Below are 72,089 nucleotides of genomic sequence, written 5' to 3'. Positions count from 1 at the left end.
CACACATCATAGAAGGGTTCTATAAAGAATGAGTCTTTTCATGAGAAAGGGGTAAAACAAATGGAACATTCCAGCTAAGCTGTGACAGAGGAGAAGGAGGAATTTGCTAGGTAGAGGACTAGGTGCAGTGGCAGACATCCAGGCAGGGGAACCGCGTGTATTGGTCAGTGCCTGGGCGTGGCATGCTCTGTATCCTACAGGTAGCTCTGCATGTCAAGATACCGGGTGACCACAGTGGTGAGGTGCTGTTTGCCTGTGACATGAAGCCACTTAGAGGGAATTCCAGGGCCTGTTTTCACTCTCTGAAGTGTACTATTTAATAGAAATCATCAATGGACACCATCCCTAAGAGGTTCCAATAGTGATGAAAAGCTGATTCAACTAAATACAAATATCAGGTTATTAATCAACTTTCTGCAGTCTCAAACCACATTCCAGAGGCCTCGAAATCTTTCCCTCACTTACAACCAAGCTTCTTGAGGAAGCGATTCACCCTTACAATCTTCCTCACTTCCACTCATTCCAACTCCAACCCACTGATAGTAATTTAATTAAATGGTGATTGTTGCTGCTACGGTCACCAGTGACCTTGGTAATTTCAAAGCACAAACCACAATCACCATCAACAGCCAATGAAAACCATTCTCCCACATTCTTTCAATGACACGAAACTGTCTACAATTCATTAACTATATTAATTAACATCTTTAGAGACCCCAGGCACTGAAAACCATTCTACTACCCAATATTAAAAACAATTCTAATCATAGTTTTTTTTTCCACATGGACTTCATTTGTTTTAATCTCAAATTCCTTCCCTCCAAATTAATATCTCTCTGAGAGTCTCTCTTTGTTGGTTATTTAAATACATGCCTAGTATAACAATGAAGTTATCTAACAATGAACACATTCACAACTTCTTTGTAATGAGTTTGATGGAGGGGATTCTTCATTTCTTAAATCATTTAAACTTTCCTTGTGGCTCTCTATGAAATTTCTCTCTGTGTCTCTGAATTTTCTCTTTCTATGAATTCTCTCTCTCCCCCTTTAAATTTACTTCCTATGTATACTGACTTCGTATTTCAACATCCTAATTACAAATCTTCAGCTGAGAAATTGACTTGGCTCAGCTTGGAGTCGCACAAGGGCAACACACTGGCCAGTTGGTGAATGTCCACCTCTTGCCCAATAAGAGAGACTTGTAGTACAAAGGGCTACTCTTTCCACAGATTGTGGGCAAGGATTCCCCCATCAGAGGTTACAGGAGCACAGACAAGCTTGGCCTCTCGCTTGTAATCTGGTCAGCTGTCTTGCCTTCTTTACCAGACGGGTAAAGCGGGGCCAGAAATGTGTGTCGGGATGGGTTGTTTGTCAAAGCCTTAGCCAATGCAAAAACGTCTCCGTGCCTGCAGCCTAGTAGATAAAGTAGATAAACCTAGTAGATCAAGACGAAGTTTTTTTTTTAATAAATAAGTGAATTAAAAGCAATTAGTTGAGCTCCATAGACCCCTGTCTACTCAGTAGACCAAGAACAGGTAAATGTTTACACTATCACCCATTTGCTATATTTTTCTTTGTTCTTTGCCTCTGTTGCTTTTAACTCCTGTACTGCTCCCTGCCTCCATCTTTTGTTGACCTCCCTCTTATCTGTACACTACCTTCATTTTCATCAAAGTTATTATGGATTAATAAGTTGCTGCATTCTTTCTTGACAAAATACTCATTTTAAAGCCGACTTCCTCCCCTTAACTCATTCTTGGACATTGCAAAGTATGTGATAAAATGGCAGATCCACATGCAATATCAATGTGGCCATGATCGATGTATCTTTGGCAAACAATCTCTGGTACACACTATTTCTATTGTTATTCACACCCAGTAATCTTTGGTTCCTCCGTGACTGAGGGCTGTATATTAACACATACAGTAGCTGTATATTATTGTTCTTATTGATGTTAGGTTCCACCAGTCAGTTCTGATTCATAGCAACTCCATGTACAACAGCACAAAACACACCTGTCCTGAGCCACATTATCACTATTGTTATGTGTTAACCCACTGTTGGAGAGACTAAATTTAGCTCGTTGGAGGTTTTCTTACTTTTCTTTTTTTTATTATTTTTTCCATTTTTTGTCCTCTCTTCTCTTTTTTTTTCCTTTTTCTTTTAAAAAAGATCATTTTATTGGGGCTCATACAACTCTTATCACAATCCATACACACATCAATTGAGTAAAACACTCTTACACATTTGTTGCCCTCGGCATTCTCAAAATTTGCCTTCTGCTTGGGTTCCTGGAATCAGCTCATTTTCCTTTTTACCCTCTCCCTCCTTTCCCGCTGCCCCTCCCTCATGAACCCTTAATAATTTATAACTTATTATTTAATCTTATCTTACACTGTCCGGCGTCTCCTTTCACCCACACTCCTGTTGCCCATCCCCCAGAGAGGAGGTTATATGTAGATCCCCAATATTGGTTCCCCCTTTCTACACCCCTTCCCTCCCGGTATCGCCACTCTTGCTGTTGGTCCTGAGGGGGTTCATCCGTCCTAGATTCCCTGTGTTTCCAGATCCCAGCTGTACCGCTGTGCATCCTCTGGTCTAACCAGGTTTGCAAGGTAGAATTAGGATCGTGGATAGCTAGAGGGGAGGAAGCGTTCAAGAACTAGAGGAAGGTTGTGAGTTTCATTATTGCTACACTGAACCCTGAGTGACTCATCTCCTCCCCACTACCCTTCTGCAAGGGATGTCCAGCTGTCTACAGATGGGCAATGGGTCCCTATCATGCACTCCCCTCATTCATGATGATAAGATTTTTCTGCCCTGCCTTTGTTGCTTGAAACCTGGTCCCCTCGGCCCTTCATGATCACGCAGGCTGGTGTGCTGCTTCCATGTGGGCTTTGTTGCTTCTGGGCTAGATAGCTGCTTGTTTACCTTCAAGCCTTTAATTCCCCAGATACTATATCTCTCTATAGCCGGGCACCATCAGCCTTCTTCACCACACTTACTTATGCACACATTCGTCTTCAGCATTTATGTGGGGAAGGTGATCACACAATGAAGGTTTTTGTTCTTTGGTGTCTGCTACCTGATCCCTTCAATTCTCGTGTTCACTTAGGCTTGTGTGCTCCTTCTCTGTGGGCTTTGTTGCTTCTGAACTAGATGGCCACTTATTTACCTTGAAGCCTTTAAGACCCCAGACGCTATATCTTCTTGATAGCAAGGTACCATCAGCTTTCTTCATCATGTTTACTGGTTTTCTTACTTTTAATTGACCCTCTACTTTACCAAGCATGATGTCCCTCTTGAGGGACTGGTCCCTCTTGATAACATCTCTGAAGTGCAAGAGATGAAGTCTCACCATCCTGCCTTCCAAGGAACAAGCCCGCTATTCCTTTTCCAAAGCAGATTTGCTACATTCCACACGCCAATGATTAATGGATGCTTGCAACTGTATAGTCTCAGCAACTGTTTCCTATCTCATTCTGAGTTCCCTATCAGCAAATGAAAGCCATAAATACTCTGCTCCACCCACAAGGTTATCATTGACTATTTTGAAGTGATTGCTCATCCTCAGTCCTGTTCTGTCTTCTGACCTGGAGGACCTTGTCTTCCAGCAGCACCATATCAGACAATGTTCTCCTGCTAACCTTTTTGAAATGGTGTGCTGTTTCTTCTTCTTAGTCTGTCTTAGTCTGGAATCTCCTCGGAAACCTTTCCAATATAGGCGATCCTGCTAGGATTTGACACGCCAAGCATGGCTTCCATCAGCACAGCAACATGCAGCTGCTTCAGCACAACAAGCCGACAGATACGTGGTGGTAGTAACTATAGAGTAAACTCCTATAACAATATGGAGATTGTTTGGGAGGTCTTTTGCCTCCAGTTTTGCCTCCAATTTCTTTTCTCTCTCTTCCTCCCTCCCTCCCTCCCTTCCTTCCTTTCTTTCTTTTATTTTTTGTGGGTTTTTTTGTGTGTTTTTGTTTTTTTGCTTCCTTTCTTCTTTCAATGAATCCTCCACCACCACCAAGAAGATCTCATTGCAACCAGAACAATCTCAGGCGGAAACCGAATAGATGGTTCTTTCAGAAGCCTGCTTAGCAGAAACTTTTCCTTCGCTCTAACTAAAATTGGTTTGTTGAATCCCTTTCCTGATAGGCCTTTCACTTGGGTCAGACATTTCTTGAGTACACGATACCCCTCTTGGGACCTGATGAGAGTCAGAAACCAAGGATTAAGAAGAAAGCATGTTGGAAAGGGGCTCAGGAAGTGTGAGTGGGCTTGCTGGGCCACTATTCAGAGAGGACCCAGGAAGTATCCACACCTCTCAGTGTGAGAGATTATGTACCAACGAAAAAATACTTTAGGAAAGCCCTAGAAACCTGTCTGTCTCTGTCCAGTGAGGAAAGATGGTTGTTGTAACGTTAGTCAGATGGACAGACCTAGTCATAGGCAGGAGAAGAGAAGGAAACAAGACAATCCCTAAAACCATTTACTTTCCTCCAAGTTCTTCCTAGCCTCCCTAGTTTATCTGAAGGATTTGATCAGTCAAATTGTCATTCAAGCAACTCCAAGAGAACTGGGAGTGGAGATGTCTTTATACTCTGCAAGGCATGGACATCACAATTCATTCTGTGATAAACTGGAAATGCAGAACCTAAGTAAAATAATGTCTCCTAAACTATGTTACCAGTACCATAGTGAGTCAGTTCAGCCCATAGTGACCTTAAGCACAACAAAACTGACCACTGCCCAGTCCTGTGCCTCACAATGGTCCTCTGCCTCAGCTGATTGTTACAGCTCAGCTCACAATGGTCCTCTGCCTCAGCTGATTGTTACAGCTCAGCTCACAATGGTCCTATGCCTCAGCTCATTGTTACAGCTCAGCTCACAATGGTCCTCTGCCTCAGCTGATTGTTACAGCTCAGCTCACAATGGTCCTCTGCCTCAGCTCATTGTTACAGCTCACCCTCACAATGGTCCTCTGCCTCAGCTCATTGTTACAGCTCAGCTCACAATGGTCCTCTGCCTCAGCTCATTGTTATAGCTCAGCTCACAATGGTCCTCTGCCTCAGCTCATTGTTATAGCTCAGCTCACAATGGTCCTCTGCCTCAGCTCATTGTTATAGCTCAGCTCACAATGGTCCTCTGCCTCAGCTCACTGTTACAGCTCAGCTCACAATCATCCTATGCCTCAGCTGATTGTTACAGCTCAGCTCACAATGGTCCTCTGCCCCAGCTCATTGTTACAGCTCAGCCTCACAATGATCCTATGCCTCAGCTCATTGTTACAGCTCAGCCTCACAATGGTCCTATGCCTCAGCTCATTATTGCAGCCACTGTGTCAATCCATCTTGTTGAGAGCCTTCTTTTTTGCTGCCAAGGTATAACTTTTTCTACATTTAAAAGTTACTACCCTCTTCTTTTCCTTATATGCACCAGCAAAGGACCCTGGGTACCACCAAGGGCTGTGGAAAAGCTGACCTCCTTGCAAGGGTGTGGCATTAGTGCAAACTACATTCACACCTGCCTAGTCAACAGGCTCCATGAGACAGACAGCCAGAGACAGAGAGAGAGAGATTCCCAGCACATGTTCCAACAAGCAAATAGCCCAATTGTCCAACAACAAATGGTTTCCATAGAGCCACAGTCCTTACCCAGTACTAGTAATATTCTTACTTAGTCAAGTATTTATAACCCCAGTTCACCAAGGAATTGCTAAGGGAGGCTTTCAGGGCAAGAGATAAAGGACAAAGTCCTCATCAGATACTCAGTAACTGCGAATAGTGAGAAGACACCACTACCTGGCCAAGCAACTGGAAGAGATCCATTTTTGTACTCATTCCAATGAAAGGTGACTCCACAAGGTACAGAAATTATTGAACAATATTAGTAATATCGCATGCCAATATTGGCGCAGTAATATGTTGACAAGGAGCTGCCAGAAACTCCAGCTGGATTCAGAGGAGCATGTGAAACAGGGATATCATAACTGAGATCAGATGGACCTTGGCTGAACGAAAAGAATGCCAGAAAGATGGTTACGTATGGTTTATTGACTATGCAAAGGATCATAAACTAGGGATAACATTGAGAAGAGTGGGAATTCCAGAACACTTAATTGTGTTCATGTGGAACCTACAAATGAACAAAGAGTCAGTCGTTCAAACAGAATAAAGGAGTACTGCGTAGGTTAAGTCAGAAAAGGTGTGCATCGGGGGGTAGCTGTTCACCATACTTATTCCATTTGTATGCTGAGAAAATAATTCAAGAATCTGGATTATGTATAAAGATGAAGAATGTTGTATCCGGACTGGAGGAAGGCTTATTAATAGGCAGCAATATGTAGATGCTACAACCTTGTTTACTAAAAGCAAGGTAGACTTGAAGCCCTTGCTGCTACTAAAGATCAAGGACTGTAACCTTTAGTATGGATTACAACTCAATATAAGGAAAACCAAAATCTTTACAACTGGGCCAGTAGACAACCAAAATCAGAGAAAATATTGAGTTTGTCAAGGAGAAAAGATTAAAGTTGTCAAAGAGAAGCAATTGAAGGTCCTCAGGAAATGCTGAGGGTGGACTTTGGGGCCAGGGTGTGGTGCCCCAATAGACTCGACTGGAATACACTCCTAAGGGCCAACGAATGATCCTTGAACTAAGTACAAGCTTTTCTTTCTTGCTGTGTTTTGTTTTGTTCTTTGTCAGTGGTTTGTTGTTGTTTTGTTCTATATTGTTGCTTGGGTTTACTCTGTCTTGTTTTTGTGCATGTTATTATCTCTGCAGGTCTTTCTAAATAAGATAGGCTGCATGAACAATCTGGAGGAGAAAACAACGGGACTGACAGTTCTGGAGGGACATGTGATAGGGGGAGCTGGGGTGAAAGGAAGTGGTGTTAACAAACCCAGGGACAAGGGAACAACAAGTGATCCAAATTGGTGATGAGGTGGGTGTGGGAGGCCTGGTAGGGCATGATCAAGGGTAATGTAACCAAGAGGAATTGCTGAAACACAGGTGGGAACTGAGCATGATAGTGGGACAGGAGGGAAGTCAAGGGAAATAGAGGAAAGAGCTGGGAGGCAAAGGGCATTTAAAGAGGTCTAGATAAAGACATGTACATATGCAAATATATTTATATATGAGGATGGGGAAATAGATCTATGTGCCTATATTTATAGGTTTAGTATTAAGGTAGCAGAAGGACATTGGGCCTCCACTCAAGTACTCCCTCAATGCAAGAATACTTTCTTCTATTAAACTGGCATTCCCATGATGCTCACCTTCCTGACACAATCGCTGAAGACAAAGTGGGTGCATAAGCAAATGCGGTGAAGAAAGCTGAGGTACCCGGCTATCAAAAGATACAGTGTCAAGGCTTGAAGGCAAACAAGCGGCCATCTAGCTCAGAAGCAACAAAGCCCACATGGAAGAACCACACCAGCCTGTGAAATCACAAGGTGTCAAAGGGATCAGGTATAAGGCATCATCAGAACAAAAAAAATCTTACCAAAGTGAATGGGGGTGGGGGAGTGCAGAGTGGAGACCCAAAACCCATTTGTCGACCACTGGAGATTCCCTTGCAGAGGGGTCTAATGGAGGAGATGAGCCAGTCAAGGTATGATATAGCAATGATGAAAAATACAACTTTCCTCTAGTTCCTAAATGCTTCCTCCCACCCCCACCACCCCACCCCAATATCATGATCCGAATTCTACCTTGCAAGTCTGGCTAGACCAGAGGATGTACACTGGTACAGATAGGAACTAGAAACACAGGGAATCCAGGGTGGATGATCCCTTCAGGACCAGTGACATGAGTGGCGATACTGGGAGGGTAGAGGGAGAATGGGTTGGAAAGAGGGAACAGATTACAAGGTTCTACATGTGACCTCCTCCCTGGGGGATGGACAACAGAAAAGTGGGTGAAGGGAGACATTGGACAGGGCAAAATATGACAAAATAATAATTTATAAATTATCAAGGGCTCCTGAAGGAGTGGGGAGCAGGGAAGGAGGGGAAAAATGAGGAGCTGATGCCAGGGCCTTAAGTGGAGAGCAAATGTTTTGAAAATGATGAGGGCAATGAATATACAGATGTGCTTTACACAATTGATGTATGTATATGTATGGATTGTGATAAGAGTTGTATGAGCCCCTAATAAAATGATTTAAAAAGAAAATAAAGTTAAATGAAGCATGCCATGTACAGAAAAAAAAGTTTTTAAGAGAAACAATTAAACTGTCAAGAATTTCATTCTGCTTGAATCTACAATCAATGCTCATGGAAGCAATATTCAAGAAATCACTGGACAAAATCATTGGGCAAGACTCACCTTTCTCACTTCAAAGGAACATTCTACTGTCTGGCCAGAGTGCTCCTTAGGGGCAAGGATGGCCAGACTTTGTCTTACATACTTTGGACATATTGTTGAGAGACCAGTCTCTGGAGAAGGACATCATGCTTGGGAAAGTAGAGGTCAGAGAAAAAAGAGGAAGGCCCTTGACGAGATGGACTGACACAGTGGCTGCAACAATGGGCTCAGGCGGAGGAACAGTTGTGAGGATGGAGCAGGACCAGGCCGTGTTTCGTTCTGTGTGCATTGAGTCTCTATAAATTGGAACCAACTAGAAGCACCTAACAAAAACAAGAACAATGAATGAGCAAATAAATATGTGAAAGAATGAGGTTACTGGGTCGTTGGACCATCAAGAAAAAGCCAACATACTATTCTGGAATCTGATGCTCCATAGAAAGAGGTCAAGGGTAGAGGCAAACCCAAAGGAAAATTACCCACCCAATCCCATTGACCGCTCTCCCTTCATCTAGTGAAAACCTCCAACTAGCCCAGGCTGTGTTACACCCTTTCTAGCTCACTCGCTAGCCATTTACCGAGTCATTCAAAACCACATTTACAGGCACCTACTGTTTGTCACTTGGGAGAAAGATGAGCTTTCTGCTCCCATAGAGTCGCAGCCCCAAGATGAAAGAAGGAACAGACTCACAGCCTCAGAGCCATGGGGAGCAGCTCTACTTTACCCTATAGAGTCACTCTGAGTCAGACTTGACTCAGTGGCAGCGGGGCTTTTTGGAGGGAAGGGTATTTTTTTGTGTGTGTGTTAGGAGATAACCTATTTTAGTGGTAGAACTGTAATCTCCATTATGGAAGATGCCATCGATGCCCAGCATGTCTGAAAGGTAGGAAGATTAGGGAGAAACAGCGTTCTCGCCACCGAACGCCTCCCCTAAAGGAAAAGTCGCTGGCCATGCCACAATAAAGGGTTTGAAAGAAATCCGGTGCACATTAGACACCCCTAACAATCCAAAGCTGGGCATGCTCAGACCAAGGTCACCTAGGCACAGGTGAAAGATGCACACTAGAAACCAGCAACACAACGTTCTCGTTCTCCATGCATATGAAATCCAATCCCCTCCACCACGCCCCCTCCCCAGTGGGGTGTGCAGGGATAAATGCCACCCGCAAGGTTGCTCTCTGTTGGGGCGGAGGGCAGGATCTCTCCGCAGGTGCCCTCACTCTGGCCCTGCTTCCTCTGTGGGCCATGCACCTCCTCCTAGGGTTGTCTGCGGTTCCATGGCTTTCCAGCCATTGTCTATGTGGTTCTCCCCGCGCCTCTGAAGGGGCCATTTTGGTCGGAACTTTCCTAAATCCTTGCAGGCTTTCCAGACATAGCGTGTCCCAGCTGAGCCAGTCCCACCCACAACCCCCCTTTCCTCAGAAAAGTGACGTGGATGACTTCTGCAGCGGGAATTCTCTCAGGGTTGAGAAGTCAGGCCCAGGGACATCCCACCGGGGCAAGAAACCTAACAAACGCACCTCCTGTCCAGCTATCTCACTCATTGCTAGGTGAGGATTGTGCGTTGCTATGAGGCTCAGCAGGTGTTAGCAGAGCTTCCAGACTCAGACACATTATGAAGAAAGACATGACAATCCATTTTCAAAATAATATAGCCAGTGCAAATCCAACGGGTCACAGCAGCCACATGACATTGTACACGGGTGGCTCGGAGTCATTGGCTGATTTAGTGGCAGCTGACGCTGTGTGCCAGTCACTACTGGGGAGAGAGTAGGTGCTGTTCCCACGGCCCTCCCATGATACGCATTCCCCTCACAGGACACCCCCAACCTGGCCTCTCCCTTAGGCTTTCTTGTCCTAGGGCAGGATGCAGTGTCTCAGAAGATCCTCCCATTCCTCCCACTGTGCCACTGCTGACCCCCCACCCCCACCCCGTGGGCTTCTGAGCCTGCAACTGGTTACCAGAGTACAAAGCCCAGGCTTTCTCCCATAAAACTGCTGGTGGTCTTGAACTTTCAAACCAAGCAGATTGCAGCCTAATGGGTAACCACTACCCGACCAGAGCTTCTTCCAATAGAAAACTTTTTCCCCCTCCTTAAGCCTTTGGCTTAGGCTCATATTTACATGTATTTGCATTTCCTCTGTGTACTCACGGAAGGGGAGCAGGTGGGGTTTTGCCTGGTAATAAAAATGTGCCCAGGGCCAATCCTCAAAGTGCTCTTGCAATTTCCAATTGAAAACCAAGAAGCAACTTGTTTAACTAAAAGTCAGGCAATATCTATCACTCTAATCTGGCCTGTTCCCTTGCTGCCGCCCTCTGAGCCTTAAACTGGCCGGTATGCACCTGTTTGGTTCAGGTGTGGAAGGGATCTAGTTTCTCTTCATCTGGGAAGCACTGGAAATTTTCTTATTCCTCAATTCTCTAGCTTTTACCCATTTTTCAGAGAGCTCTGTGGGCACCCTCTGGTGGCTGGCTGAAAAGTTTTCTATAAAACTTGCTTTATGATGACTTTGTTTTGCAGTCTGACCAGTCATTGGATGTCAGGGGTTATAGATTTATTTCCCATCCAGTGCTCCACCTATTTGATCACATAATCTATGAGATTAAGGTTCAAACAGGAGCTTTTCCCTTTCAGGAGAAAGACAACCTTATAGTCAAGGCCCAAACTAACAACTCACAGTGACCTTACCAGACAGACTAGAGCTGCCCCATAGAGTTGCCAATGTGGTAATCTTTACCAAAGCAGGCGGCCCTGTGTCTCCCTCGGAACAGCTGGTGGCTTCAAGCTGTTGACCATTTAGGTAGCAGTCAAAGGCTTCACCACTGAGTCACCGGGGTTCCTTCATGGTGTAGGCTAAGGCACAGAGCCTGGCTGGTGGGGTGCAGTTTTACCAAGTCAGCCTGGCTGAGGAGGCTGAGGAGTGTCTTCCGTCAGCTCTCACAGGGCTCACCCTCAAAGGCAAACCCCACTTCAAAGCAAGTCATGCTGCCTGGACAGACTGCCATGGGAGATCAAACCACCTGGGCAATAGGGAAGGGGAGCTGGGGGATAAGAGAGTGTAGTGGGGTAAAGGAAATCGAAAACCATGGGGACAGGGGTCAATTTTGCAAGCCTAATGCCTGGGGGAAGATTAAGATCTTGGCTCTTAACCTAAAGATTAGCAACTTGAGCCTACCAGCTGGCCCAGGGAAGAAAAGTTCGGGTAGTTGGCTATATTTACAGCCTTGGAAACGCTCTAGGGTAGTTCTACTCTGTCCTATAGAGTCTCTGATTCAAATCAACTTGACAGCACACAAGAGCAATGCGTGACTTTCTTTTCAGGTTTCCAGTTCCTCTGCCAGCCCAGGGGGCAACCAAAATGATGACCTTGCCTGGATTCTGGATACACTTGGGAGGAAGGAAGAAGGAAGAAACCCTGCATTCAGTTAGAAGTGAAAGAAAAGGAGTTTCTTGAGGAGTAAAATAGCTCGAGCTGGTAATACTACATAAAAATACAGAAGAGTGCACAGCCCAAGAAGAGAGCAAGGTCTGTATACACAGTACAAAGGAAAGGTAGAGGGATTAATGAGGGGTGTAGATAAAGTCGACTTCAGTTTGAAGTCCTTTGCAATGTAAAAGTCAGCCACTTAGCTCAGAGGGAGGGCGTTACACCGCCTGGTGAGTGGTGCCAGCTGGTTTGGTTCGCACAATTGCAGCCATAAGCATATTTTTTTCAGGTAACAACTTGTTTACATCTTCACACACTATTCCCAGGAACAACTGGCTTACATTCTAATCCCTTGCTTCCTGAAAATGCACGTTGACCCCATATCCTTATGTTGAGCTTGAGTGTCCCAGTGTGAAAATTCCATTTACATGTCCCTCTTTTGGTCAAGCCGCCGCAGTCTCTCACTGTTGCTGTGTGGATGTGTTAGGTAGCTTAGCCTAGGGAATTGGGAAGTCCATTTACGCATGTCCAGGAGAGCCAGCAAAGGACAAAAGCTGGATTTTCCCATGGGTGGGCTTGGATGGGCGTTACACCTGGAGCAGCACACCTGGGCCGGGTGATTGCAATTCAACCAATGGGATCGACCTGGGGTCTTTCACCACACCTCCCCCGGGAACTCTTAAAAGGCAGGGATCTGAAGGGAGAGGGTCTCTTGGGCTCTTGGTCTTGTCTTGCTTGGGTGGTCTGGTCGTCTCCGTGGGAAGGGAGAGATCCTTGCGTGTCCCGGAGCAGTCTCTGCCAGGCCGCATGGTCAGAGGAATCCTATGGGTGCTGCGTAAAACCTGATGCTTCTTTGAACTTTCATTAAATTCACTTGGATCATGAGCCCGGCTTCGGCGTGAAATCTTTCTCGCATGGAGCTAAGGACCGAGGCTGAGATTTAGGCCAGAGAGAGAAACCTAACAGATGCTGCCCTCTGGAAGTGCATTGGAACTGTCATTTCAGGTGGTTTGTACACATTTGGTTACTATTTCTACATGTGCTGTAACACGCTCAAGCCCTGTCTGAAATGCAGAACCTGCCACTGAATGATTGAGACCACTGAGTTCTTAATATGAACACCTTCATGGGTAAACAAATTCACTCCAAATACATCCTTGAGTCAAGGCTCAGAGTGCATCTTCCCATCCAAGCTGGTCGCAGCCAGGGCCAGAGGTTGGCATCATGTAGCCAAAGGTGCAATTAGGATGCCACTCCATGGATAGCCCAGCATCACAGCAGTAGCAAACCAAGCAGTACCTGGTTAGGTTCTACCTTCAGAAAAGTGCTATGCTTTCAGACCTATTTATCCTTTGGTCTCTTATCCATTGACCAAGAGAAACCCACTCAGCTCCTATAGCAGAGAGCATCTCTCACCACGGAAAGCCAGACCAAGTTGGGATTCTCATCAAACTCCCTGCCATGGGGTTGATGCAGACACACAGCCCCCCTGTGGGTTTCGGAGACTGTGACTGTGGAAATGTGGGGAACTGAAAACCAGGAAGCGATTGTATGCAGACGCTCTCAACATTCATACATTAAGGAAGCTGCGAGGCCAAGGCTCCCGTGGAGGAAACCTTCGCGTTCGTGGGTTGGAGATGTGTCCCACTCACATTCTCCTAAGTAAAAGTTATTCCCACGATGTTCCCCACAGGAATGCCAAATTATTTAGGTGGGATTAACAAACACATGGTCACCCACTATACTCTCAGAGGTCAACTGCTTGAAGGCTACCTGCAATCAGACCCTATTGTCTGTCCCACCCTATGTAAAGCCCACTCCCTCTGATAAAGATCATAGATTGTTCCCTTGGAGAAAGCTCAAAGACACCTAAGGTCAAGTCAATGCAGGGACAACCAAGGTTAGGCTGCCTCTTGACTCTAGAACCTGCCCATCTTGTTACATATGTGCCTTCCTGTTACATGTACACCTGTACTTCAACCCCTTCCTGTTACGTGTGAGCTTACCATGGCTGGCTTGTCCGAGATTAGATATGGTTTCATTCTGATTCCGGACATCATGCTTTATCTTGTCTGATGTCTCTTTAATTTACCCCTCAAGTACACAACTGCCCCTTGGACTCATTTGGTTGTGGGGGACCCATTTGGCTGGTCCCCCGCATAGTAAAGCCCATCTTTCTCCTGCAGAGCTGCTGGTGGTTCAAACTGCTGACCATGAGGATCACAGGCCAAGGCTTAACCACTACATCACCAGGCTCCTTCAGGTTGAGATTAGGTTAGGAGAACACTGCATTTCAGACAACCAAACTTTTAAAACTGATGATCGAAAGTATCTGCACAATACAGAAAAACATCAGTGGAGGCGTGGCCGTAGCAAACATGAAGGGAACAAAGGGTTTAAAAGTGTGTTTTCAGGTCTGGCTCAGTCATCTGCTTCAGACATCGTCTACTTCCTCTGGCCACAGAACATTGGAATGTATCCTTCAGGTTGTTGTTGTTGTTTGGGGGGAGAGGGTGGCTATTTCAAAGAGCAATCTTACCCTTTTTCAAATGTGACAAATGGATCCAAGGTTTTATTTCCTCTAATTTGACTGTATGTGGATTGAAGATGACGATTAAGAATAGTCCCTTCCAACAAAGCTCCAAATGGTGTGGTCTCTATTTGTTGTCTCTACCACTGTCAGATTCTCCTGGCACACCGTTAGGCAGATTTCAGGAGTCGAGTTTCTGTTCATCTAAGGTATCTCTAACCTGTGAGAAATATTTTTTAGTCTACTGAAAATCAAGAATCTAGATTGGACAATGTATTGTCAGTGCAGGCAATGTAGGAAAAGAACATGGATTTTCCAAGATTTATTTTCCGGGGGGGAAGTTTGTGAAATCCAAAGGGGTGAGTCTCAATTTTGAAAGCATTAAAAGGTAGGGCGGGGTACCAATAAAGATTCACAAGACTGTGGTGAGTCTTTGGATTCCTGATAGGCCGAACGACTCAAGAAGAAAGCTCCAGCTAGCTGTCGACACATGGAACACTCAACATGGTTGTCCATTGAAATGACTGCCTTCCTGATCACGGCGAAGTTCATTTGGTGCTTCTCAGGTAGACATGTTTTGAACACGTTTCTTTTGCTATGAAAGCTACAGTAGCATGGCACCAAAGAAAGCTTCCCACCCAATGTGGAAACCTACAGATCATTACTAATGCATATGTGTGAAAACCTACAGATCATTACTAATGAATATGTGTGGAAACCTACAGATCATCATTACTAATGCATATGTGTGGGAACCTACAGATCATCATTACTAATGCATATGTGTGGGAACCTACAGATCATTACTAAAGCATATGTGTGGAAACCTACAGATCGTTACTAATGCATATGTGTGAAAACCTACAGATCATCATTACTAATGCATATGTGTGAAAACCTACAGATCATTACTAATGCATATGTGTGAAAACCTACAGATCATCATTACTAATGCATATGTGTGGGAACCTACAGATCATTACTAATGCATATGTGTGGAAACCTACAGATCATTACTAATGCATATGTGTGGAAACCTACAGATCATTACTAATGCATATGTGTGAAAACCTACAGATCATTACTAATGCATATGTGTGAAAACCTACAGATCATTACTAATGCATATGTGTGAAAACCTACAGATCATTACTAATGCATATGTGTGGAAACCAACAGATCATTACTAATGAATATGTGTGGAAACCTACAGATCATTACTAATGCATATGTGTGGAAACCTACAGATCATTACTAATGCATATGTGTGGGAACCTACAGATCATTACTAATGCATATGTGTGGAAACCTACAGATCATCATTACTAATGCATATGTGTGGGAACCTACAGATCATTACTAATGTATATGTGTGAAAACCTACAGATCATTACTAATGCATATGTGTGAAAACCTACAGATCATTACTAATGCATATGTGTGAAAACCTACAGATCATTACTAATGCATATGTGTGAAAACCTACAGATCATTACTAATGCATATGTGTGAAAACCTACAGATCATTACTAATGCATATGTGTGGGAACCTACAGATCATTACTAATGCATATGTGTGGGAACCTACAGATCATTACTAATGTATATGTGTGAAAACCTACAGATCATTACTAATGCATATGTGTGGGAACCTACAGATCATCATTACTAATGCATATGTGTGGGAACCTACAGATCATTACTAATGCATATGTGTGGAAACCTACAGATCATCATTACTAATGCATATGTGTGGGAACCTACAGATCATTACTAATGCATATGTGTGGAAACCTACAGATCATTATTACTAATGCATATGTGTGGGAACCTACAGATCATTACTAATGAATATGTGTGGGAACCTACAGATCATCATTACTAATGCATATGTGTGGGAACCTACAGATCATTACTAATGTATATGTGTGGAAACCTACAGATCATTACTAATGCATATGTGTGGAAACCTACAGATCATCATTACTAATGCATATGTGTGAAAACCTACAGATCATTACTAATGCATATGTGTGGAAACTTCATCATTACTAATGCACATGTGTGAAAACCTACAGATCATTACTAATGAATATGTGTGGAAACCTCATCATTACTAATGCACATTTGTGAAAACCTACAGATCATTACTAATGCATATGTGTGGAAACTTCATCATTACTAATGCACATGTGTGAAAACCTACAGATCATTACTAATGTATATGTGTGAAAACCTACAGATCATTACTAATGCATATGTGTGGGAACCTACAGATCATTACTAATGCATATGTACACCCATGTGAGGATGGGAGTTGAGTAGAAGCTAGCTGCCATTCAAGCAGACACCCAGAAGAGAGAGTATTGTCCAGGTAAGACTTTAAGGTGTTTGCTAGGATTGAAGAGAGAACAAATAGGGCACTGTTTGCCAATGTTTCAGCAGAGCCTCAATTTCTTTCCCCTATCAATATTTCTTAAGGTCTCAATCATTGTTTCTTGTCCCAAGTGGAAACTCACATGCAAGGCTCACAGGAAATTGGACAAGAGTTTTCTTAAGAGGTTCACTCCAAATTTTCATGGCTGAATCTCCATCACAGACTGCCTTTCTCTGTGCTTTATTTTCATGTTTGGGTTAATTGTTGGCGTGAAAGAGTTTTTCTAAAGTGAATTCATGATAGTCACAGTTGTTCAGAGTCAAATTGGGGGGATATCTTCATGTATCATAAGTGCAGAAATAACTTGAGAGGGAGTTTCTTTGCTACCGAATCAGCAAGATTATTTCCCTGATCTTTTAAAGTTTGGGGTGCTCCTTTAGGTTGATGAGCATATATGTGTGTGTGTGTGTATATATATATATATATAGATAGATAGATAGATAGATAGATATAGACAGTGATTTCAGAAGGGAGTAGCAGAGCATCTATACAGTCTGCTACAACTGTGTGGTATTTCAAGATATGCAGCAGTCATACACAATTCCTGAATAATAGTTACTATTCATGAAAACATTAGCAGATTTTCCTGAAACAGTTTTACAAGCTCCGGTGAGGACAATTCAACTTGTTGAGCGTTGGTGCTTTTGTGAGGTTTCTGGAGTGGGTTGGATCTGCATCCTTTGCTTTGCACACTGAGGGTTCACATGAAGCACGTTTTGTAATCGGAGTTTTTATGAAGGGACAGGACAAGTTTCCAGTTTTGCAGTCTCAAAAGAATGCAGAAAGCATGCCAGGCCACGTGGGAGCCACGTTGGGGTTCACGACTGGGCACGGAACAACCATGTGGAAAAGAGCACCCACAGGTGTGGAACTTGTGGGGGATCCCTGGAAGCCAGAAGCCCTAGAACCCTAGAGGCTAAGAGAATGGGACCAAGAGACTAAAAGGCCCCGAGCTTGTGCATGTATACCCACGGTGGGGAGGGGGACCCTCACCCTCACCCTCCACATGCCGCTGACTAGGAGCAGGGTAAAGAGGCTTGTCCGCAGCCAGGGTATTTCAAACCTATGGCTGGGGAGGCGTGGTTCATGGTATTAGTTGACCCCATTGGCTGAGTTAGGCCAAGGCAGGTGACCAGATGTCCTGCTTTTGGCAGGACAGTCCCGATTTTGCCCATGGCATTTTTTTTTAAGTCCCAATTTTTGGAAAGAATACATGACAAGCTCGAGTATACGGTTTTCGGCTGCCATGTGGCTATTTCGCCAGGATATGAGTTTTATCAATGGTGTCCCACTGATGTCTCGCTTTAGGAATGTTAAAATCTAGTCACCTTACGTGTGATATCATGAGCCTGGGCCTAGTTTGGGTGCCTAGGTGCACTGCCCACCTGGCTGCGGGTGTGAGTGTGCGCATGCTCAGTTTGGGGTCTTCCCATAGGTATCTAATGGTTGCCTGATTTCGTTTCAACCTCCTCCAGGGCAGCCCTTACAGGCATGGGAGGGACAATTCCCCTGCCCTAAATCTAGCTACCTAACAGTTTCAAGAACATCAGTAGACATTAGAGTGACATCCAACTTGATAGTGAGCAGTAGCAAGTTTGACTTAAATAAGGCTATCCACAAACCAAAGTAACTCCGAATTAATAAAAAGAGTCCCTTTTAAGTCATTTTGAATGGTTGCTCAGTCAAGTTGAGGCAATCTTGTGTAGAGTAACTACATTTAAAGAGGTAACAAAATTCAGTCTGGCAGAAAGACGTATCAAGGCAGAATTAAGTATGGAAGACAGCACGGAGGACCCGGATCTAAACAGTTTCCCAGTACTGCATCTGCTGTAGCAGCACCTTCTAGCTACAGGCTCAAGCGACAGATTCTAATGGCCTATAACCCTTTGGCATCCTTCATGTTTTTGAGTTGCTATGCCTAAAGCCGTTCCAGATCATCCATGTACAGATGAGGAAACGTCTAGGTGATAGGGAAACCTACAGCAGGCAGGTTCGTAAAAGTTCCATTTGAACTATGGCCTCTCAATCTTCTGGTACAGTTAGAAATACAACCAGTTCAAAGGCTTTAACATTTTATATAAATGTTCAGCCAATAAAGAACAGTTGGGAATCCATGTTCAATAATAACCACAGAGTCCTAGAAACTATCATCGCTGTTTCTTTTGTTTCAAGCATAGGAAAGGCAAAAATAGCTTATTCCAATTAAGGATCAATCGAAGGGCTGTCTGTGGAAACTCCATGGTCCAGATAGTTAATGGAAGGTTGAACTTATTATCATTTTCTTTGGAAATTTTATGTCCATTAGCACATCAGCAGCCAGACATTTTAATTAAGCAAGTCAAAGAAGACTAGCTGGGAGGTTGAAAAAACTAGTGTTTTTTTAAAAAGAATAAACTCGTGTTAGTGAGTCCAAAAATGGCTGGAAGAGGCGATAGGAGGAAGGAAACTGGCAGAGAAGAGGGAGAACAGACTTCCCCACACACTCCAGCACAAAGCAAAGTGAGGGCAGGACGGAATGTGTTTCCTTATCAATGCACGGCACCAACATATTGGAGATAATTAAATGGACGGGGAAGAAAGACAGGATGTTGACACAACCCCCACAATACTGCGTAGACTCTTGAGTTTGGGGTCGGAGACAGAGCACATGTGCCAAAATACACATGCCAGGAAGGAGGACCAGCCAGCAGCATGAGACCCGCCAGGAAGCCAGCCTTCGGTGAGAAGGCCATCCTGAGTCAATATAAGTTCCAGCATTACATTTTGGCTTGCCTTCTAGACTAGCTAAGGGTCCTTTGGATTTCTTTTTCAAAGTGGCCACCTTCAATAAACTCATTCTTTCTGTTCAAACGTTTCCTCGGACTCTTGGATGAATCCAGTCCCTTGCCTGAAATCTTTCTTGTGAGCAGATTGAGAACCGAGGAGTGGAGAGGCTGGAAACTCTGTGCCTCTTCCCAGTAACACTGAAATCATCAGCATGTGCCGTGATGTGGATTTGTTTGTGAACTGTGAAGGTCACAAGTCTACAAGCAGAATGTGAGTAAAAGGGTGGGAGGTACAGTAGATCCTGGATTGTTACCGCCAGGTGAACTGTTGATTTTACCAGGTAAAAGCAAACAAATATTGACTTTTAGAATGCACAGGAATACCGAGAACGGCACTGCCGAGAGCCATGGTTCTACTACGAGTTGCAGCTGAAAGGACACTGCCAAGTAACTGAGGACTAGGACCTACCAGACAGCTAGGAATAACCGCAGCATCGATTGAATGCAAATCTTAAACAAATGTCCAGCCCCAATTACTTTTGTTTTATAATTGGAGAAAGAGTATTCCAAGGACTGTACCCAGAACAATTAAACCCAGAGAAAGTACGTCTTGGACAACAAGAGCTGGTGCTGCTTTTGCATCTCAATTGATTGGGCAGAGGCTAATCCTCTTGTGAGGTTTCTCCAGTGGGTAATACCTCGGTTCTTGGCTTTGCTTGAGAAAGAACTCATGCCAAAGCCTGTTTGCAATTCAAGGGAATTTTTTATTAAGGACAGAAGTTTCAGGTTTTATAGTCTCAAAAAGGTACACGCTATTTCAGAGAAGAATGCTAAGCCTCCAAGAAGTCACGCTGGGGCTCACAACTGGTCTTGAGCAATCTCATGGACCAGCGCACCCACACGTGCCCGCCCAGGTACACATACCTCCACCTGCCTCTGATCAGAAGCAGGGTAAAAAGCAAAAAGCGGCCGGTCTTCCCACCGCCAGGGTATTTCAAACATCTGGCTTGGGAGTTGTGTTGAAGGTCTTGGTTGGCCCCATTAGCTGAAGCCCACCTGGGTAGGGTCATGAGCCTGGGCCTCATTTGGGCTGCCCAGGTGTACCACCCACCAGGCTTGGGGGCTGAATTGGAGCATGCCCAGTTCAGGGGTCTTCATGGGTGGCTAATGCTCACCTGATTCCCTTCCAACTTCCTTGAGGGGGCCTGTACAGGCAAGGGAGAGACAAGCCCCTGTCCCTATCCTGGCTACCTAACACTCTCAGCTAATGAAATTCGACACGCATTTGTAAATGTGGTAGCACATACATTTTCAGGAACTAGAGAAGGATGTCAGAAGCAAGACGACTAGACCAAGTTGAATTCTGGGAAGGTCTGGCAGCACTTGCATAAAGCAAATAGTTTCTTCTTCTCCTGGATTGAATTGTGCCCCAACCCCAAAATATGTGTTAATTCAGCTGGCTGGTGATTCTCAGGAGTTAGGCAATTATGGAATGATAAATTAATCAGTTGGATGAAGATTAGGCTTTGGATGGAACACTTTCAATCCTGTCCCAGCCCTGATTTAATTGAAGGGGACTTTCCTCTGGGCTGTGCCTACAATACCTTTTATCTTACAAGAGATAAAAGGAGAGTGAATCAAGCAAAAAGGGAGGAACATGCTTCAAGGAAAGAAGAACTAGAAGAGGAGGAAATCTTTGGGACTCGGGTCCTGTGCTAGGAATCCCCTAGATACAGAGCAAGATGAATGTGGTCTCCACGGAATGCCAGGTGGACAGATGCTGAAAGAAGACAGGACCTTCCTGCTAAGCTGCGACCCAACAAATGGAGAAGCCGTCTCTCTGCAGCTAGGTTGTGACTTTAGGCATCTAGGCGCTTAAAGAATAGGAGAGAATAAATTTCCATTTTTAAAATAGAATTCCAATTGTGGTATTTCTGTTATTGTAGCACTAGATAACTAAGATCCTGTGGATTGTCCCTGTTGGTTTGAAAATATCAAGCAGACTCAATAATATTTTATTTTACTCAATTATAAATGGTGAATTTTTTCTTGAGGGTTTTGTTACCCCCCCCCCCCCCAAGACTAAAAGTCTCACAACTGGACCAATAGGTAATATCACGATAAACAGAGAAAAGGCTGAACTTGTTAAAGATTTTGCATTGCTTGTATACGATCGTGGGAGCAGCAGTCAAGCGACCCAGAGGTGTTTTGCATTAGGTGCTGTGCACGACCTTCTTAGAGTTCTGGAAAGCAAGGGTGTTACTTTGAGGACTGAGGTGCACCTGACCCAAGCTACGTGTGGTAGTTACATACTCTCCTGTCAACTTGAGCAAAGGGGTGGAGTCTAGCCTGTCAATCATGTCATAGCCAATAAAGCCTCTGTGTGGGCATGGCCTTCTCCTGAGCATTTGGCATCAATGCATATGTTGTGTTAGTCTAAGAGAACTTTATAGATTGTTATCGGACATATGGGCTAATATTGGATTTATGGACTTGATCTAGACTAAGCAGGGATGTTTCCTTAATATACAATTACTCTTTTCTATAAAGCTCTCTCTTACATATATATGAACGTCTCCGGATTTGTGTCTCTAGTCTACCTGGACTAACACACCATGGTATTTTCCATCGCCTCGGATGCATGTGAAAGCTGGACATTGAATAAGGAAGATGAAGGAGAATCAATGCACTTGAATCGTGTTGCTAGACAAGAATGTTGAGAGTACCAGCGACTGCTGAAAAGACTAACTGGTCTGTCTGGGAGGAAACACAGCCAGGGAGCTCCTTAGAGGCAAGAATGGCAAGACTGTCTCACAGACTTTGGCCATGTTGTCAGGGGAGACCAGTCCCCGGAGAAGGACGTCATGCTTGGTAAAGCCGAGGGGCTTTCCCTCTGAAAAAGATTAAGGCCCTCCACAGGATGGAGTGACACCATCGCAGCAACAGTGGGTTCAGACATAGTAACAATCAGGAGGATGGCACAGGACCGGGCAGGGTTTTGTTCTGTTGTACATGAGGTTGCGATGAGTCTGAGCAGACTTTGTGGCGCCTAATAGCAAAAATGGCAGTTCGATTTGGATTAAAAAACCCTTCCAACTAGATTGACAGGGCTACAAGAACTGAGAGGAAAAATAGGTGGGGTGGTAGTGATGGTGTAGATTTTCAATGGGACCAATAGGTATCAGAACAGATTAGAAATCCCAGCAGGTGAGATTCATAGCAGAGAGGGCAACGCCAATGCCAATTAGCAATTAGTGAAGTTCTCCATCGATAAGTAGGCTTTCCCCTACAGATTCAGATTTATTAACGGAAAAGCTCCTGCTCTCTCCCTTATATCCTTTTTCCTGGATCAGATGGTAGGGTTTTTAAAGACGGTTATGGCAGTCTTATTGTTCATTTAACTCATGGAATTCATTTTGTCCAATGACCCTTTTGTCGTTGAAATGCTTAGTATTTTTCTTTTGATTGAAAGATGGTGATCTTTGCACCTGAAGTGCTATTAATTTAGTAATTTCAGAAGCCCTTCTGATGTCAAGAGTCTGGGAAAGTTTACACTTGAAATTGGTTTGCTGGACAATAAGAGCTGTTTCCCAGTCTGAATGTTGTGTCTTTACTGAGGCTCATATATGAAACAGCAGTGGCAGCTCCAGAAGCACCAGACATGTTCAAAGTAAGGTCAAAGTGCTCAGAAAACTTTTGAAACAGACATGCGTGGTGGTCTTAGTGCTTGTACCTTTTTTGGTTTGTTTGCTTTTAAGAATTATTTAAAATTCACTCATCCAACCAATTATTGGAAGAAAGGTCTTTAGATAGCCTCTAGAAATTTTTTATTCATGGTCTGAGAGTCTTGAATACTTTTTTTAAAAGCATAAATGGTGACTATACACATGGACTAGATGGAATTCACAGAAATGAAATTGACTTCATCCGTGAGAAGAGACAATGGAGAAGCTCAATATCAGCAGCTAAAACTAAACCTGGGGTCAACTATGAAACAGACGATCAATCGTTCATAATGTAAGCTCAGGTAAAAGCTGAAGAAAATTGAAACAATTAAAATATGACAGCTAAAATATGACCTTAAGTCTATCCCAACTGAATTTTAAGAACAGATGTGCTGCACTGAACACAAATGACAGAAGACCCAATGACTGTGGAAGGACACCAAGAACATCAAACATAAAGAAAGTAAACGATCATTTAAAATATAGGATAAAACGAAAAGATCAAAGTGGATGTCAGCAGAGACTCTGAAACTTGCTCTTAATAGTAGAATAGCTAAGGCAAGTGGGAGAAATGATGAAATAAAAGAGCTGAACAGAAAATGTCAAAGCTCAGCTGGAGAAAATGAAGTAAAATATTATAATGAAATGTGCAAAGACCTACAGTTAGAAAACCAAAAAGGAAAACACATTCAGCGTATTTGAAACTGAGAGAATTCAAGGGGAAAAAAATCAAGCCTCAAGTTGCAATATTGAAAGATTCTATGGGAAAAACATTGAGTGACGCAGGTGACATCCAAAGAAGATGGGACGAACACAGAGTCATTGACCAAAAAGAACTAGTTGGAATTGCACCATTTCAAGAGTTACCATGTGAGCAAGAATCAGTGGTACTGAAGGAATAAATCCAATCTAGACTAAAGGTATTAACCAAAAACAAGGCTCCAGAAATTGGTGGAGTCCCAATTGAAATGTTTCAACAAGCTGATGAAGCACTGGAAGCTCTCACTATGCCGAGGAATTTGGAAGATAGCTGACTGGAGAAGATCCATATTTGTAGCCATTCCAAAGGTGATCAAATAGAATGCTCAGATTATAAAAGAATGTCATTGATGTCACATGCAAGCAAAATTTTATTGAAGATCACCCAACAATGGTCACCTCAGGACATTGATAGGAAGCTGCCAAAGGTGCAGGCTGGATTCAGAAGAGGGCATAGGACAAGAGATATCATTGTTGATGCCAGATGGACCTTGGCTAAAAGTAGAGAATAGCAGAAAGGTGCTTACTTGTGTTGTATTGACTATGCAAAGGGAGTCTACTTTGTGGATCATAAAAAACGATGGACAGCCTTGAGAGGAATGGGACTTCTGGAATACTTCATTGTGCTCATGTGGAACCCGTACATAATTCAAGAGGCAGTGTGCAAACAGAACAAGAGAATATTGCGTGGTTTAAAATCAGAAAAGATGTGTGTCAGGGTTGCCTCCTCTCGCTAGACTTATTCAATCTATATGCTGAATAAATAAACAGAGAAGCTGAATTAGATAAAACAGAATACAGCATCAGAATTGGAGGAAACTTATGAACAACCTGCAATACGCAAATGACACAACTTGCAGATGAGAAATGCAAATCCTCATAACTGGACCAGTAGATAACACAATGATAAAGGGAGAAAAGATGGAAGTTGTGAAGAACTTTGCCTTGCTTGAATCCACATCAATGCTCATGGAAGCAGCAGTCAAGAGATCAAATGATGCATTGCATTGGGTAATTCTGCTGCGCAAGACCGCTTCAGAGTGTTGAAAAACAAGGCTGTTACTTTGAGGACTAAATTGCACCTCACTAAAGAGCACCTCACCCATGCTACCATATTTTCAATCACGTCATAAGCATATGAAAGCTGCATGTTGTGGTTGCAGGGAGGAGACGAGACAGTCAGGGTACAGTGTTGCAACGATGAAACATACAACTTTCCTCTAGTTCTTAAATGCTTCCTCCCCCCTCCCCACTGCACTATCATGATCCCAATTCTATCTTACAAATCCGGCTAGACCAGAGGATATACACTGGTATAGATAGGAACTGGAAACACAGGGAATCCAGGACAGATGATCCCTTCAGTACCAGTGGTGAGATTGGTGATACCGGGAGGGTACAGGGAAGGTGGAGTAGAAAGGTGGGAACCGATTACAAGGATCTATATATAACCCCCTCCCTGGGGGAAGGACAACAGAAAAGTGGGTGAAGGGAGATGTCAGACAGTATAAGACATGAAAAACTAATAATAATTTATAAAATTTCAAGGGTTTGAGGGGGCAGGGAGGGAGGGGGAAAATGAGGAGCAGATACCAAGAACCCAAGTAGAAAGCAAATGTTTTGAGAATGATGATGGCAACAAATGTACAAATGTGCTTGACACAATGGATATATGTATGGATTATGATAAGAGTTGTATGAGACCCCAATAAAATTATTAAAGAAAAAATTAGGAAAAGACAATGGATTATAATCAGAAAGAAAAAAAGATATGTGCTTGCTTCGGCAGCACATATACTAAAATTGGAACGATACAGAGAAGATTAGCATGACCCCTGCACAAGGATGACACGCAAATTCATGAAGCGTTCCATATTTAAAAGAAAAAAGATAAAGTTAGACATTGAATAGGAAGGATGAAGAAGAAGCAATCCATTCGTGATATGATGCTGGCAAAGAATATTGCAAACATCATTTACTGCCAAAAGAACAAACAAATCTGTCTTCGAATAAATGCCACCAGAAAGCTCCTTCAAAGCCAGGATAGCGAGACTTTGTTCCATGCACTTGGGACATGCTATCAGGAGAGACCAGTCCCTGGAGAAGGACATCAAGCTTGATAAAGCAGAGGGCAGTGAGAAAGAGGCAGGCCCGCAACAAGAAGGACTGACACAGTGTTTCCAACAAAGGGCTCACACATAAGAGCAATTGTGAGAATGGCACAGGATCGGACAGTGTTCTACTCTGTCGTGCACCAGGTCATCAGGTGACTCGACAGCGCCTAACGACTACAGCAAGAAGACCTATATGCTTCTGAAGGCAGTGTCTCCATCTCTCTAATCCCTCACCACCACCACCAAATTCTGTGCTATTGCAGTTGCACCGTGTCCAGACGGTACTTTTCGCATTCCTGAGAGACTCAGTTCATGGGTCTCTTTAAATGCTGAGTTGGGGAAATGAAAATAAGTCTCGAGGGGCAAGTTCAGAAACATAGGTGGGATGGAGTTAAGTTTCCCAACAAAATTTCCTGACAGCCCTTGCTAGCCTTGAAAAACGAGCAGTTCACAACTCCCATTTCACAATAACCATGGTCAGGTCGTCTCCAAAACCTGTGCCTGCTAAGCCACCGAATGACTACCCTGTTGCTACTTCCTAACAAGACACAGGCAGCTTCTCCTCCTGAGGCAATCCCAGCCCCATCTGTGACAAGGCCGCAAAGGCCATGAGCTGGAGAGGAGGACGGGGATTTCCAGCCCGACGGTTCTCACAGCTGTTGGCAGGTTTTGTAAGGCTGTGCCCCTTCCCTGAGTCCACATGCTATACCATGCAGCAGTGTACCGCACTCTTTCTCCCAGGCCTCTGGCCATTGTTACTCTGATGTATACATTTAGTTGCTTCTCTTCCTACAGCCAATCATGGGGAAATGACACAGTAAGCCGTGTCTAAAGGTTCTCAGGACCTTTAGACGTTAGCTCTGTCTCCTAAAAGGTCCCAGCACACAGTTCCCCGGGTATTTTTGAGCCCTCCACACACTGTCCCATTAACTGGAGCAGTCACCCTGGCAAACGGCCCCTGCTCGGCTTCTCCCACGTAACGTATGCCTCTTGCAGGTGAGGTTCCGTGAATCAGGATAAAGGTTCCAGTTAAGGATGTTCGTCTGGTGAGGCGCAAGCAGCCCAAAGAACCATGAGTCAGACTTGAATTTGAATGCTGGCCTGCCACTTACCAGCTATTTACAACTGACTGAAGCTTTGCCTCTGTTTTAGCTACTGAAACAAAGAAGGAGGGGGGAAAGGAGGGAGAGCGCCTAGGAATGTTTGACTTCGACGTGTAAGTAAGAGAACAGCAACTTGGCCAAGTGCTGGGAATCCAGAAGGTGGTCGCAAATGTTAGTTTTCTTTTTGTTCCGACAAATCTGCTATGGCCAGAGCCCTCCAACCGAGTCTGCACTTGGTTATCAGCCCCCAGACCAAAACAATTGTGCAAACGATTTGACAATAACACCCCATTTGCTAAAATAGAGAATTATTTCCTGGGCAGAAAGATGGCATCCTGGACCATTCAGAGGCAAGGAAACCAGAACCCCCAGAGCACCCGCTGAGAGGACGGAGCATTTTCATTGACATGCCAAGTAAATTCACGGGGTGTGGCCACGGGGAGGGGGTCTTCTGGGTCTAAGTGACTGCTCCAATTCTGAGGGAGCAAATGTAGGTATCAAAAAGGTTCCATTAATGGGACAGGATCTGCAAAGTCGTCTGCGGTCAGCAGCAATATATAGCGAACAGAGTTTAACAGACTTCCTCTCCCTGGTTGGGAAAGCAGCTGCACGGTCGGACACACACGGAGGGAGGCTCAGGCAGCAGCGCGAGCCTCCAGAGGCTGAATACATGTGTGTTGTTCTGCTTGCCCAGAGGACCAGGCTGCCTCTCCTTGGGTGACCTTGCTGGCAGCAGCGTCTTTGTTGGTGTGTAGACTTTCATCATATTCAAAAGATTCTCTATTTGAAAGGAGGGAGCTGGGGGAGGCTGGAGCACAAGGTAAGAGTCCAGCAGGTCTAGTGCAATGTTACAAACCTTCAAGCAAGTTGTCACCCCGGGGCCTGAGAAGACGGGATGCAAAGGAGTTCTTCCTCTCACAGACACGCTTTTCTAAAAGCGGGGTACCATTCATGACAGCGACAGTGGTCGCCCTTCTTTGAAATTCTCCGACCACGTGCCCAGAACTTGACCAAACCCTTGACATGCGCTGGCTGTTTAGTTTAAGCCTCACAACCATTCGAGGAGGGCTATTGTGTCCATTTTATAAGCAAGGAACCGGAAGCCAGAGAAGACAAGTTGCCACTCATCCGCCATCAGTTAAAACGATCAATATTCCAAATCTTAATTTGTGGAGAACAGTTAAAAGCCCCAGAGCGGCGGTTCTCAACCTGTGGGTCACGACCCCTTTGTGGGTCGAACGACCCTTTCACAGGGGTCACCTAAGACCACCGGAAAACACATATTTCCGATGGTCTTAGGAACCAAGACACCGCTCCTCTGTCTGTATCCAGGCGGGTCTATCCATACGCAGATACACCCACATATGGGTACCCAGTGTCAAGACTACAAAATTTCATTCATCTGTCATTAGAAATATTTCACAATATATAATTACACATTGTTTTATGATTAATGCTTCTATGATGTTCAATTTGTAACAATGAAAATACATCCTGCCTATATCAGATATTTATATTATGATTCATAACAGTAGCAAAATGACAAGTTATGAAGTAGCAATGAAAATAATTTCATGGTTCACCACCACATGAAGAACTGTATGAAAGGTCACGGTATTGGGAAGCTTGAGAACCACTTCCCTAGAGACATAGTGGTTACACCTTTGCCTGCTAAGTGATTGCAAGATCAGCGGTTCAAAACCACCAGCTGCTCCATGGGAGCAGGACCAGGCTTTCTACTCCTGTAAAGAGTTAGTTTTAGAGACTCGCAGGGGCAATTCTACTCTGTTCTATAGGTTCATTATGAGTCAGCATCAATTCAATGGCAGTAAGTTTGGTTTTGAGTGAAGAAAGTATGATAATTTAGAATTAAGAATCCCTTAGCAGTGGGTCCGAATATTAGGGTTAGACGCTGAGGATTAGAAGAGCTCCCAAAGGCCACACAGCAATTCCCCTCGGGCCCGTAGCTCCTGCTCATCAAGGGCTGGCGGAAAGTCGGAGCCTTTAGGGAAAGGCATTCCTTCCTGGTAATCAACTGACACTAGACCCTGTACTGCAGCTAATCGGGGCTTCCCTTCGTATCTCCTCTTTTCCTTTAGGTTCATCCGAGCCAGGGCCCACTTCATGGGACTTGTGTGTCCCACAGCCCCCTCGCTTAGAAGGGCCCCACACTTGATATACTACTCTGCCATCTTGAAATTCCTCATGATTTTTTCTTAAACAGGGACCCTGCATTTTCATCTTGCAACCAAATTCACACTGTCAGTGAGGCCATGCGGACTCATATGGAGACTATAGGAGAACTTGCCCCTGTGAGTTTCCGAGACGATAAACTCTCGATGGGAGTAGAAAGCAGTGTCTTTCTTCCAAAGAGCAGCTGGTGGTTTCAAACTGCTGGCCTTACAATTATCAGCCCAACTCATAACCACTACGCCATCAGGGCTTCTTGCTTCTTGCCATAGATGCTATAAATTATGTGGCTGGTCATGGTTCGATCTTTAGGATTTGAGTGGTGGGAGGCATTCATTCAAATCACAATTGATATCTGCCTTGTGGCCTCTTCTAACAAGCGGTGAGCTACAGTTAGAAGGCTTTACATGATAGAAATTGTATTAGAACTTAAATCCTGAGCACCCCATTTAAAGAAGGTTATGGATAATAGTGAAAACCCAAAATCAATTTGCAGAGTTCCCATGGGGATTAAGCTTCCATTGACTCCCTTCTGATCCTCGGTTAGGGATAGGAACAGTCTTGCCTGCAGGCAGAGTACATTGGAAGGTGGAGTACCACCACCCCTCTCCAGACCATCTGGGAGGGGCAGCTTCCCTTCAAGGCTTGCCTGGGTGTGTCCTTGATGGAGATAACCTCACTGGGGTCGAACAACTATGAGTCATACCTTATCAGTCATGCCCTGACTTCCTTGGTTAGAAAGCCCTGGACCAATCTTGTATACGCTCCTGCCAGCACAGTGCGTCCCAATCATGGCTCTAGTCCCATTTCTGTAGTCCCACCCATAGCTGTAATGTGTCGATCTGCCACCAATCATGAATTTGCGACAGCTTCCTCTGTGTTCCAGGCCTTAGTTAGTTAAGCAGCTGTGTGGACATGAAGCCTGGGATGGTCTTATGGCCTCCTACTAAGAGTGTCCCTCATCTGGACAGTAGACCTGGGTCTCTGACTTGTCTTTGTCCATGAATAAATGTTCTCTTTAGATTGTATTTGGGATTGGGGTCTCTTGCACACCCTGAAACAAGATATACATGAGCAAATTTTCAGCAGATACAAATTAGTGATTTGAATTCTTTTTCCTATTTTTTTAATATGGGAGAAACTCACTGTTAGATGTGTTTGTTGTTGTTTTTCCAAAATGTAACTACACAGTACCTGATGCTAGCTACTAAAACTAGAACACACACACACACACACACACACACACACACATCCCAGGTTTCATTTGCTTTCATAAAAATCAGAGGAAGAACCCTTTCCTCATCACTACTTAGCTCAGGAATCTTAATTGCATAATGGTGACAATTCTTTTGCTTCGAATTCCACGGCAATATATGGTAGGGATGTTAAGGAAGACTGGGAGCATTGTTTGCTGCCCGATCATGTAAAGACAGGATTGGAGATCCTGGTGTCAAAAACACTTCTGTTGTCATACCCTGTGCTGCAGGGCATGCTTTAGTTTGCTGTTTTAAGGAACCAGATGCCTGAATAAAGATGCACAAAGCCTTAATAGTTTTTTCCTTCTAGTATTGTGATCACCTGAAATAGCATTTGTATTCATCTAGAGACAAAAAGGAAAATTTCAAGTAGAGAAGCGGTGGGAGAAGTAGGCTCCTGTAAATCTTGATTTTATGGTACTTAAAGAGTATATAGCCGTTACAAGCCCAAGTGAATGTAAATAGCTAAACTAAATCAAAATTAAGCAGGTTTCCAAAGTTTTTTGAGAAAACCAAATATTCTAACAGCAACATAGACATAAACAGTCACAGACACCCAAACAGACATTTTATCCCCTTAATTCTAAGACTAGAGCTTTCCACAAAGAAGCCCTGGTGGTTTAGTTGGTTACATATCGGGCTGCTAATCTCAAGGTCAGCAGTTCAAAACCACCAGCTGCTTGCTTCACAAAACCAAGGTGAGCATTTCTACTCCTGTAAAGATTCATAGTCCCAGAAGCCCCCAAAGACAGCTCCACTCTACCCTCCAGGTCACTATGAGTTGGATTCAATGGTGGTGAGTTTGGGTTTGGGTTTTAAGTGCTTTCCCTACTCCCTCTAGAATTGGGGCTGGAAGAGTTGACATCATTAACCCCAAGGATAATTGATTCATTCATTCACTCACTCATTAATTCAGTCATGTGGTCAGGTTAGACCATGGCAGTCCCCTGAATAAGCAAATAGTTGGACATCACTTTCACCGAAATTCAATTACTCTCTATTCAACCTTTACTGAGTTAGGATAGATGTTCATTTGATATTAATACTCTATAGCTCATATGTTTATGGTCCAAATGTTTACAGACCATATGTCTATCATCCCTAATTCTCCACTCTGAGTATTTTCAAAGCAAAACTTCACTTGCATAAGAGCATTGGTGAGCAATGAAATACAGTGACACATTTACATTACACAGAAAGCAATATTTTGCTTGAAAAAAATCCCTATTAGACTTATACTAGACTTGAATATCCTTCCAAGCATCTCTTCCTGGCCTTGTTACAAAGCATTCCCTGTCTCTCCCTGTCTCTGTCTCCCTGTCCTTCTCACCTTCCATCCCCACCCCACCCACCTGCGGATTCCTCCCGAAATGCAACGGTCCTTCAGCCATTCCCGGGACATCTTTACTAGTTTCACATGCCCCTCAACGAGCATGCGTAAACCCTGGGGCCTCTACTCCGGGGAACAGGACGCCATAGTGTAGGGAATGCGAGTCGATGACTGGCAACGACACAGGTGAATCCACGGTAGCATGAAGTTGGCTGGAAAGAACAACTCTCAAAGGTCGTACAGGGTCACGCTCTATTGAGAAAAACAACCGGCAGCAGAAAACGATATGCTCCTAAAGCACGTATGTGACAAAACTTCTGTAACATGCACATAAATGATAAACACAAGATTCAGTTAATGATTACCGGAGAGGGAAAAGCTGAAGGTACAAGATGGGGGGAGGAGTCAAGATGGCATCCAGGAAGATCACCCTCCTGGTGCTCCGGTTGTTACATCGGAAATTTAAGAGCTAAGGAGGCCATTGGGAAAACAGGTGCTAGAAATAGAAAGCCAGAGTACAAGGGTTTGAGGTTCAGCCCTCCTCTCACGATTTTCGCCCACAGAGCTATTTGATTGCTCAACGCCACGCTCTAATTCACGGAGTCTTCCCTGGGCTTCCACATCTCCAGGTCCAGTGGGACAGCATGCGCCACTCCTTCCTGCACCCGAGATCCAAGACCAGCCAGCTGACAGCAATCTCCTCAGACTTCTGTCCAAGGGTGCGCATAATCCAGTCCCTGGGATATACACACATACAATGGAGTCCCACGCATCCCTAAAAACCAGTGATGAAAAGATGAAGCACTTTGTCTCCTGGAAAGAGTTGGAGGATATTATGCAGAGTGAAGCTAGTCGAGCACAAAGGACAAGTACAACATGAGTCCACTGAGGTCAGTTCAAACAAGGAAAATGTCCATATCATACAGACCCCAGGCTGAGGACCAGACACTCTGGCAAGAGCCAGACTAAACCCAATGATGCCTACGTCATCAAAAAGAAAAAAGATGCAGATAGCGTTTGTGCTGAAAGACATCTCCCTACCCTCTGCCTCTCTTATGCCTTTGCTGCCCACAGAGGGGTGGGAGAAGAAAAATGATGGCAATGGGGAGGGTATTGTTTATGTCTCCCCAGCAAAGGGGGAGAGAGTAGACCTCATTTCCACACACCAGGCATAGGGTACCAAGCCTTGAGGGCCACACCCCTGCTGGGAGCAGCTCTTTCCCTCAGAGGACTACAGGCGGCCTCAGCTCGAGACATGGCATCGCCTCGATAGGTGACAGCATTGCAGCACTGAAGACACAGTATGGGAGTGGGGCTGGTCTGACCCGCACACACGGGGGCAAACCAAGAAGGGGGTGCAACAGACCAGCCATGGGAGCAAAGCCACAAACTTCCTGAGGAATCCCAATTGTAGACTTCTGACTCAGGGGCAGCGCTTGGCACCTCATCTGAACTGGTTGGGGGATATTCACAGGGGCTCCTCTGAAAGTCTAAAGGTGTAACAGGGTGGGAAAGGGAGCACTAGACTGCTCCACCTCTGACTGCAGGAAGAGCAATGGGGACCTGTGGGAGTCGTGGCCTCAGTCATGAGTGCTGAGGACTGAAAGGATATTAGGTAAGTGGGGCCTGGGATACGGATCCATGAAAGAAAGGGGAATTAGACTGGTGGAATATAACAGAGCCTGCTCACTATTTAAAAGATAGTCACCCTTCCACTCCAGGTCAGGACAGCAGTTAGACAAGGAATGATTTGGATGGTCTCTCTCCATTTTTTTTTCTTTTCATGTCTATCTATATAAAATAGTTGGGATAAGCAATACCAATGAGACAGCAATGGGACTGATGGTTCTAGGGGTTATGGGAGAGGAGGAGGGGGGTGGAGTGGGTGAGGGGTGGGGGAAAAGGGTGGTGAGCCAATAATGACAGGAAGAGGGGAATAGCGAGGGATCTAAAAATTTTTTTAAGTAATAAAATAAAAATAAATAAATAAAATTGACAGTGAGGAGAGTGTACTATTCCTGGTCATGTCTGATCAATTGAGATGTATCTAAGAGGAATTACTGAGAGGTGAACCATGGGTAAACATGATAGTGGGGCAGGAGGAGAGAAAAAGGAAAGAACAAGAAGGTAAAAATCATATATATATATAGGTATAGAGATATGTATATATGAAAATATATAAATAATATAGGCATATTTATATGTATATATGCAAATACAACAAGGGAGCAGAATGACTTTTGGCCTGTAATCAAATCTTACTTCAGTACAAGAATGATTTGTCCCAATAACTCACCTTCCTGACACAATTGCCGAAGACAAAATATGTGCATAAGCAAATGTGGTGAAGAAAGCTGATGGTGCCCATTTACTAAAAACGATACCATCTGCAGTCTTAAAGGCTTGAAGTTAAACAAACAGCCATCTAGCAAGGAAACAACAAAGCCCACATGGAAGAAGCACACCAGCCTGTGTGATTGTGAGGTGTCTACAGGAGTAGGTATCAGAAGTTCAAAACAAGTAATCAAATTGATGTGAAGGAGCACAGACAAAGTGGAGAGCCAAAACCCACCTGTAAAATAATTGGACAAGCCCTCACAGAAGGACCACACAGAAGGGATGATAAATCCAGGGTGTAGTATAGCACTGTTGAAAAACATAACTATCCCCTAGTTCTTTATTATTTCCTCCCCTTGCTATATGGTCTTAGTTATAATTCATTAAGCTTGTTAGACCTGAATATGTTCATTTGTATAATTAAGATTGTTCAAAACCCAAGATAGTTAAGCCCTTCAGAAATAGTAACATAATGATTCCCTGGGACACAGGAAGGGGGGGCATGGAGAGGGAGGGGAGCTGATAGCAATGCTGACTGTACAATGATGAGTGGGCTCAAGAGGAATGAATAACAGAATTACAGGTGAATGGATACACTGGATGGTATAAGATACTTCCAATAATAATAATATAAAACATAATAATAAGGGTTCCTGGGGGGGGTTGAGGATGGAGGGTATAAAAGGGAAGCTGATATTAAAAAGTTCAAGAAGAAAGAACATGTTTTGAAACTGACGGTGGCAGCAATTGTATAATTATGCTTGATGTTATTGAATTATGGATTGTTATAATATCTGTAAGAGCACTCAATAAAAATTTTTTAAAGATGGGGGAAGAACATGTGAATAGATTTATGTCATTGTCAATGTCCTACTATTTGGGTCGTGAGAAGGTTCAGAGGTGTTTTCTATGTAATAAATCCATGATATTAAAGTTCATATTTGAATCAATGATTGATCCAATTCTGGTTACCTGAAGAATATTTTTAAATCCATTTTCTTTACATAGTAAGCAAATATCTTCCTTCTACTAGGACTCACTCTTCTTAGAAGGCAGGGAATGATTAGAAATAACAACCTTTATTTTCTATCAAGTATTTAAATTCTATACAAGAAACAGGTTAAATGTACCAAACAGAAGCAATCAATCGAAAATTTTCCAGTGATGTAAGGAACCATATGCAAAACACTTAAATTAATAAACAGTCTATTTATAATTTTAGTCTAGAGTCCTAGGCAATTTCCAAAATGGTCCTTTACTCACCCAGACTGTGTTCATTCAAACATCCCTTTGTTCTTTTATTCATTCATTTGGAAGGCGCCTACAGGGACCAGCCCCAATCCCAACTACGTCGATCCCCTCCCTAGAAGATTGCAGTACAGAGGACAGCACTGAAGATACAGCCTCAGGAAGAGGGGGGGAGTCTGCCCTGACCACACAGAAGCAAACACAGAGGGAAAGAGAGAGAGCAAGAGAGTGGACTGAAAGCTGGCCCACCAAACCCAGAGGCTGACATTCCTACTTGTAGCAGCCGAGACACAGAGAGGACCACAGGGCCAGTCCCACCATGACACGACATGCCCTCACTGACCCACAACGCTGCAGGGGACGGCACTGGAGACACAGTGTGGGAATTGTGCCCAGTCTGACACGCACCCCTTTCCACTCCCTCCCCCTCCCCCCCCCCACACACCAGGGTGACACATGAAGGGAGCGCAACAGAGCAGCAAGGGAAGTCCCAAAGGAATCCTGAAAATAGACTTCAGACTTGGAGGGCAGGGCTTGGCAACTCATCAGACCTGATCAGAAATCATACATAAAGGTCAACAGAGATATCTGGAACTATTTATAGGCCCCCTTTCCCCCACCCCTTCTTTTTTCATGTCCATCTAAATAAGATAAGCAGGATAAACAATCACAGTGAGAAAACAACAGGGCTGATGGTTCCAGGTGGACAGAGGAGAGGGGGAGGTAGGGGAAAGAGAGGGGGATCCAACAAACCCAGAGACAAAGGGAACAACAAGTGATCTAAAATTGATGGTGAGAAAGGTGTAGAATGCCTGGTGAAGTTTGATCAAATGCAAGATAGTCGAGAGGAATTACTGAGAGCCAAAGAAAGGTGTAATGTGATAGTGGGACAGGAGGAAAGTAAAAGGGAAATAGAAGCAAGAACTAGGAGGCAACAGACATTTTATAGAGGTATAAATATAGGCATGTATCTATGTAAATATATTAATATCTAACAATAGAGATATAAGTCTATGTACATAGACTTATATGTTAAAGATTAAGGTAGCAGACAGACATTGGGCCTCTGCTCAAGCCCTCCCTCAATACAGGAACGCTTTGTTCTAATAACCTGGCATTCTGTGATGCCCACCTTCCTGACCCAATCCCAGAAGACAAAATGGGGTGCAGAAGAAAGCTGATGGTGCTAGGTTATTAGAAGGTATAGTGTCTGGGGTCTTAAAGGCTTGAGGTTAAACAAGCAGTCAACTAGCAGGGAAGCAACAAAGCCCACATGAAAGAAGGACACCAGCCTGTGTGATCACAGGTATTGACGAGATCAGCTATCAGGCATCAGACGACCCCCCCAAAAAAAACATCATATCAATGTGAAAGAGGGGGGTTGGAGTGGAGACCCAACGCCCATCTGTAGATATTGGACAACCCCTCACAGGAGGGTCACAAGGAAGGAACAAGCCAGTCAGGGTGCAGTATAGCACTGACGAAACACACAGCATTCCTCTGGTTCCTTCATTCTTCCTCCTGACCCCAGCTCTACCTTACAAATCTGGCTAGACCAGAGCATGTACACTGGTACAAAATAACAGTTCTCAACACATGGAATCCCAAACAGATAAACCTCTCAGGAACAATATTGGAGTAGCTATACCATGCAGGTGGGGGAAAGTGGGAGGAGATGGGGAAGGAAGGGGGAACTGATTGCACTGATCGACGTATACCCCCTCCCCTGAGGGGTCATGCAACACAAAGGTGGGTGAAGGAAGGTTGCGGGCAGTGTAAGATATGAAAATTAAAATTTATCAAGGGGTCAATGAGGGTGGCAGGAGGGGAATGGGGAGGGGGAAAAGAGCTGATACCAAGGGCTCAATTAGGAAGAAAATGTTTTGAAAAATGATGACAACATATGTAAAAATGTGCTTAATACAACTGATGTATGGATCATTATAAGAGCTGTAAGAGCCCCCAATAAAATGATTTATAAAATAAAAAAGATAGAAAGACATACAGATCACCATATCTGTATTTGAAGTTGTTGGTAGACTTTGGGGCCTCAAAGATGATTAAGAAAGAGCAAACAAGACAGCTGGAGAAACACACATGGAAGTAGAAATGAACATTATGGTAAATTGAAAATATAGCAATATAGAGCCTGTCATAGTCCCGAAAAGGAAGAAGAGTGGGAAAGAAGAGTGCATGGTTTCTGCTCAGAGCTTTTGCTAGTAGCTTTACACGTTACCTTGGGTCTGATTCTGGCAACAACTCTGTGAGTGAGATACGAGGATCTTCATGTTTCTTCTGGGGGAACTGAGGCTCAGATATGAAGTGACTCACATTGAGATGGGGAGATTTAATCTGGATCTTGACAGTCAATGAGTTTTTCAGAGATAGGTGTGAAAAAGTACAGTCACAAAAAGTTTAATGTCATGGGAAAAACATACAGTAGAGGTCAGGACACAGAACTTGGTCTTACAGCTAAGTGGTAGGTGAACTATTCATCGCAAAGTGTCTTGTTAGGTACCACTGAACCAGCTCTGATGTAGAGACCCTGTGGACCACAGAACAGGGCACTGTCCAGTCCTGCACCATACTCAAAAGTGGCCTCATGCTTGAGCCATTGGGGAGCCACTGTGTCAAGCCGTCTTGTTCAGGGCCTTTCTTTTTGCTGTCCCTCTGTTGCCAAGCATGTTATTTTTATTCCCGGGACTAGTTTCTCCTGATAATATACCCAAGCTGCTAAGAAGTATTCTGACTACTTTCCAAGACAGATTTGTTTATTCTCCGGGCCGTGCACTGTAAATTCAACATGCTTCACCAGCTCCAGAATGGAAATGGATCAGCTCTTCTGTGGGCTTCCTTATTCATTGTCCACCTTTCACAGCACATGGGGTGACTGGAAAACAACAACAACAACAAACACCCATGGCTTTGCAGCTTGCAGGGCTTACTATTCCAAAAATTCCAGAAATGTCAAAAGACAACCCCGTTCTCTAAAGATTCTTGCTCCCAAGACTCAAGAGGTTTTGTCCGAGAAGAAATAATCCAATAGTATATGTGGCGGACATCAGCTAAGATATCCCATTGTTAAAATAAATAGATAGGTAAACGAACAAACGAATGAATAAACAAGATGGCAGAGTTGTCATCCTAAGAAATGAGAATGTTGCTGAACTTTCGGAGACTTATTTAACCTTCAGTGTTGTTCTCATTTTGAATGCCGTTGGTACGGTGGGAAGAAGTAATTCGTTATGGATTCCAGAGTCTTTGGTATCCAGAGATTCCAAAAGCTTTACTTCAGCCTTCAACGTTATACCTATCATTTGGGCCTCATTCACATTTCTCGGTGAAGTTAAAAGATACAGTGACTATCTCTATTCCCAGCATAAATAATTGAGGCAACAAATTGGAAAAGAATAAAGTGTTCATTAACACTGAATGACATGGAAGCGGGTCCTACTTAGGTCTTAAATAGAAAAATCATAATCATTTATTTCATCTTTGGCTGAGAAATCCCAAATTTACATTTTCTAAACTCAATTTTAGATAGTGTCATGTGGGCTTCAGAAGGATCTGCATAGCTACCATAGAAGCTTCCTGATCACATGAAAAGTTCAGACTAATTTCCCTCTTTATGGATGAACACTGAGAGGGGTCTGTGTTTTTAAAAAAAAAAACGAGGTAGCTCTTGTTCACTTTGCAATAAACTGTTTTCAAAATCCTGTAAAATCTAAAAATGACCTATGAATCAAAATATGTTCCTCTAGGGAGAGAAAAAATGTGTTTAAGATAAACCTGTTTCCTTGCCTTCATCTTCTCCCTCCATCATCAGTTTATCTTCAAAGAGCCTTCTGTACCTTGATCAACAGATCTGACCACACATGATTGTGATCTTGATCAACAGTGGATCTGAGCACGCATCATTGTGATAAAAATAAGCGGCAACGTTGGTGGACATAGCTGACCCCTCCTCGAGCTTGAGGCAAGAGTCAAGATGTCGCCATCCTCCATCCTCCATCTGCCATCCTCCATCCTCCATCCTCCATCCCTTCATCCTCCATCCTCCATCTGCCATCCTCCATCCTTCATCCTCCATCCTCCATCTGCCATCCTCCATCCTTCATCCTTCATCCTCCATCCTCCATCTGCCATCTGCCATCCTCCATCCCTATTCTGAGACCAACTGTTCTCCCACTCCACTCTACCTCTATGCTGGGTGCGATCATTTGTTGCAATGGTCGCACAGAACACACTCACAGACAATACTCACAAAGGGGGTTTATCAGGGAAGTTACTAGGTTCCCACAAGTCAGGATCAGCAAACCATAGGGCCACGGTCATTGGTCTCTTCAGTCAGAAGCCAAGTCTCTCTCCATATCATAGCCTCTCGCCTGTCCTCAGATTCTCAGCCATCTGGACTCTGAACCTTTGTCTCCGTGGGCCAGGAAGGCAACCTCCGTGTCACTCAAGTCCCGTCATCTCAGACCAGGTGAGGAGAAGGTAACCATAGTCTCTGATACATCTGCTCTCGGCAGCCTTCCCACTTCAGACAAAGACCTTGTTCTTTGAAGGTCCTTGGGGCTTTTCTTTCTGCCGCTGCTTCAAACATGGCTCATCCTTCTAGGGAGAGGGTGCTAACGAAAACTGGCCAATCCCCTATTGTCATGTTACACCTGCCCTATTTGCATAGTCCTACCCAGTTAAGGTAGCAGAGATTGCCAAGGATTGCCCAAGCAAAAAAAGGAAGTCTGCTCGGTCAAAATGGAAGAGCTCAGGGCAAAGACATCCTGTTCTATGTTGAACCGCCAGTTCTGATCTCCTCTCCATGACCATGTTCCAGCTACCAGCCTATCACGGACCTCAGCATCAGGAAGAGATACATCTAATTGGCTTTCCAAGATAAGTTCTGGTTGCCTTGAGCACACCCTTGAGAAAGACCATGTAACTTTGAGACTATTGTTTAGGTTCAGCTCAGTTTCATTCGCCTCAAATAATTTTTCATATGGAGATGAGTTGACACACAGGAGTTATTGATCTCTGTAAGTTGAATACCAGAGAATTTAACACATTGTGTGTGTTGCCATTCCCTGAACACGGCAGTTCTCTGGCATACATCTTAGAATTCTCTTCTGTAAAGGGAAAGGACCAAGATCACCCTCATTCTGCCTTTTGGCCAAAAGAGAGTAAGCACCAGCCCAGTCCATACCTCTGTTGCTCATCCCCCTGATAGTACGTCCCCAAAGTCTCTGGATGAGCCCGGAAGAACAAGCAATCGTATACTAACTGCATCCATTCATGGTGACTTTGAACCCTGGTGCTGGATGCTGTTCTGCTGTTCTTGTTCAATGCTGTCACGGCACTTCTGATGCACAGTGGCCCTCTGCACAACAGAATGAAATCGGATCCAATGTTGTGCCAACCTCAAAAGTATTGTCCTGCTTGACCCCGTTTTTGCGGCCATTATGTCTCTCCGTCTCCTTGAGAATCTCCGTCGTTTTGGCTGACGCTCTCCTACCAGGATGCCCTTTTCCTGGAGACTGGTCTCTTCTGATAACATGTCCGAAGTATTTGAGACACAGTGTCCCATCCTCGCTTCTAAGGCGCATTCTGGTTGTACTTCTTCCACGACAGATTTGTTGGTTCTTTTGACAGTCCGTAGTACTTTCCGTGTTCTTCACCAACACCATCATTCAAAAGCATCAACTCCTCTGCGGTAGTCCTTACTTACACTCCAACGTTCACCTACATCGGAGCCAAGTGAAAATACCATGACTTGGATCAGGTCCATCTTCCTCTTCAGGGTGATAGCCTCGCTCTTGATTACTTGATAGAGCTCTCAGACGGCACATTTGTACCATTAATGTGTTGGCTGGTCTCTTGAGTGCTGATTGCAGACCCGAGTGAAATTAAATCCTTGACAACTTCAATCTTTTAGTACAGGCTACCTGGCCTATACTAAATATATAACGTATACTAATACACAGAAACATAGAAATAAGACTGTCTCTAGTCTCTCAGAACTCAAAGTTTCTTCTGTGTTGATCCCTGGGCAACCAAATAAGAAGCCCCACTTTCCCTGGAAGACCACCAAACATACTTTTCTTCTGCACTGTATGGGTCAGGCCACGGCAACACGCGTGACCTCCTGTAACAGCCAAAGTGGGTAAAGTGGTTGGAAGTCGTTTGCTAGGGGTGAAAAAGAAACTGTGATTAGAGAGATATGGGGAGAAAGGTGAGGTGGTGTCTAGCCTGTGGGTTCTGAATAAAGAATCATTTTACCAGCCTAGGAAGGGACAAAGCAAATTCAAGTGTAGAGGAATGAAAACAAACATTTTCCAACTTTCCCTTCTCTTTCAGTTGGAGATACGTGCAGCAGATCACAAGTTGAGACATAGGCAAGTTTACTTTGAAAACAAAATAAGCCAGAAATAAAGGGGATAGAGCCCAAAATGTGTCTTGCAAAATGATAGTGCTTTTACATTTAAATCCTGTCCATGATGATTTTGTTTAAGACCTTGGTTATGATGCAATTACAATGAAACACTCTAAGCAGGAGTTAAGACCCTTCATTGTTTCTTAAAGAGCTCTGAACTATACAGCCATCTTCTTTCTCTTGGCCTCTACCCTTTGCTTTCCAAATGAATTGAGCTCAGTTCATTATGAGAGTTTTTCTTACATTCATATTCCTCTTTGCTAAACACCTGACTGGTTTCACTTTTCTCAGACCTCAAACCAAAAGAACTGATTAGCAGGAGGATGTGTGTCCTCATCGCTCATACCCACTGCAATAGAAGGGTTTCTGAGCTTGTGCTACTGTGCAAAGACCCTGACTATTCACCTGACATTGTGCAATTTCCAACTAACATCTTAATCACAGAGACATAATTTAACAGATGTGTTGAGAGTCCACCTGAATCGTCACTGCATGAGAGATGCAAATGGCTCTCTGACTAGAAAAGCCTGCAGGCAGATCACCTGCCCTGTTGCAGAGGAAGGGCTGTCCGCTGGGACAACTTATCCTTCCTGCAGTATTTATGTGTGTGTTCTCAGTTATAATATTACAGCATCTCCTTCAAGAGTATGTCTATTGTCTGAGGGGATTGTGTTTTGCTTTTATTGTGGCTTTCAAGATCGTATGTACATGACTTTCTAAAACTCACTTTGAGAAGTCAGGGGTTTTCTTGTCTTAACAGAAATGTGCTTTCCTGAATATTTTCCTTTTTCATAAATGCACAGTGATGTCACTCTGCACACTCTCAGCACATACCTAGAAAGCTTAGAAAAGCTAATATTTGTCCAACCTTGCACTTACTATCTATAACTCTTCCTTCTGTTATTTGAATGAAATCTTCAGAGTTTGATTAATTTATCTGAAGTAACAACTTACTTAGCTTCAGTTTTGTAATCAGTGAAATGGAGAGAAATGAAACTACCAAGACCTTACAATGAAGAACGAATGATTTCTTTACCCTGGGCTCCCCTGGGTAAAATGACATTTTATGGAGCACAGGATAAGTGTTGGTGGTGATGAAAGGAAAAACTCGCATTCCCAGAATTTTCCCACTAAACAATCTAGAGTCCAGGATGGGCCAAATTCTGTAATAAAAGTCTAGAGATGATTCTACTCACACTCCAAGATAAAAATCTCTATTTTCCTTTTTCTTAGTTCTGTAAGTGTTTGGCACCCTTTTTTTATGTCTAGCAAATGAGGTTGATTAGCCAAGTGAAAGATGAACAGTCTGCTTTCTTCAGCTTTATTAATGTCTTATTATTGTCTAGTATATGAACAATGTTTCAAAACTTGAAATGAAGAGATTGTTACCTCTTGCTTTGAAATAGAAAATGTACAAAGGATGAGGTAAAATGTATTTGACTCATTTTGTTAACATATCTTGATTTTATCTTAGGATTTATCTTAGGATACTTCCAGGATATCAAGTAAAAAAATGTATCTTTTGGGCATTTCCTGGAGACAGTTACGCCCCTGTAAACAGTTATGTTCCTGTAAACAGTTACGGTTTGGGAATCTCCCATGGGGCACATCTACCCAGTGCTGCAGGGTCCCTATGAGTCAACATCAACCCGATGGCAGTGAATAAGTGAGTATGGGCATCTCCTGAAACTAAAGAAAATGTCTCATCCCATGTTTCACTTTTGGAATTCCCTTGACATCCTTTTGTCTCCTCACACATCCAAACATTATATTTTAATGTGACTGGTTAACTTGCAAAGAGGAAGCTATGAGTTCTAGACTAAATTCAATAGTCAGTGAATACTCCAGTTAGATTAAAGGCAATTGGAGTGACTTTTAATGTGTGCCCTAACAAATCTAGCTGATTTCTCGGAAATGTTATGTGGATAGATTAGAAGAGAGTTTCTACTGTAATTCAATCATTCTTCCTAAAATTTTTCTTTTGACCAATGTGGCAGTTACATAATCTATCAACTTGCAAAGGGGTGGAGTCTAGCCTGTCAATCAGGTCACAACCAATGAGGCCTCGGTGTGAGCATGGCCTTCTCCTGAGGATTCTGGGAACTCCTGTCCTCCTCCCTGGAGGTAGGATGCACACAGTCTCTGATTCGTCTTTCTGCTGACAAGACACAAGGAGCTATGCTGATGGAGCCTGAGGCCTGGAGCTGGAGGAGTCATGTGGCGACCCATGCTATCACTGAGATGCTTCCACCACCACTGGATCCACAAGACTTACCACCCATTGGCCTGTGGTCTTCCTGCATTCTGTGTCATTGTATGTATTGTGTGATTATGAAGAGGAATTTACAAACTGGTATTAGATATATGGGCTAATTTCAGACTAATGGACTTCATTTGCACTGGGCTGGGATGTTTTCTTAATATACAATTACTCTTTATATAAAGCTCTTTCATATATATGGATATCTATGAATTTGTTTCTCTAGTCAACCCAGACTAACACATTATGGCACCTTGGGAGTGGGGTACAAGAAAAACAAATCATAAAGATAAGAGCAGATACTTGTTTGACCTCTGCCCCATGATAGTTTTCTTCTTTGGCTAGCCAGAGGTCAGATATGGCCTTGCAGTTTACTAGGTTGTTTTCTAGAAAGAATGTGGGAACTTAAAGTTTTGATTCCTAGAAATTGTCTTTGGTTAATCCTGTCTGAAATGGTAAAAATGACTGATAAATGTGAATCTTGAGCTTGGGTGGCAAAATGGCCTCTTGAATTTCTCTGAGACCATGCTGCTTATTGAAAATGACTGACTGAAGTTCCCGCCCTGAAGGCTAAATGGAATAAGTTTAGATAAGGATAGAATTTGATTGTTTTACGATCGAGTTTAGGATCTGGCTCCACGAGGTTTATACTGTTTTCTTCTGCCGATTGTTATTGATATAATAATTGATAGAAATGATTATTAGGATGTATAAAAAGAGAATTTGTAAGCTGTTTCAGTCACCAATTTGGATCTTTAAATGGGTTAAGACAAGCCTGCAGAGAAGGTTCTGAAAAGCTAAATGCCACTCAGTGTCTTGAGTGTCCAGGACATAGGAAGGTAAAGAGACTTGCCCAGAGGACTGTTGACAGACTAGCACAACCAATTAAAGGACTGAAGTATACAGCAAGAAGGTTTCTTGAAGCAAGGATGGGAAGACTGTCCCATGTACGCTAGACATGTTATCAGGAGGGACCAGTCCCTGGGAAAGGACCCGGGTGTTTAGTAAAGTCGAAGGTCTGTGAAAAAGAGCAAGACTCAACACGATGACTTGACACAGTGGCTGCAACTATGTGCTCAAACTTATCGATTTCAAGGATGGTGTAGTCTCAGGCATTATTTTGTTCTCTTGTGTCTAGGGTCGCTGAGTAGGAATCACATCAATGGCACCTACCAAAAACACACTTAGAGAAGCGAGATCAGTGTGAAGTGGCTTATTTTACAAGTGAGTCATTAATGTCCATCTCACAGTGATAACAAAAGTGGGGGGGACAAAGGTAAGTGCTTGGCGGATGCACAAAACTCCCACCCTCCTGGAAGATTTCCTACACTGCTATTTGTCCTGAAAAAGTTACTTTGTGATTTTTTTTTCTTCTGTAGAATGAGGGAGGAAATGTTTTCTGGAATAATTTACCAAAACACCAGATCTCTTCAATTTTCCAAGATTTCCTATGATCTTCTAAACCAGCGGTTCTCAACCTGTGGGTTGCGACCCCTTTGGGGGGTGATCAACCCTTTCACAGGAGTTGCCTAAGACCATCGGAAAACACATATTTCTGATGGTTGCAGGTCACCACAACATGATGAACTGTATTAAAGGGTCATGACGTTAGGAAGGTTGAGAACCACTGTTCTAAACCACTCCAAGATGTTAATTTTCTAGACTTAATTTTCAACAAGACATTAATTCAAATGTGAATGTCAATATTCCTGGGGAGAAAAAGCAATGGCCAGGGTTTGTATCAGAACCGAGTTCGACACAGTCAATTCTATGTATATTTAAATCTATGCCTTTGTGTATGTGTGGGAGTGTGTGTATCCTAACCCGTACTCTCTCTTTCCCACTCCTACTCCCAGACCACTTGCTGTGATACAGAAGATGGTCTGCTTGAAGACTCTGGTGAGGGATACAACCGATGTTGGAATTTGGCTAGCATGCCATTGTCATATACAGACCACCACATGTTTCCGGACTGTCCAAGTAACCCCAGGCCAAAGTGCTGGGCATGAAATACATAGGTTTCTGTTATTGAATATTTGAGTCGAAGTAAGGTAACAATAACAATATGCTATCCTTTTTAATACTAAATATATCAGTGATTCACTATCTGAAAAGCAGATGCCTTTAACTCTTTTCTGGTAGTAAAGAGGACCCCTGGTAGTGTAGTGGATACTTGTACACTGGTTACTGTGATCCACATAGTCAGCAGTTCTAAACCACCAGCAGCTACTCAGGAGAAAGACTGGACTTTCTACTCCCATGAACAGTTACATCCTCAGAAATCCACAGAGGGTCACTGTGCATCAGCATTTCCTTGATGGCAGTGAGCTTGGTTTGGTTTGGTTTGATAGTAAAGAAAAGCTTATGCTGGAAAGAGAGATCTGGCTTAAAGATGTATCACTGCTATAATAGAGAAAACTGAGCTACATGACCACTCATGATTGGAGTGGGCTCATTAGCAACTTGTAGCCCAAAGCAGTCAATACACACAAGAATAATTATAACAACTAGAGTTTGAATAGTTCTTCTCCATCAATAGAGTACATTCTCATATGTTATCAAATTATTCAACTAACAATTTGGAATATCTAAAATAGTCAAAAACTAAGCTTAAGTCGGGCTGCTTTTAACCTCCCTTGGAATCACGCCTCAGAAATGAGGTTCTAATACTGGGCCAGGCCTCCCTGTCCAGGAACTTCTTCACGTCAGAGAAGTATGTTCTCAGGAGACTGATGTTCTTTCTTTAAAGGGGTCTTCCAATGGTCTGCTTTGCCAATTCCCCAGTTTCCTTGGCTTCCTGAAGTGGACCCAGTATTGGAAAACACTTAGGATATCCACCTCTACCCCCGAGCCCTCAAACTTCTTTGACACAAAAAGATGTGAATATTCTAAGTGCTATTCAATACTTCGTCCACGCCAGGAATTGAGAATCCACTGAGTTGAGGAATCTATAAGTGCCATGGGCACTGAAGAGCCTGCAGCTAGGACCCAAGGTCCAGAGAAAACTTGGCCTGGTTTACAAAGCTTTCTAGGGCTAGATCTGGGATCCAGAAAAGATTTCCTACTTTTTACTCTATATGTGCATTTAACTTTGGATCACTCTCCCAGGTTACTTGAACTATGAACCTCTTTCTGGAGGCCTGATAAAGAATATGTAATCCCATGGACAGTAGAAAAACTAGCTGCGTTACAAGTCCCTCAATAGGAAGAGAGGTCAGCAGATGAATGGCATTCCTGCATTTCAGCCCCGCCAGTGTAATTTCTGTGTGTCAGGCTCCTTCTATGCCATTGAACTCTAGGGCTGACATTGGGAGGCTCAGTGAGAGTGGGTCCCCTGCAGCTTTAAGGTCGTACCTGTCTTTGGCGGGCCTTGTACGCACCACTAGATTATTTAGAAGTTCATTTGATCTCTACAAGGAAATAAAATAGATGCATAATTGGTTAATGTCTTGAATTTAATCTGACTATATTTATAAACTAAACCTTTTAAAAGATCACTTTTAGAGTACCTTTCTTTGGTTAACATTTGGACCCATTTGTGAAATTGTTAATTAAACTCCCCTTAAATAGGTTAGATTTTACATACAAATTTAATATAGTCAGTTTTCTTTTTAAAAAATTTCAGTTGTCTATTCAACAAACAAAACCTTGCCAGCAATTTAAGTAATTCTTGTGAATCTAATTAATTAAATCATAAATGTTTTGATAACATTTTACAAACTGAGAAAGTTATAAACTTAAGTTCTATGTTGAAATCAATGATCCAAATACATAGTTTTACATTGAAATGAAGAAGCTGGCCTATTATTATAGTTTGGGGCCACATTTCCTTGATCACTGTGGATGTTGAATGTATAAAATGTCTCTGATTCTTTATAATCAAAATATCGTATGACTGTGTGTCTTAAGTCTCCTGAACATTTATAATCATCCTGAGTTTTGTCTTTGTTAACAGATGCTTGCCCACTGAAGGATGCAGCAGTCATCTAAGACTATCCGGGGATCCCTTCTTAAATCATTTTGGGGATAATTCCCCAGAGTCAAGGGTCAAGCTTAAAGCTCAGAGTAAAGCTCCCTGCCCGGGACACCAATTCTAAAGGGATGCACAAGGCCTTATTGGCCAACCATTCAACCCCCAGCTCTCTCAAGGTTGCAGATCTCCAACACTCCCTGATGGCTATTCTGGACCAGCCCATAAAACCAGCAAAGCAGCAACACAGACAATAGTGATGGTAAGAGGAGAATCATAGAAATGGAAGAAATCATCAGAATAGCTATTTATAGATCAAGAAATCAGAGCACAAATTGGTCTTCAATAGCCATGATTCCTAACTTCAAACAACCATTGAGCCACTGCTGATATTAATATCCCAACCAGTCTACAGTCCACCTTAAACTTCAGCGTATTTAGCCTTTATGCGATCTGCATTTTAAAACGTTGACTTTCTCACCACCTTGTTTTAGACCTGGACTTGGGCTTTCAGGGGGCGGTATTGCTAGGGCTGCAGCAAGCCAGCTGACAGCTTACTTTCCCCTGCATTGCCTTCTCTAGCTAGAGAGCATTGATTTGAATTAATTTATTGCATTGCGATTCTATTGTTTTTCTTTGTTTTCCCCTTGAGAAGGATATGAAAAATAAAATGTCGGTGCAAGTGATGCAAAGCACATATTTTGTAAATTAATTTTAACTGAGGTTAAAATAGAAATCATTAGGGGTGCCAAAACTCATGGAGCATTCACCGAATAGAGATTCTTGAACAATTGGGGTATGGGGAGTTGGGGTGGATTTTTCCTACCCCTAGCCCTTGTGGTATAGTGGTTCTCACTGGACTGCTAACCCAAAAGTTCAGTCACTCAAAACCCCCTGCCCTTTTGGGGGAGGAAAATGGGGTTTCTATTCCTGGAAAGAGTGATACTCTCCAAAACCCACCTACCTGATCCGATAGGGTCTCTGTGAGTTGAACTCAACTCAATGGCAGTGAGTTTGATTTTGGATCTAACCCTAGCATTCTAGACCTGGTGTGAAACTTTTCCAAGTTTGTTGGTTCCGACCTGGTAAGCTACAGTCAATCAATCCGGCCAGTCAGGTTCTCAGTCCCACACATGCTCCTCCCTTCTGAAGCCTGAATCTCTGAAAGGACCCCCAGGCCCAAGTGTTAGTGAGAAGATAAAAGGACTCTTCCCCACCCACTTGACATTTTGCCACAGTGCTGTGGCTTGCATGTAGCTATTCTGCCACAAGCTAGTTGCACCAGCTTTCCAAAGATCAATAGGGTCATTCATGGCAGACAGGTTTCAGACAGACAGACTAAACTTACAGACAGGACAGAACTTACAGACTAAGACAGGGAAACAAAAGCTTATTTCTGCAAATTCTCCAGTGAAAACCCTATGACCATCACTAAAATACAGCTTAATATAGCTTGGATGAGCTCCCTAGGTAGGAAAGCATTCCAGACACACATAACTGCAACCACACACTTGAACTTGTCGATGGTCATGCAGAGGGAGATAAGATTAGGCATCATATTCTGTTGTACATGTAATTATCATGAGCCTAGTGACTGTGGGTTAGCCATTGGGCTATCAACAACAAGGTTGGCAGTTCAAATCTACCAGCCGCTCTATAGGAGAACAATGAGATTGTCTGCTCCTGTAAAGCTTTACAGTCTCAGAACTCCTATAGTCGAATCCCTATTTGAGTTGGAATTGACTCAATGGCAGTGGATTTGGTTTGTTTGTTTGTTTTAAAATCTTTATTATTATTATTATTATTATTATCATTAAATACCTTTATTGGGGGCTCTTACATCTCCCATCACATCCATACATTTATCCATTGTGTCAAGCACATTTGTACATATGCTGCCATCATCATTTTCAAAGCATTTTCTTTCTATTTGAGCCCCTGATATCAGCTCCTCATTTCCCCCTCCCCCCACTCCTGAACCCTTGATAAGTTATAGACTAGGATTTCCATATGTTACATCGTCCTCTGTCACCCTTCACCTACTTTTCTGTTGTTCATCCCCCTGGAAGGAGGTTATATATTGATCTGTGGGGAGAGGTCAAACGCTTACAGACATCCTCCCCAGGGTAGTTAGTCACCAGACTACAGAGTAGGCCTCTAAGGCAGTTAGTCAACCAGACTATATGGCAGGCTTCACTCCCTGCTACTGGGGACAATAAACTGTTCCTCCTTGAGGCCTGAGACCAAGCGTTCACACCCTACTGATAATGGTTCCTATGGAGATCTAGGGAATAGGTCAAAGTTAGTCCGCCATCCTGAACCTAGGATCCCTCCCCTTCCTATTGCGTGTGTGTCCCTCTCATTACTGTATTACCTGTAGGACAGCCCCTTCCAGTGACGTATGTCCTCACCTGTAATTGGGGGGGGGCTTGCATGTCCCCAGAGAATATAAAAGGGGCCGGGGCTACCATTAAATACTCTCTCCCTCCACGTGGACCATGGAGTGGAGCTGAGGTGAGCATGCTACCATGAATTGTGGCTGATTCCCATTTATTTCTATACTTCACGTCTATCTCTCATGCTCTCTATGACTTTACTATGATCTTTACTTATTATCGCTGTACAATTGCGCCTACCGGACCTGTAGTGATGTGTTAGGGGCTGGCTTCCCCTGACATTGATCCTTGTGATCAATTTCCCCTTTCTCCCCCCACCACCTTCCCCTTAACCTCATGGTATCTCTATTCTCATTATTGGCCCTGAGGGGTTTATCTATCCTGAATTCCCTATGTTGTGGGCTCTTATCTCTTATTTGTGTGTTCTGGTCTAATCCAATTTTTAAGGTAGAATTGAGGTCATGATAGTGGGGGAAAGGAAGCGTTAAAGAACTAGAGGAAGTTGTGTGTTTCATTGGTGCTATACTGTACCCTGACTGGCTCATCTCTTCCTTGTGACCCTTCTGTGAGGGGATATCCAATTGTCTACAGATGGGCTTTGGGTCTCCACTCCACATGCCTCCCTCCCCCACCCCTTCACAATGGATATGATTTTGTTCGGGATCTTAGATATCTGATACCTGATCCCATCTACACCTCTTGATTACACAGGCTGGTAAACGTCTTCCATGTGGGCTTTGTTGCTTTTGAGCTAGATGGCTGCTTGTTTATCTTCAAGCCCTTAAGACCCCAGACGCTATATCTTTTAATAGCTGGGCAACATCGGCTTTCTTCACAACATTTGCTTATGCACCCGTTTTGTCTTCAGTGATCATGTCAGGAAGGTGAGCATCACAGAATGCTGGGTTGTTAGTACAGTGTTCTTGTGTTAAGGGCATACTTGAGTTGAGGCCCAATGTCCACCTGCAATCCTAATTCTTAATATATAGATGTGAGTACATAGCTATATTCCCCTCTCATTATACATAAATATATTTATATATGTACATGTCAGATTTAGACCTCTACAAATGTCCTTTGCTTCCTGGTTCTTTCCTCTATTTCCTTTTACTTTCTTTTTGTCCCACAATCATTTTCAGCCTTCATTTGGGCTCTATAATTCCTTGCTACTACATTGCCCTTGATTAAGCCCCACACCTTTCTCTCCATTGATTTCAGTTCACTTGTTGTTCCCTTGTCCCTGGGTTGGTTCCCTCCCTCCCCCTTCCTTTCTCCCACCTCCCCTTCTCTCATATCCCCCCACCCGCAAACCATCAGTCCTGTTCTTTTCAACTCCCGACCATGCAGAGACATTAATAAATGTGAAAACAGGCAAAGCCAAACAAAACAACAAAGGAAGTTGAAACCAACAAAACAACAACAACGACAACAACAATAACAAAAAGAAAGCCACAGACAAAAAGGGAAAAGCCTGTAAATAGTTCAAGGTCTGTTTGTTGACCTTTACAAGTGTTTTCCATTCGAGTCTTCTGAGGGGGTGCTAAACTCTGTCTCCAAAGTCTATTTTTGGTATTCCCCGGGGTGTTCATCACTTTGCTCCTCTTGCTGATCTGTTGCACGCCCTTAGTGTTTTGTCCCAGTGTGTGGGGTCAGAATGGGCACAGTTCCAGCACTGTGTCTCCAGTGTTGTCCCCTAAGTGCTATGATTGAGTGAAGGACATTGTGTCTCGTGGTGGGGCCGGCCCTATGGTCCTCTCTGTGCATTGTCTGCTCTGAGCAGGAATATTGTCCTTGGGGCTTTGTGGATCAGGATGTGTTCTCCCTCTCCATCCCTCTGGTTTGGACAAACAAACAGCAAAGAGCCTCCAGGGAAGACAAGTTGTGCAAACAGCTAAGCCCCTGCTATATTTTCTTTGAGCCAAAATTTTCTGGATTGTCCCCCTTCCAGATCTAAATTAACTGGGGACTATCCAGACCTTCCCTCGGTGCTCTGTACATACAGGCTTTTTGAAGTCTGTGGAAGCAGAGAACTTAATAAATAAACCATAACATAACAAATTAAATTTGTATCACTGCATCTATCTCATAGTACAAAAGAAGCTTCATGTCTTGTTCTTTCCCGCTTGATATTTCAAGGCAAAATTTCAGCATAATTTAGAAAGTTTCCTTTTTTATTAAGTCACTTTGCTGTTGTTGAAATATTGTACAAATAACTTATACATTGCACTGAGGGGCTGAATAATCTATCTTTTGATGAAAAGTATAGCTTCTCTTTAGAAAAAGTCATTTATTTCTTAGCATCCCTAAAGCAAAACTTCCTAGGATACAGCTAAGACTCTTCCTCTTTCTGGCTTCTTTGACACCATATTTATAAAATAAATTTTCTAAATCAAATGATTTTCAATATGTGCTTCTGAAGATTTGTGTTCTTTACCTCCCTAAGGGGGAGGGGGGTGGTATTTGGAAACGTTTATTTACTCAGTCAACCATTTACTCACTAGACATTCATTGGACGTACAGGATTTGTAGAGTGCTGTGCTAGGTGTTAGCACAAAGGGATGGAGATGGATTAAAAAGATGAATAAGAAATGATCCCCGCACATTGGCATCTTAGAAGCTGATAATACCCGAGTCAAAAACTAAAATACAAGAAGCAACGAGGAGGAGCCAGGATGGTTCCCAAACAGAGATGACTTGGGAAGCTGATGAGAATGGAAGACTCTGGGCCCACACCTACTAAATCAAGTTTCCGGGAAGGAACCTGGCAATCTGCATTTTTCAATAGTCCAAGTAATTCTACTATCCAGCCAGCGGGGAGAATCACTGAGGCTTAAAATGTTCTCATATAAGGAAGAGATGAGCCAGTCAGGGTGTAGTATAGCACCGATGAACCATACAACTTTCCTCTAGTTCTTCAATGCTCTCCCCCCACCCCACTATCATGACCCCAATTCTACCTTACAAATCCAGCTAAACCAGAGCATGCACATGGGTACAGATAAGAGCTCGCAACACACACAGCGAATCCAGGACCGATAAACCCCTCAGGACCAATAGTGAGAGTAGCAATATCAAGAGGGGAAGGGAAAGGTGGGGGGAGAAAGGGGGAACCAACCACAATGATCTACATGCAACCCCTTCCCAGGGGGATGGACTACAGAAAAGTGGGTGAAGGGAGATATCAGACAGTGTAAGACATGAAATAATAATAATAATTTATAAATTATCAAGGGTTCAGGAGGAGGGAGGTTGGGGGAGGGAGGGGAAAATGAGGAGCTGATATCAAGGGCTCAAGTAGAAAGAAATTGTTTTGAAAATGATGGTGGCAACATATGTACAAATGTGCTTGACACAATGAATGTACGTGTGGATTGTGAGACGAGCTGTATGAGCTCCCAATAAAATGATTTTTTTTAATGTTCTCATGTCTAAAAATGCTCACACGGTGTCTACCATTACCAAGGCATTTTGCTTCCTGCTTCTGGTAAAGGTCATTGGGAGTCATAATTGCAAAGCCAGAAAGTCGACCAGCAAAGATGACCAGACTTGATCCAAGATAATCTACAGGAAGAAATAGAACTTGGACTGAGAAGTCAAAGGTGTCTACCGTCATGTTGTATCAAAACCCTATTTCAGCATTGGGCTGTTCACACACAATCACAGCTCATTAGAGATGGTTAAAACTTGAAGGTCAGTGTCAGTGTCTCCCATGATGACACCATCCATGCAGTGCCATACATGAGTGAGGCAGGATGGAAGGGACTGCAGTTAGAAGGAACACATATAAACCAAACTCATTGCCATCCTATAGGACAGGTGGAACTCTTCCTGTAGGCTTCCAGGACTGCAACTCATGACAGGATTAGAAAGCCCTATCCTTCTCCCAGGAGTGGCTGGTGGTTTGGGACTGCTGACATTGTAGATCATAGCCCTACTCATTACCACTATGCTACCTCAATTCATTGCCACTGAGTCAATCCTGGCTCATAGCAACCCCATAGGACAGGGCAGAACTGCTCCTGTGGGTTGCCAAGACTAACGTTTCATGGGAGTGGAAGGTCTTGGCTGTCTCCGTCACTACACTGCCAGAGCTCCTGAAACAGAGAGGCGCCTGCTCCTCAGCTTTAGCTGATGGAATGTTGGATCTAAGGACAGGTTTTCCAAGTTTTCACAAGAAGCTAGAAACCTAGGTTTGAGTAGCTGCCTGTGAAAACAAAACAGCCCTTGTAGACAGATTTGATCTGGAGCCACTAGTTTGTAAGTCGTGATCTAGTCCAATCACTTCACTTCACGTGTGGGGAAATAACCTCAGAGTTCTCAAAGCTTTTCCGTTTGGCCTGCCACAGAGCAGAAGCAATGCTGCTGAATTCAGTTTCGCTCTTGTCTTGCAGTTCAATTTCCTGGTGGTATGTATTAACACAGATCTTCAAATGCAAGCTTTCTAAGAAGTGCATGCGGTAGATGTGAGGCTGAGTTATCCAAATCCCCACTGCTCTAGTCTCCTTGACAGCGGCCATCTCTAAGACCTCTCCTGAAACCAACCTCAGTGGAAGACTCCTATCTCACCCAAGCATGTCTCCCTCTGAGACAACCCAAACCCCATGGTGGGTTGATGCACGTGTATAAAAACTCCATCTTCACACCCCAATTCTGGACAAACCTAGAAGACCATGCCAACTTCAGGGCTCTGGTGGAATTGGCTGAGATCTGGCGGTTTCACAATCCAACTGCTTCCCTCCCCTCCCCTCCCCTCCCTTCCCCTTCCCTTTAAAGCAGCGGTTCTCCACCTTCCTAAGGCCGCAAACTTTTAGCACAGTTCCTCATGCTGTGGTGACCCCCCCAACCATAAAATTATTTTCGTTGCAACTTCACAACTGTAATTTTGCTACTGTTATGAACCAGGCGACCCCTGTGAAAGGGTCGTTCGACCAGCAAAGGGGTCACAGCCACAGGTTGCGAACCGCTGCTCTAAAGCCTTGGTCTTTCCTGCACATTAAAACGGGAGCCATTCTACATGGGATCATGAGGGAGATCAAGAACCAGGTGTCATATTTTCCCTAAATACAAGCGCAGTAACCCACCCTATAAAGCACTGTCGGACAATAAGGCCTTGCCCATCCTGGTCCATAGTCAGACAGCATTCACTGAAAGGAATCCATCAAATTGAATGTGATACGTTCAACAGAATCTTCATGCAGGGGACATGTCCAAGATGAATGGATCTCTGGGTTCAAATTCTGGCTCTACCACTAAGCAGCATTGTGACTATAACCCAGTTTCCTTTGTTTGTTTTTGAAATGTAGATAATAAAAATAATTACCACAAGTAGTCATGAGAATAAAATGAAATGATCCATGCAAAGAACTTGGCATTGTGCCTGGCACAGAGTAAATGCTCCACATATTATTACCTGTAAAAGCAATGATTATTTTCATTGAACATGAACTTCAGGCCCACCGAAGCCAGGGTCCAGGTACCATGGGAATGGGGCAGAACAAACCAAACTCAAAACCCAGACCCTGTTCCACTCGGCAGTTTCAGCAGCCCTACCACAGTTGTGGAACTCTGAGATAGTGGGCAAGCATCATGTTCACTCGATGACCCCGTCACCCCAGAAAGGTCTGGACTCACCTGTCAACTTGATGCAATTTTCCGTCCGTCTACGCACAGGTGGTGAAGCCGCCCCACAGAATTTGACTACAGCCTCCCAATGAAGAGCAGTGTACACACAGGCTTTGCTCGTGCTGTAGGGAAAACACAGAGCAGAAGAATACAAACTGGGTATAAATACCAGGTTTGCTCAGCTGTCTGAGCAAATACCTCGCTGGCCTGGAGATTTCTGCTGTGCTCTCACAGCACCAGGCGTAAACCTCATACCTCCTGAATGTTCAGTCAATATTTGTGCTTGGGGATCTCCTTGAATATTGCTTAGGCCTCGAACGAGTATTTGTATGAAGTGCGGAGAACGTTTTAGGCATGGCATCACCCTTGAAGACCCAACTGACCGAAGGCTTTCTGCTTTATACAGGGCTTTGAAAAGAAAAAATGAGGCACGTAAAATGGACTCAGGCTCCTGATACGATGGGGGTGTCTAGGTAGCAGAAGAACAGCTGCCGCTCTGAGCAGGGGTAGCGGGGGTGGGGGTGGGTGTCTAGATTCTAAGGTGGTGACAAGAACAGAGGGTGAGGACAGTAAGTTCTGTTGGCATTATTTGTTTGCCAATACAACAACCCAATGGTGCGTTCTGGCTGCAGCACGTCAGTCACCAGCAATCAGAATCAACGGCACAAGGTTTCATGTGGGTTTTGTTTTCAGAAGTCCAAAATGCATTTGGGGGGCTACCATGGGGGCTTCTGGGGGCTGCATTCCCTCCTGAGGCTCTAAGAAAGAGTGCACAGTACTCATCAGTCTGAGGCCACTGAATCCCGGCAACCTCTGCCTTCAACGTCACATCCTCTTGTCTGACTCTCATGCTCTAATCCCCCCTTTCTCCCCAGAAGGGCTCTCGAGATTGCCTTGTGAGATGTGCCTCTTTCTCACTGCCCTTCTACTTTACCTTTCCCAGGGGCTGGTCCCTCCTGAGATGTCCAAGACACAGATTTGTCTGTTTTTCTGACAGCCCATGGGATGTCAATATTCTTCACCAATGCCATAATTCAAGGGCATCAGGTCTTCCTAGGACCTCCTTATTCTTGGTCTAGCCTTTACATGTATATGAGGCCATTGAAAATGCCATGACTGGGATCAAGTGCCCCTGAGTCCTAAAAGTGACGACTTTGCTACGTAACACTTTAAAGAGGGCTTATGGAATAGATTTTCCCAATTCAATAGTATTGTGCGTTCTTGGCTGCTATTTCCCTGAGCATTGAGTGTGGACCCAAGTCTATTGGACGAGATGTTATGATGTTTTTTTCTCTTTACATAGAGTTGTAACCCATACTGAAGGCTGTAGTCTTTGATGAGTCGTCATCATTTAGGGCTTCAAGTCCTCTTTGCTTTCAACAAGCAAGGTGGTGTCATTTGCACATTGCAGACTGTTACTAAGCCTTCCTCCAATCCTGTTACCATAGTCTGCCTCCTATAGTCCAGCTTCTCAGGCTCTTTGCTCAGTATGCAGACTGAATAGGAATGGTGAAAGGATACGACTCTAATCCACCCCTTTCCTGATTTTAAACAATATAGTATTCCTTGTTCTGTTCAAAGGACAACACTTGGTACAGGTTCCGCAAAAGCATAATTAACTGTTCTGAAATTCCCATTGTTCCCAATGTTATTCACAGTTTGTTATGAGCCACACAGTCGAATGCTTTTGCATAGTCAATAAAACAAATAAACATCTTTCTGATCGTCTCTGTCTTCAGTCAAGATCAATTTGATGTCAGCCGTGATATCCCTAGTTTCACATCATCTTTGAATCCAGCTTGAGTTTCTGGCACTACCCTGTCAATGTCCTACTGCAACTGATGTTGAATTTTCTTCAGAACTTTACTTGCATAGAACATTAATGATTGTGGAAGTTACATGATCTGGTGTCAACTTGCGAAGGGGTACCGTCTAGCCTGTCAATCAGGCTGCAGCTTGAGGGCCTCATTTGGAAGTGCCACAGAGAAAAATAGCTCACTAGAGGCCAGATTTGGCCAGAATCTCTGCTTCATCTTCCTGCTGACAAGCCACATGGAGCTACACTGGTGCAGCCAGAGCCTGGAACTGGAGGAGCCACGTGGAGACCCAAGCCAGTACTGAGATGCCTCCACCACCACTGGATCCACAAAACTTTCTATTCACTGGCTGGTGATCTTCCTGCACTCAGCATCATTATATAGCAGCGTGAGTCTATTGAGGAATTTATGGACAAGACTTGACATATGGGTAATATCGGATTTATGGACTTGATCTGAACTGGGCTGGGATGTTTTCTTAATGTACAATTTCTCTTTGACATAAAGTTTTCTCTTATGCACATATGAGTCTCCCTGGATTTGTTTCTCTACTCTACCCGGGCTAACACAATGATGTTGTTCAATAATTTCTGCATTCTGTTGGGCCATCTTGTTTGACTGGGCACAAGTATGGATCTTTCCTAGGTGGCTGGCCAGATAAGCTGCCTTTCAAATTTCTTGGCGTAGACTAATGAGGGCCTCCAGCGCTGCACGCTTGTTGAAATGTTTCGATTGGTATTCTGTCGATTCCTGGAGTTTTGCTTTTAACTACTGCCTTCCACGCCACCAAATAACACAGAATAATGTTCTCATCTCGGGATCATTAATCACCGCTGCAAAGTTGCTCTTACCATAGAAAGCAGCATATTTACAGGCTCCCGGAATAGGAATAGTTGGTATGTTTGGGTGTCAGTATTCTGCCTACCACACTACAACTGTAATAAAAGACAAGGATTAATAAACTCCTCCTTCCAAATGAGTTTCTAAAGAGAAAGCAAGGCGAAGGAAAGATCCAAATATTTCAAAACTTGCAAATAATCTAATTCAACGAGCTCAAGTGAGTTTCTGGGGTAGTCATATGTCTCATAAGATAGTGGTTTTTCCACTTTCTCCTGAAGCTCAGACTCAGGCACAGGAACCGGCTCCCCCAATCAGAAAGCGCCATGTGGACAGGGAATTTAGAGGTGACAGAGCAGGAGCCCTAAGAGGCAGCAAATTTGTTCTCTGGAGACAGGACGAAGGGATCAACAATTTTCTCATCAAAACCACTAGTTTTAAAAGGAAAGTGGATGATTTCACTGCTCCTAACTTTGATCTTAGTACTCCACCCTTGCAATTATACTATGAACTACCCAACATTTTAATAAACTTCTTTGGTTGTTAATTCGTGCACAACCGACTTTGGTTGTTTTCGATTAAGAACTGTGACTAATGTAGGGAGGATGTGACTACAAAGATAATATGAGTTAAGAACTCTGGGGTTGGCCAGCTTTGAGTTCCAATCCTGAACCTGGCCCTGTCTAGCTGCGTAACTTTGTTACGTTTACTTAACCTCACGAAACTTCATGTAGTAATCATGGTAAACTCTCTACTGCCGTCAAGTCAAATCCTGACTCATGGCAACCCTGTAGGACAGAGTACAATGACCCGCCTGGATTTCCAAGGCCGTAACTCTTGACTAGAGCAAACTGCATCTATCTCCCCCAGAACAGCCCGTGGGTGCAAGCCACTGACCGTTCAGTGAGCTGACATACACCTCACCACTCTGTCACCAGGGCATCTTATAAACAGAACAGAATTCACGTGAAAATGTAAATGCCTTCATCACTCCCACTTGTTTCCATCCTATTTCCTTTCCCAGAACTACCCATAGTCAACATGTTTGTAGTCCCATCTCGCTGCACTTACATACAGGCAAGTAGTGCAACTGTAGCAGAAACAAAGAGAAAGGAACAGATGAAAGAGAATCCACGTACTCAGTAACCAGTTAGTTAGGAGGGATGCACATATTAACTAGTGAAGGGGAAAGCGTGATACAACAGCAACGAGGTCAGCAAAAAATGAGGAAAGCAAAAGGTTTGAAATAAAAATAGAGGCAACAGCGGTGTAAATACTATTATGTACTCAGTCATGCAAAAGCAGAAATGATGTGTGGAGAGGCCTGTAAACTGAACGGCAGGATGCATACAGGCATGCATAGATGGCCATGTACCCTGAACAGGTATAGAAAGGAAAACAAGACTCTATGCAAGAATATAGATGTAGGTCTAATTGAAGGCATTTTTGTTTGCTTGCCTGTTTTGTTTTTAATTTATTTTTATTAGTAGTATTTTATTGGGAACTCTTACAGATACTATAACAATCCATAATTCAGTTAGATCAAGCATACTTTTCCAATTGGAACCACCATCAGTTTCAAATCATTTTCTTTCTTCTTAAACTCTTAGATATCAGCTCCCCTTTATCCCCTCCCCACCTCCAGGATCCCTTATTATATATATATATATATATATATATATATATATATATATATATATATATATATATATATATATATGCTGTATCTTACACCATTCGATGTATCCATTCACCTACAATTCTGTTAGTCATTCCCCCCCCCACCAAGTGGGCATATATGGTCATCATTGCTATCAGCTCCTCCTTCCCCCTCTTCCCACCCACCCTCTTTTCCTGTACCCTCAGAGAATCATTACTCCCATTACTCTTTCTGAAGGGTTTATCTATCTTGGATTTCATGCATCAAATGATCTTGATTATACAAATGAACATATGGAGTTCTAACAAGGTTGAGAGTGGGGCATCTGTGTTGTTACAGGATCTAGACTTGAGTGTGTTTCAGGGTAGAGAGGTCTTTTCATAGGCCATTCTCTCAAGACAGAAAATGATACATGGATGGGTAGACAGCTATGTATATAGATGGATGGATGGATGGATAGATGGATGGATGGATGGATGGATGGATGGATGGATGGATGGATGGATGGATTAATCACCAATCCATACTGTAGCTGATGTTTGGAACACTCTAATGTAGTTTAGAACTCTGATGATAAGTTGTCTTGTGTTTTAAGGCCTATTGGTCAGAGACGTAGCTGGACCTTGGTCAGGACCCTGGGAATCAGCAGCCAAAAAGTGGAAGGGAAGCTGAGAGAGAGGGGTACCACAGGTACAAAGAAGAGAGCTTTGTTAGTCCCCAGGTTTTCATTTTCTTGTAATGATTTAGAGACCTTGCATTTAGAACTAAAGGGAGAGTGAAAGATTTGCATTTGGAACTGAAAGGAGCACTTTTTAAAACACAAACAATACACTTGGTTTTCCTTCCTGTTTTCTGGTGATTCTCCCCAACTGCAGGTGTAGAGAGAGTTCACCATTGAGGCTCTGCTGACTCCTTTCCCTCCTGCCTCACAGGAAGGAGGGGAGAGTCCTCACGCTGCAGAGCCACCCGCTCATCCGCCTTCTCGACTCTCGAAGCCTGTCCTCAGCGTCACCTCACAGCTACTTGGGTGCTCCCGCCTGCTGCCTGGGACAGCCTCGGAGGCCACATTTGCATGTCAGGTTGTTTGTACGTGAGTCCTTGCTCATGCCATGATTAAAACTGGAAACACCCCTATTTTCAGCCTAAGCAGCTGCCCAGGCCTCACAGCCAAGTCCGTGGAGACAACTCTTCCTGCCCAACCTTCCTGTGAGGAACATGAATAAAGTTTCTTTAGAGGTCAAAACCTTCGGGCTTTCTGGAAACCGGAGTTGCGGGCACTCTGCTTCAGTGACAGCCCTACACAAAACAGGCATCTTTCCTTTTGTGTTCCTTATTCCAGCCCCCCCGGAATGGTGTGTCTTTCTGAGGTCCCCTGTGGTACTAATCTGACGAAAGGAAAAGGCTCCCAACGCATTTGCAGAACACACTTGGGAGAAACCCCTATGTAGCATGGTGGGGGCTAAGTCCCAGGCTAGTGGGGGCTAAGTCCCAACCGTGGCTTCAAGCACCAGCTTCAAGGACCATTGTAGTGTCCAGACACCACTCAAGTCCCCGGGAGGCCAGCCTTCCTTGGTTCCCCTCATCTCTAAAATGTCCACTAAGGGTGAAGATCACCACGTTCATCGAGGTGCCTCTGAAATAAGTGCGGACTCAACTAGAAGCGGCTGGCTCCCCAGGCTAGCTGGATGGATAGGCTGGCCTGACTCAAATGCTTTGCCTCGGTCGGGTCGACCCAGCCCACACCTCCTGGGGAAGAACAGAAAGTTCTGAGCTTCTAAAAAGAAGTGCGAAGCACACTGCTCTGGCAAACAACAACTCAAATCCCACCCCAAAACCAAAGATGACTTCACGCTATCCCAGGGGTGCTCTCCTCCCAGTTGAAACATGGGTGTTCGTGTGACAACCCAGAAACCAGGTCTAGGCTAGGGCCAACCCGGTTTCCTGTAAAAGGGAAGGCAAGTTGTGGGTGGGGCTGGGAGGCAGAAGTGGAGCAGGGAGGTGTCTTTCAAGTCCTCAGTGAAAGAGAAGGCTCTTCTCTCTGCCTTGGCCACACTCCCCAGCCCACCACACTGCCCTCAGCACATTCTTTTGCCCTGGCCTCACCTAGTCACTGTGCCTGTCCAGGGTCCTTTCTTGGGCTCCTGCCGTATGGCCTTGCTCAATTGAAGAAACACATGAGAGGTTCAGTAACAAACAAAGCAACATGATAGTTGGCTCAGAGTCTAAGTCCCCTGACTCTAGCCCAGTGGCCATTCTTACCAGAAGCCAGATGGCCCACTCCAATGGGCTGTCCACCAAGAGCAATAATGGGATATATGTCCCAAGGACCTCTGTGGCCTATCCACTCATTTATTCTTTGAGCTCTCTGAGAGTCCCATCCTGAGGACATAAGGGAAGGGATAACCTTAGAACTTAGGACACTTCCCCCTTTATAAGCCAACTAGACAAGAGAGAACACCTTCCCAGGACCCTCAGGGCGGACTGATGTGACCATGCCAAAGGTCACAGGAAGAGTTGGTGCTGGAGATGAGATAAGACAGACAACCCCTGTACCACCCAGCTCACCTGATCTCTCACCCACCCATCCCGCAGACAGTGACCGCGCATCTTCACAAGCCTTCTTCCCCGAGACGCCCTGGAAGCCAGCCAAATGGCCTTTCCCTAATCTCCCCTTGTATACAAAAGTATGCTCCCAACCTTGCTAAGGGATCAGTCGGTTTCACCAGGATTCTAAAGGTAGGAGTCAGGCTTTGAATCTCCTTGCCTCAGCCTCTGTCCATAGACCCAGGATCCCCCACCCCCCAGCCCGGGTGTTTCTGGCCAGTAGAAACTCCGCCCTAAGTGCGTGGCAGGTCACTGGAAGCTTCTCTAAACACACTGCAAAACCTGCCGGCTGACACGTCCGCCCTGGCCGTTGGGCTGCTTTGCATGCCTATGGGGCAAGCAGGCTATTTTTGAACAAATTTCCCAACCCGCTTTGTCGCTGCCGCCGCTGATTGCACATATGTCTCTAGCTCCGTCCCTGTGGGGAATCTCTTACAGGAGCATTGCCAGAGAGCACAGAGAAAGCAAGATGGAGAGATATGGGGGCACCATTCCACGTCTAGACAGAGTTCATCCAGCTGGCATCTGATCCAGCCAGGGTTCCAGGATTCAACCACCTGTCCCAAGTCCCTGTCTGACTCCTATGCCCGTACAGGAGAACTCTAGATGAAATCTCCCAGGCAGGTGGCAGGAGAGCGCTCCAGGATCCTTCCTGGGAATAAATTCAGGGTGGGTTTCTTAGTGTTTGGCAGAAAAGAAAAAACAAAAGAAAGTCAGAGTGCCAGAAAAATCGGAAAGGCTGTATACCTATTTCTCCTTGTAATCTTAAACACCCAGCCCCGTTCTCATCACAGGCTGCCTCTTCCTTGTCTCAGCTGTACCTTTGCCTTTATCGCCCAGGTGGCTGGCTAGCTATTTATGCCAGTCTGCTTTCTTCTCCTTTGCTTCCTTCAAAGTCATGGCAGCCTGGTGACACGCCTGCTCCAATTTCGTGTTTCATGTAGCGAGTCGCTCCTCTTGCCCACCTCTGCTGGCTCAGGTGGGGTCAGGATGCACTGCGCACCTCTGCTTTCCATTTGAGTCTCCCCATGGTTGAGCAGCTCACCCCACCCATCTTCTTGGTCACCTTGGATTCCTTTCGGTCCACTCCCCCCCTCGGCCCTGTTCTGCTCATGGGGCGCCTCTCACGTTCTGTCTTGCAATAGCTGATCTTAGCACCTCAGGGCAAGACCGGTTGTCTGACTTACCCTTGCTTCCACAACGTCATTCTTTGGATGGTCCTGTCAAGACACATACCACGTAACAGCTGAACCTGTGGAGCAGGCACTGGCCTACATGGATTTTGTTTTTCACTTTCACATAATCCTCATAACAATCTGAGGAGCTTGCTGTGATTTTCCTAACTTGACATATAAAGATACATTGACCTATGAAGAAGTCCAGTCACTTGCTCAAGTTCGCCCAGATGGCTGGTAGCTGAAAGAGGCTTCATCTGCCTGACTCTGGCGTCTGGATGGTTAACGATTATCCCGCCTACACCCCCTCTTGTGACTATATCTTGACAGAATGAAGGGATAAAGAAATGAATAGTCAAGATCCCCTCAGCTTTCTGACCCTTCTCCTCCTCGGACTTGCTCGCATCTACTTAAGGAAAGAAATCTGATAAGAACTCTAGGATTTCAACTCAGAAACTGAACTCCATTTTCCCAATAGATGCTGGAGACCTTGGTACACATTTCCTTATTCAGTCTGCCAGGGCAAAGACTGTGGCCTTCACAGGCCAACTCTCTCACGGCCCACTGCTCCCATCCCAGAGCTCCTCGGCAAGGCACGGGCCAAAGCACCCAGCATGCGTGCCACATACCAACCACAGTTGAAACCTGACAGAATGAGTCAAGATATCATTTCCTCTAGAAGGTCCGAAGCAAATCCAAAGGGAACACAGCATCAGGATAGGAAAACAAACAAACAAACAAACAAATCATCTTAGCCTAAACCAGTGTCCTGACAGTCCGTATTCCTGGATGGTGTTATTCTAGATGACAGAGTTGTCATGCTCCCACAAAGGAATTCCACCCCAGCCCTTTGGATTCGACTCCTCGGAGTGCAGTGGAGGGGAAGGTGAAAAAAGTATCAAGGTCAACTCAGAGTGAATCGCTGCCTCTCAGCCGCCCTGTGAAACCTGGCATCAACCTGAAGCTGCCCTTGATGCCTGGTATCTTGGGGGTCAAGTCAATTCAACAAGAATGTGCCTCGCTCCTCCCCGGTGCCTATGCCAGTGGTCACTTCCGGGATAGAGAGGGCATCCAAGATTCAGAGACACTCACTCACAGTGTTTCCTTCTTTTCCTGTTTCAACGGAATCCCGAATCCCTAGTCTTTCCCTTCCACACGTACCCTAAAACGTAAAGCACCTTACTCTCTAGGAAAGAAGCTAAGCGATCCACATGATGGCAGGCGCCAGAGGAGGAGTGGGGAAAGAAAAAGCATGGAGTCGGGATTTGGTGTGAGACGTGACCCAGAGCACCCTCAGGTGGTTGGAAGATGGAGAAGAGAGAGAAACAAAGGAAGGCGTGTCCACGTGGCTGATGAAGGCAATCTTGTTTCGCACTCGTCATGAAAACTGGTTGGCAACAAGTCGACCCCAATCCACGGTGACCTGCTGGGTGTGTGTGAAAGCTGAGCCATGTGCCATGGAGCTGTTGGCGGGCAGTTTTTCAAAAGTAGGCCACCAGACCTTTCCCAAAGGCACCTCTGAGTAGATTCTGACCTTCGACCTTTGGGCTAAGAGTCAAGCATTTGTGTAAGAAACAACGAATTCTTTACAATATGTGTGGATCACCTTGATGTAGTTCTATGTGGACTAAGTCATAGGCTGCTAGCCTCACTCTTTCTCTCGTTTAGTAAGACATCCCCTTATGGACTGTGTAGTCCATATGTTATGCATGGCAGGCTCTCAGGTAAGATCCAATAGCGATGTGCCACAACCAGTACTGTGTGAGGCCCAGACAGGAGGAAGGATGACTTCAGCAGCAGACGAGACAGATGAGCGCCAGAGCTCGGAAGAATGTGGAGGGAAAGGTTGAGCTCCTGGCTAGAGGTTTGTTGTTGCTGTGTCTGCTTTGCACTCAGTCGATTTGGAACCACGATACTCTCATGGGTGCAGACGGGCCTTTCCCGACGGGACTTTTTAAGTTGTGACCTTCTGGAAACAGATCATTAGGCCTGCTGTCAAGTGGGTTTGAAATGCTAGCCTTTCGGCTGGTGCTTGAGCACTTACCAGTTTGTTGAGTCTCCCAGGAGACCCTGATCTTTGGACAATGAAAAGATAATCATCAATTTGAAGCCACTGTGCCAGGGTTGCTCTCTCAATTTCTTGAGTCCCTGCTCCTTCCTAGTCCTCCTCCCTAAAAGACTGGAAGGACAGAACCATGCAAGCCCCTCGAGGGCAGGGACAGTTTCTAAGCCCCGCCCAGGCAACGAGCAATAAGAGCCCAATACAGGTTTGTGAATTAAGAATTCAAATGCCAAAATGTCCCCTGCTGAGGCTCATGTATTTTCAAGAATGGAAGCATGCATGTCCCCACACGTGCATAAAAGAATTAAATTAACCAAATGATTTTAAATGGAGGGCTGAGTGATTTTCGTTATTTTTCATTTTCTCATTCTACGTGTTATCTAAGTTTTCTAAAACATGTCATTTCAATTAAAAACCTTTAAGGATAATAAATTTCAAATAAACTCTGGAGCATCAGAAGAGCTCTTCTCAGAAGAAAGGAGCAGCATAAACGTAAGGCTGAGAGCCCGAGAGGCTCAGGAGAAACCTCCTGAACAGATCACGCCCTGTCGTCACCCCGGGCACCTTTCTGGCAATGGTAGAACGTACTCAGCTGGGGGTTGAGTTGGTTTTCAGAGTAGGTAGATGCGCTCTTCCTTTGGTAATGAAAACAGATTTGTTGGTAATCACACAGACCTCTCAACTTCTTCAAATCTGACGAAAGGTTGCCTTTTGGAGCTACCACCACATTATTTTTTTGTGGGGGGGGCGGGGGCTAGTTTTCTTAACATGTATCCCTTTACAGTTTGAATTGCGTCACCTCATGGGAAATGGCACAAACAACGGAAAGACATCGTTTAGAATCTGGCTGTAGCACTGGCTCAGAGCGATTGGGCAAGTCCTGCATCCTTCTTAAATCTCACTTCAGTCGACATTCAAGGAATGTGATAAGAGCAATGAAAGGGGGAAAAAAGAAGAAAACATTAGAAGAAAATATAGAAAGCACATAAGCTCCTTATAAGGATGGATAGGAATCCCTGATGATGGGAACAATTATCCAGTTTGGTGGCTGACTGGAAGGTGGAAGGTTCAAGTCTACCTAGAGGTCCCTCAAAGGAAAGGTTCTATGACCTACTTTTGAAAACCCCACCACTGGAAACCCTGTGTCCGACATGAAGTTACCACAAATTGGAGTCAATTTGATGGCATCTGGCTCTTTACGGACTGACAGAGTTGACTGCTAAACATCAGTTTGCACTGGTTTCCTGGCGTTCATTTTTTGTTCCTAGCCAACACTCAACTGCTCTTTCTGTTAGCCCCCTCTGCTTCCTCTGGGAGACTGCGCCATTAACCTTGAGCGCGAGAAGCGCTTCCATTGGGAACATTCCAGGGACAAATCAGAGGTTTTCTCTTAGGACTTCAATTTTGAGTGAGTGACTCACCATCAGAGAAGCAGTTGGACAGCCTCCTCACCATCAGCCAGGAGCATGGGAAGCAGGCAGTTTTTGTGGCTCATTTTTCAGAGCTCTCTTGGACCCTAGTCTTTCCAAACATGGCACCTAAGCATTCCACCTACTTTGTAATATTCCACTCTTAATGTTCAATGTCCTTTGAATGGCACGTAAAGTGGGATTTGAGAAGGATAAATACCTGCCCAATGCACCTGAGCTATTCAGTAGTATAACATAGTACTGAATGTATATCTTTGATTTAAACAAATTAAATCAAACAATTTTGATTTAAACCTCTTTTCACCAAACTCGCCTGTTTAGACTAAGAAAGACCAAATCAATACCTGTGATTTGCAACCTAAAACTCTGGTGGATTCACAGGTTAGAAGCAGAAACCTGTTGGGATACAAGGTTTTCCTATCTATAAAGATGTCCACTATTTCTTCACACGGGAGATGAAGACTCCTTGGAACGGCATTTAAAAACAATTCCTCGGAGGGAACGTGTATGCAAAGTAGCATTAAATAGCATAAGACATTATATCTCAACAATAGATCACCAGACACTCACAGAGAGCCAGGAGCTTGGGGCTTTAGATCTTACCTATATAGTTCTCTGCTCATAATAACACCCAGCGTTTTTTGCCAAAGTAAGGGTTAAATGAATGAAGCCATCTTCTATAGCTTTTATCAGTTGCTGTTTTACTGTCAATTAGTGTTTTATTATCTTTGACTAGGAGCAGCTTTTATAAGAATGTCCGTGACCACCTTCTTCCTCCACTCCCATATAAAAAATAAAAAAAAACCCTGACATCAAGTCAATCTGACTTATAGAAATCCTATAAGTCTATAGATTTTTATGAGACAGACAGCCTCCTCTTTCTCCTATGGAGCTGTTAGTAGATTTGAACCACCAATTTTGAGGTCAGGAGCCCAATTTCAATTCACAGCACCACCCTACATGTTCCAGATTATCCATGAAATGGACACTTTGTATATGTCTTGATTCTTCATTCTCCCTCTTTACCAGCAAGGATCACATTGAGCAGACATTACTCTTTGTCCTTCTGTCCTTTCCCATCACCCTACAATCCCAACTGTGTGAGTCAGCCGGCAATCATGAAGTTGATCCCAGATAACGACACTGATAACATCTTGGAGGTACAGAGCAGGAAGAGCCATCAGTTACGATGATGCAAATCAGGGCTGTGCCTTCTTTCTTGTCCTCAGCCCAGGAGCTTTTCCCTGAGACTCCGGTTGGGTTAATAACTAGATAGGACATGATTTTGAATGCTACTCAAATAACTCCACACAATTAGAATGACTAGCCAGACCTAACATACAGAAGACGTAAAACCACTGCTCAGTGGGGCCTATTAGTCACATCTGTGGGAAGCAGATGCCTGAGTTATAACGCTATCAAGACTTTCCCTTTCTCCAAGCTCATTAGCTCATGTTAACAATGTTATTGTTATCAGTCTTGTTAGGTCAGCCCCAGCTCCGGATGACCTCACGTAGCAGAATGAAACACTGGCTGACCGTGCACGTTCTCATGGTCATTGTTATACAGGCGCTCGCTGCTGTGTTCAATGCACAAGGCCACCTTCCATAACTTTGATCGGCTCCTGTTTTACTCTCAATCAGTGTTGTGCCATCTTTGACTAGGAGCGGCACGGGGCTTTTTAAAATAATGCTCATGACCTTTGTCTGTGTATTTTGAATGCCTTCCGCCCTAGGGTCTCATCTTCTAGCATGTTATTAAGCCACATTCTGTTGGGATCTGGATCCAGGCTTCAATTGAAAACACTTGATTTGTGGAAGGCTCTGTTTGACAAAGGGAACCAGTCCTTTGTGAGTCCTGACACACAGTCTGCCTGCATCGGGTCTTTCTGCAATAACTGGCAGGGTCAGAAGCATTGCCCTCAAACAGAAGTGTGTTTGAAAGGGGATTACTATAATTCTCCTGACCAATCCGGAGAGTGGAAAGATCACCTTCAGGGACTTCATTCCCTGAATGAAGGTTAGGGAAGGTACCAGAGTAGAATGATGATGAGTTATCCCCTGACCAATGTGGTCAGAAGGCCAAGAACTAATCCCATACACTTACCTAATCTACAGTAGTAGACATATCCCAACCATGGTCTCTTTCCCACTTACATAGTCCTCCCTGGGGCAGTGATGAATTAATCTGACATGTGTCCCTTGTTTTCAATATTTTATTTGTCTTGTCTTGTTTAAGACTGAGTAAAGGGATCTGTTTTAGGCTGGGTTCTCTAGAGAAACAAAACTAATGACGCTTTTATGGCTTAGAGAGGTGAGCAAGTTCTAAGTCCATGGACTGGATGTCAAGAAGGAGGCATCTCCTGACTCACATAGCTACAGGGCCTGACAAACCCAAGCTCAGCAAGCCAGGCAACAGGTTTCTGGCTGCCGAAGTGCATGACACCAAGATCAACAGGTAAGATGGTAGGTTACTGATGACTCCCAGGATTGCGAGGCAGGACAGCAGGCCCCTGGCTCAAGGGCAAAGATCTAGAGGTCAATAAGCTAGAGAGATGCAAGATCCAAACCTAGCAACAAGCAAGCAAGTTTGCCTACAGTGTTCACTTATATTGGAAGTAGGTCACTCCAAAGAGACCTCATGATGGAGGCTTGCTAGGTTTTAGATGCCAAACCACTGAAACCCCTAGCCCAACCAAGTTGACGCAAAACCTTAACTATCACAGGATCCCCAAGGGTCTTTTATCCCCTAGGACGGGTTCCTCCATAGGATTCCATTGGTTGATTTTCAAAAGTAGATCACACCAGGCCTTTCTTCCTAGTCTATTGACTCTGGAAGACCCTTTGACATCTGTCCGCTGTGGAGGACCCTGCTGGTATTTGAACTTCCAGCAACTTAGAAGCCATCATAGGACAACAAAGTGACAATGGATGTTGATAAGATCTAGTGTGTAAAAAACCATAAATCTTAAAAGTTTGAGCAATAATCCACTGAATCTGCCAGGCTAGGTTTGTGGTTTTTCTCCTACTGAAAGCTAAGTCATGACCAGCAACTAAGAGCTTCTACTCCACCCCTATAGGTCATCGCCTCTACTTCCTGGAAGGCATCAGGCTCCTGGCAGAAGTATATTTGCTCAGATAACAGAGAATACTTGAATATTAAAAGAGCGCCTCCTCACCCCTGCCCCACAGTGTCCTCAGCAAACTAGGTCCATGCAAGTAAGGTCAGTCACTTGCTCAAATAGAAACCTAGAAGTAAGAGTCTGACCCCTATGGTCCTAACAACTGATCCTTCCACACCACAACATCAACTTTCTATTGAGAAATCCCCAAGAAAGCATTCCATACAGTGGTAGTTACATACTTTTATGTCAACTTGATAAATAAGTGGTAGAATGAAATCTAGCCTATCAATCAGGTCACAGCCTGATGATCCCTCCCTGTGGGAGGAGCCTTCTCCTGAGAATTCTGGGGACTTCTTCTCTCTCATTCTGCCTCCTTGTCTTCCTAGTGATTGATAAGCCATGTGGAGCCATGCTGAGACCTGAGTGAGCCAAGCAGGGTGGGGGGCGGGGAAAGAGCTGCGCCAGTCCTGTGATGCTTCCACCACCACCATACAAGACTCAGTACCCACTGGCCTATAATCGTCCTGTACTTTGTATCATTGCATGCGTGTGAGAGTCTGAAGAAGGATTTATGGACTAGTCTTGGACTTCCGGGCTAATATGGACTTAAGCTGGACTGGGCTAGGATGTTTTCTTACTATACCAATACTCCTGATAAAAAGCTTTCTTATATGTTTATGAGTGTCTCTGGATTTCTCTAGTCAACCCGGTCTAACACACCTACTTTAGTCTTAGGCCAAACGGTGTCTTCAAAATACAGTCAAAATGTGGCCATCCTCATGCCCCGACCACAGAAAGTATTGTGCTCACAGCTGAGCAGCCAGAGAAGCAATGGATGCGATTCCAATCGGTAAAGTCCACATTCCACTGCCTTTCTATCATCCCACAGTATAAAACTATGTCCTCACAACTTCAGAAAAGCAAGTATTAAAGAGGCCTGAAATACAAAGCTCAATGCCACCTCAACACATTAGCATCTCCATGGCTGGCTAGGCCCATTCCAGCCTCCTTCCCCACAGCAGGAGATTCACTGCAGAGAATGAGCCTTGCTTGCCAATTCTAGGCAATTCTCCTGGCAAACTGGCCAGCTGATATGAAAGGAGAGGTGGCAAAAGTGAGTGAAGGCCCACTTGAGGCCTTCAGTTAAGCCGTTCCTTTCAAGGATTTACAAAA

At 44.1% G+C, this 72,089-nt stretch overlaps 1 non-coding gene across 1 annotated transcript; it reads left to right on the top strand.

Annotated features, from left to right (window-relative positions):
- The first annotated feature begins 25,727 nt into the window (after window positions 1-25,727).
- LOC142426982 (U6 spliceosomal RNA) lies at window positions 25,728-25,834 on the top strand. The gene has a single exon (XR_012779831.1). It is a non-coding gene; the product is annotated as a U6 spliceosomal RNA (small nuclear RNA).
- Window positions 25,835-72,089: the final 46,255 nt, after the last annotated feature.

Source organism: Tenrec ecaudatus, chromosome 14, assembly GCF_050624435.1.
Source record: "Tenrec ecaudatus isolate mTenEca1 chromosome 14, mTenEca1.hap1, whole genome shotgun sequence".
Taxonomy (NCBI): Eukaryota; Metazoa; Chordata; class Mammalia; order Afrosoricida; family Tenrecidae; genus Tenrec; species Tenrec ecaudatus.
The sequence above is the reverse complement of the archived record's forward strand: the minus strand, read 5'-3'. Positions and strand labels throughout refer to the sequence as shown.